The sequence below is a fragment of the Vulpes lagopus genome, chromosome X, assembly GCF_018345385.1.
Source record: "Vulpes lagopus strain Blue_001 chromosome X, ASM1834538v1, whole genome shotgun sequence".
Taxonomy (NCBI): Eukaryota; Metazoa; Chordata; class Mammalia; order Carnivora; family Canidae; genus Vulpes; species Vulpes lagopus.
Window position 1 is genome coordinate 76,595,969 of NC_054848.1, and position 72,089 is coordinate 76,668,057.

General features: G+C 38.9%; 1 protein-coding gene and 1 pseudogene across 1 annotated transcript; both read left to right on the forward strand.

Annotated features, from left to right (window-relative positions):
* The first annotated feature begins 13,528 nt into the window (after positions 1-13,528).
* Positions 13,529-15,114, forward strand: BEX3 (brain expressed X-linked 3). Its single transcript, XM_041740202.1, has 3 exons — positions 13,529-13,707; positions 14,087-14,171; positions 14,425-15,114. The coding sequence occupies exon 3, from the start codon at positions 14,532-14,534 to the stop codon at positions 14,868-14,870; it is 339 nt and encodes a 112-aa protein (XP_041596136.1). The 5' UTR covers positions 13,529-13,707; positions 14,087-14,171; positions 14,425-14,531; the 3' UTR covers positions 14,871-15,114.
* A 4,275-nt stretch (positions 15,115-19,389) lies between these two features.
* On the forward strand, positions 19,390-25,299 carry LOC121482736 (annotated as a pseudogene).
* The last annotated feature ends 46,790 nt before the right edge of the window (positions 25,300-72,089 follow it).

A 72,089-nucleotide genomic window follows, 5' to 3' on the forward strand; every position in this document is an offset into this window, starting at 1 on the left:
AAACTCAAATATACAAGCTAACCTCACTTCTAAAGGAACTGGAGGAAGAGCAGCAAATAAAACCTACACTCAGCCAAAGAAGAGAGTTCATAAAGATTCAAGCAGACCTCAATGAAATAGAGACCAGAAAAACTGTGGAACAGATCAAAAACCAGGAGTTGGTTCTTTGAAAGAATTAATAAGATAGATAAACCATTAGCCAACCTATTAAAACAAAAGAGAAAATACTAATTAATACAATCACGAATGAAAAAGGAGAGATCACAGCCAGTATCAAGGAAATACAAACTATTTTAAAACACATTATGAGCAGCTATATGCCAATAAATTAGTCAATCTAGAAGAAATGGACACATTTCTGGAAAACCACAAACTACCAAAACTGGAACAGGAAGAAATAGAAAACCTGAACAGGCCAATAACCAGGGAGGAAATTGAAGCAGTCATCAAAAACCTCCCAAGACACAAGAGTCCAGGGCCAAATGGCTTCCCAGGAGAATTCTATCAAACATTTAAGAAGAAACCATACCTATTCTACTAAAGCTGTTCAGAAGGATAGAAAGAGATGGAATACTTCCAAACTCGTCTAACAGGCCAGCATCACCTTAATTCCAAAACCAGACAAAGACCCCACCAAAAAGGAGAATTATAGACCAATATCCCTGATGAAAATGGATGCAAAAATTCTCAACAAGATACTAGCCAATAGGATCCAACAATACATTAAGAAGATTATTCACCATGACCAAATGGGATTTATCCTTGGGATGGAAGGCTGGTTCAATACTTGTAAAACAATCAATGTGAGATTATATGAACAAGAGAAAAAACAAGAACCATATGATCCTCTCAACAGATGCAGAGAAAGCATTTGACAAAATACAGCATCCATTCCTGATCAAAACTCTTCAGAGTGTAGGGATAGAGGGAACCTCACTCATCATCTTAAAAGTTATCTACAGAAAGCCCACAGCAAATAACATTCTCAATGGAGAGACACTGGGAGCCTTTCCCCTAAGATCAGGAACACCACAGGGATGTCTACTCTCACCACTGCTATTCAAAATAGTACTAGAAGTCCTAGCCTCAGCAATCAGGCAAGGAAAAGAAATAAAAGGCATTCAAATTGGCAAAGAAGTCGTCAAAATCTCTCTTTGCAGATGACATGATACTGTACATAGAAAACCCAAAAGACCCCACCCCAAGATTGCTAGAACTCATATAGCAATTCTGCAGTGTGGCAGGATACAAAATCAATGCCCAGAAATCAGTGGCATTTCTATACACTAACAATGAGACGGAAGTAAGAGAAATGAAGGAGTCAATCCCATTTCCAATTGCACCCAAAAGCGTAAGAAACGTAGGAATAAACCTAACCAAAGAGGACGTATACCCTAAAAACTATAGAACACTTTTGAATGAAATTGAGGAAGGCACAAAGAGATGGAAAAATATTCCATGCTCATGGACTGGAAGAATTAGTATTGTGAAATGTCAACGCTGCCCAGGGCAATTTACATATTTAATGCAATCCCTATCAATACACCATGGACTTTCTTCATAAAATTAGAACAAATCATCTTAAGATTTGTGTGGAATCAGAAAAGACCCCAAATATCCAGGGGAATACTGAAAAAGAAAACCAGAGCCGGGGTCATCACAATGTCAGATTTCAGTTTGTACCACAAAGCTGTGATCATCAAGACAGTGTGGTACTGGCACAAAAGCAGACACATAGATGAGTGGAACAGAATAGAGAATCCAGAAATGGGTCCTCAACTCGATGATCAACTAGTATTCGACAAAGCAGGTAAGACTTCCACTGGAAAAAGGGCAGTTTTTTCCATAAATGGTGCTGGGAAAATTGGACAGCCACGTGCAGAAAAATGAAACTAGACCACTCTCTTGCACCATACACAAAGATAAAGTCAAAATGGTTGAAAGATCTAAGTGTGAGACAAGATTCCATCATAATCCTAGAGGAGAACCCAGGCAACACCCTTTTCGAACTTGGCCACAACAACTTCTTGGAAGATACATGTATGAAGGCAAGGGAAATAATAGCAAAAATGAATTATTGGGACTTCATCAAGATCAAAACCTCCTGCCCAGCAAAAGAAACAGTCAACAAAAGTAAAAGACAACCTACAGAATGGGAGAAGATATTTGTAAATAACATATCAGATAAAGGGCTAGTATCCAAGATCTATAAAGAACTTATTCAACTCAACACCCAGGAAACAAACAATCCAATCATGAAATGGGCAAAAGACATGAACAGAAATTTCACAGAGGAAGACATAGACATGGCCAACAAGCACATGAGAAAATGCTCCACACCACTTGCCATCAGGGAAATGCAAATCAAAACCTCAATCAGATACCACCTCACACCAGTGAAAATGGGGAAAATTAACAAGACAAGAAACAACAAATGTTGGAAAGGATGTGGAGAAAGGAGCACCCTGTTGCATTGTTGGTGTGAATGTGACCTGGTACAACCACTCTGGAAAACTGTGTGGAGGTCCTCAAAGAGTTAAAAATAGACCCAGCAATTGCACTGCTGGGGATTTACCCCAAAGATGCAGATGTAGTGAAATGGCAGGACACCTTCACCCCAATGTTTATAGCAACAATGTCCACAATAGCCAACTTGTGGAAGGAGACTCGGTGTCCATTGAAAGATGAATGGATAAAGAAGATGTGGTCTATGTATACAGTGGAATATTACTCAGCCATTAGAAACAACAAATACCCACCATTTGCTTCGACGTAGATGGAACTGGAGGGCATTATGCTGAGTGAAGTAAGTCAATTGCAGAAGCACAAACATTATATGGTGTTATTCATTTGGGGAATATAAAAAATAGTGAAATGGAATAAAGGAAAAAGGAGAGAAAATGAGTGGGAAATATCAGTGAGGGTGACAGAACATGAGAGTCTCCTAACTCTGGGAAATGAACAAGGGTTGGTGGAAAGGGAGGTGGGCGGGGTGTTGGGGTGTCTGGTGACAGGCACTGAGGGGGGCACTTGACCAGATGAGCACAGGGTGTTATGCTATATGTTGACAAATCGAACCCCAATAAAAACATATATACAACAGTAACAACAAAAAAATATCATGTCATCTGTACATATAGTTCTACTTTTTTATATTTCAATCTGAATGCCTATTTCTTCTTGCCTAATTGCTCTGGCTAGAACTTCAGTTCCATGTTGAAAAGAAGTGTCGAGAACAGACATATTTCAGGGATTATGTGTGGCATTCCTTTTCTTTTTTTAAAGATTTTATTTATTTATTCATCAGAGACAGAGAGAGAGACAGAGAGAGAGAGAGAGAAGCAGGCTCCATGCAGGGAGCCTGACATGGGACTCGATCCCGGGTCTCCAGGATCAGGCCCTGAGCTGAAGGCAGCGCTAAACCCTGAGTCACCCGGGCTGCGCATGTGTGGCATTCCATATTTCAGCATTAAGAGTGGTGTCAACTGGGTGTTTTTGTCATGTTGAGGAAGTTCCTGATTTACATTCTGGGAGAAATCTCACATAGCCATGATGTATAATGGTTCTTATATGTTGTCAGGTTTGTTTTATTAGTGTTTTGTTAGGGATTTTTGCATCCATGTTTATAAGAGATTCTGGTCTACAGTTTTTTTTCTTGCAATATCTTTGTCTGGTTTTGGTATTAGGGTAAAAGTGGTCTCATAAAATGAGAGGGATATTCTTTCATTTTCTATTTTTTGGAAGAGTCTGTGAAAGATTCTTCTTTAAATGTTTGGTGGAATTCATCAGGGAAACCATATGGGCCTATACTTTTCTTTGTGGGCAGCTTTATTATTAGTAGTAGAAGTATTAGTAGTAGTAGTAGTAGTATCTCTTCACTCGTTTTAGGTCCCTTCAGATTGTCTATTTTTTCATGAGATAGTTTTCGCTGTTTGTGCTTTTCTGGTAATAGGTCCATTTCACCTATGTTATCTAATGTAATGTCATACAGTATTTCATTTTTTAAAATATTTTATTTGAGAGAGAAAGAAGAGATAGTGACATAGAACACAAGTGGGGATGAGAGGAAGAGGCAGGCTCCCTGCTGAGTAGGGAGCCCAATGCGGGGACCACGACCTAAGCTGAAGGCAGAGGCTTAACCAACTGAGCCACCCAGGGCACCCCTGTCATACAGTATTTCATATTATTCCTTTATAATCCTTTTTCATATCTATAAAGTCAGTAGTAATGACCCCTCTTTTTTTAATAAGATTTTACTTATTTATTTATTTGAGAGAGAAAGAGAGTGCACAAGTGGGCAGAGGGCAAAGGGAGAGGGAGAAACAGATCCCCCACTGAGGAGGGAGCCCAACACAGGGATATGCAGGGCTTGATCCCAGGACCCTGGGATCATAACCTGAGCCAAAACCAGACACTTAACTGACTGAACCACCAAGGTGCCTCAATCACCCCTTCTTTCATTTCTGATTCTAGTAAATTGAGTTCTTCTTTCTCTCTCTCTTCCCTCATCAATATAGCTAAAGATTTGTCAATATCCTTGATCTTTTCAAAGAACCAGCTTTGGTTTCACTAGTGTTCTCTGTCTTTCTATTTTCCATCTCATTAATTTATGCTCTACTTATTATTATCCTAACTTCTGCTTGCTTTATGTTTAACTAACTTTTTGCCCAGTGTCTCAAGGCACAAGGTTAAGATATTGATTTGAGATCTTTATTCTTTTTTAATATAGACATTTGAAGCTATATATTCCCCTCTAAACATAGGTTACCTCTATCTCATAAGTTTTGGTATATTCTATCTTAGGATATCAAAGTTTCATTCCATAAGTTTCGGTATGCCATATGTTGTGTTTCATTTTCATTCATTCCAAAGTATTTTTCTGCCTGCCAAATATGATTTCCTTTTTTATTTGTTCTTTGATGCACTGGCCATTTAAAGTGTTTTGCTTAATTTCCAGATATTCATGAATTTCCTAATTTTTTTTTGTTAATATATTATTCCACTTTGGTCAAAGAACATATCTTGTATTATTTCTAACACTTAAATTTATTTGAGGATTGTTTTATGGTCTATCACATGGTCTACCATGATATGTGCCATGTGTACTTAAAAGAATGTGCATTCTGCTGTTGTTTGGTGGGATATTCTACATATTTATTAGGTCTAGTTAGTACATAGTGTCCTCAAGTCTTTTATTTCCTGGTTGATCTTCCCATTTGGTTTATTTATTACTGAAAGGGGATATTAAAGTCTCCAAACTATTATTATTGAATTATCTATTTCTCCCTTCATTTTTGCCAGTTTTTGCTTCATGGATTTTGGTGCTTATAATTGTTAAACATTCCTTATGGACTGACTCTTATCACATAAAATGTCCCTCTTGCTTCTGTTTTTTTTTTTTTTTTTTTTGGTCTGGCATGTAAAGAACTTGGAAGCCATTGCTCTATCCTAACAACAAAGTAAAACATTGAACAAACTGAAAATCAAAAATTCTTTTTAGATCCATTAGAGAATTGAGGTCACTAAGCAAATCATTGCCCCCAAAAAGGAGAGACAGACTGGCAGATACAGAAAATCACAATTTGCTGGAACTAATCCAGGAAACTAGTATTGAGGTAGGAAAACCTAAACTACAAATGACAAGTTGCCAGTTCAATGGGGACAAGTCTGAGAGTTAAAACTCCAGATAGGTCCAGTCTTAGGGGTTCCTTCCGCACTTTTATGAGTTTCACCTCCAGGAGCCCTATGAGCCTTCTCACAATGAATACTCTAGAAAATCCCCTTCTGTTTCTGGCAGGGGGGGAAAAGTAGTTGCCTCCTCCCCACTGCTCATGCTCTGTTTCTCTCTCTCTCTCAAAACAATAAACAAAATCTTAAAAAAAAGATTCTTGCTTATTCTCTTAATTTATTGTAGAATACTTGGAAGATGTGGATAATAATAAATTAGATTTATGATCTAATAATCTTATCATCCATCACCACAAAAGCCAAAAGCAATTATAAATAAAATATTAGTGTATTTCCTTTATTTTATATATAATATATATAAACATACAAGGTTTATATATATACACACAAACAAATAAATAGTATTAGCCAAGAAAGCATAGGTGGCTCTATTTCTAGTTCTGCCATTATCTTTTTGGTATACTAGGCAAGCCTCTTAATTTTTCTGTTTCCCAGTTTCTAAAATAGCCTCTTGAATGAAAATAATTCTAAGGCTGTTCTCAGTTTTTTTAAAGGTTTTACTTACTTATTTGAGAGAAAGGGAGAGCAGAAAGAGAGAGAGAGAGAGAGAATGAGGGAGATGCAGAGGGAGAGGGAGAAGCAGACTCCCTGCTGAGCAGAGAGCCCGATGCAGGGCTCAGGGCTCCATCCCAGGACCCTGAGATCATGACCTGAGCCGAAGGCAGACACTTAACCGATGGAGCCACCCAGGTACCCCATGGTGTTCGAGTTTTCACAATACGTGATCTGTGAAAGCTTAGGACTACTGGTGATACTAATAAATCATTCTCTGTAAATCCAAAATTAGGCAAAATCATAGAATACATGACTATAAAATCTAATGTTCTATAAGCCTTCTAATCTGTTCTTTTGGCCTCACAGTTTATTCTATTTCCAATCCTTTCTGGTGACTGCGCATTAGTATCCAATCAATCAGTACACAGGTGGATAATTGTAGACAAATATCCTAAACTTTTTTCTAGTAAAAATTAATTTCTTAGAAATCTTAAAGTCAAAAAAATATAGGTGGAACAAGGCTGTGGAAATTCCATTCTAGGTCCTACTCAAAAATTATTTTGTACTTAATATTTGTAATCAAATAAGTGTCACTTGACGTATTGACTACCTTGTCTAGCTGGAGGGTAAGAAAGGGATGGTTAGAGGCACATACCAGTAAGATGTGTGATGGTTTTAAAACATGCCTACCAATTATTTGGCATTCCTTCCAACAAAAGTTGGAATCTATAGTCTCTCCCCTTTAATCTTAGAAGTTATGACTGTTTTGACCAGTGGAATATAGAATTGAGCCTATGTGACTTCCAGGTTTAGGTCATAAAAGGCCATGTAGCTTCTACCTTATTTATGGGGGAAGATTTGCTTTAAAAGCCCTTAAATGGCCATGTTGGATAGGCTATATATGGGAACTTTGGTTGATAGTCCCACATGAACCTGTCCTTAAGCCATCTGTCTCAGATGTTCCAGGATCCAGCTGTTTGAGTCATCTACAGCCTTTCAAGGTACCCTCAGCCAAGCCACCCTAGCTGAGGCTGCAGATGTCCTGCAGCAGAGAAGAGTAGTCCCTGATATGTACTTTCTGAATTTCCGACTCACAGAATCTGTGAGTATAAATATCAGTTGTAGTTTACACCAGTGAATTTTGGGAGAGTTGTTATCTATCAATAGAAACTTGGAAAGGCTACATGTAAGGCTGTAGGTGATAGCCACAGGCACACAATAGTCATGAAGCCAATGTGTTATCAAGTCAGCCAAATGGAATTGCACAAGTGTGAGAAAAGGTGAGAAAACAAATGCAGAGTTTTAACTTGGCAGTTCATTTTTTTGGGGAAAAATCACAAAATTTTTTGTATTTCTGATATCTCTTGAAAAAGAAAAGAAATATTTGGCAACTTTGGGCCTGAACTGCCTCCTAACAATAATTAGCAAGAGCTAAGCAGAGGCTGTCCCATATTGATAGAGCTTTTGTTTTCCAGCTTAATCAGATTCCTGCTTAGCTGGCTTCACTCACATATATGTTACCTTTGACCTTGTGAGTTGCAATCCTTGAACCGAAAGTCTCCAGAGTACTAGGGCCTTGCTAGGTGCTAAAATTATATTATCAGTGAAATTTACATAGGACTAGCAACAGCAAGGCAAGGTAAAGTCCTCTTATGAACACTGATGCATAAGTTTCCTGATACTCCTCCAATTTCATCCCAAAGTCTAGGAGAAAGTAGGAATGGTACTAGCTAAACTCTGAAGCTAGAAGGCTCAAGGGAATTCTTTTGGCCCATACATAGTCCAGCTTAGTTATCACTTTAGGAAACTATACAGGACAGAACTTCTTTTTCACCAGAGTCTTCAACAACAGGAGCTAGAGGCCATGGGTATCTGGTGTCTCTTGGTATCATCTGCAGTCCCTGAAATAGAGAAAAGCTCTTTAATAGATAATGAGGCAGTGAATATTTGTTGCTTTCACATTCCGACATCTTAGCCATATAGCTATGTTACTATTTCAGACTAGATCTCTTGAATGAAATATATTATCTCTTAAATGTTCCAAATTCTTAGAGTAACACCCTTAAAATTTCATCAGGTCCATTCTCCATTCTTCACAGTTATTGGCATCAAAGTTATAATGGCCATAACTTATAGGGAAGTTAGAATAGGCATAATTTCCTATATTCTTAATACTTAGTTTGTTAATAAGTGCTTAAATTTAGAGAAAAAGAGAGAACTACAATAAGATTGCAGTAATGAAGCATCAGGAAAACACAGAGAACTATTCTAAGCTGGAACAGAGATACCCACTCCCACAGAGCCCACCAGGTCTCAGACCTCCATCTCTCAAGCCCGGAATTCACAGGAGGGAATTCATAGGAGGGGACAATGAGAGAAAAACAGGATAAGAACTACAATCTAACTTGGTGGCATTTTCAGCCAAATACATGTGAGCTATATCATGGCAACATGCAAAGATATCAGCAAAGAATTTTCTACGATGGGATACTAATCTGAGATCTCCATGATTTGATAATGGATAACTAGTTAAGGCATAATCACACAACAGGTTTTTTTTTCCCCAGTAGCTGTCTCAACAGTGCTCTTTCTGTCAAGCCTTTCCCTCTGCCCTTCCTACTGGGCAATGGGCTTCTTTAACTACACCTCAATCCTGTTCCTCAACTTTTTAAGTCAATTTTGCTTAATAAAATAGTCTCTATTGGGCTGTTAAAAATTTGGTTCTAAGTATTTTAAAATGCAAATCTCACTTGTAATTTAGAATCCTCCTCACACCTCTAGGAGATCTATATCTATATTCTCTATATATCTATCTACATTTATATCTATAAATAGAGAGATTGGTTGATTGATTATAAGGTCTTGACTCCTATAATTACAGAGGCTGTGAAGTCCTACAGTATGCTGTTTGCAAGCTGGACAGTCAGAAAAGCCAATGGTGTAGTTCAAAGGTCTGAGATCTGGAGAGCTGATGTGTAGACGCCAGTCTGACTTAGAAGTTCTAAGAATCAGGAATACCAAGGGCAGAAGATCAATGCCACAGTTCAAGCATTCAGACAGAGAGCAAATTTAATCTTTCCTCTGCCTTTTTGTTCTATTCAGACCCTCACTGGATTAGCTGATGCTGACCCACATTAGGGAGGGCCATCTGTTTTACTCAGTTCATCAATTCAAATACTAACCTCTTCAAGAATCACCCTCACACACACACAGACCCATAAATAATGTTTAACCAGATATATTGGCATCCTGTGGCTTAGCTGACACATAAAATTAACCATCACACCTTCCTTCCTTGTGTTTACTCAGATGGTTTCAGAGCTTGGAGGATGGGGATACAAAAATAATTCTTTATCGCACTACCTAGAGTAAGACTGCTGTCATTATATGATTAATCTTCACTGAGCTCAAATTTAATTCCCATAGAGCTTGCTGATAAGGACTGGCACCTTGGAAAATTAGGCCATATCTTGCATGTGACTCCTAGCTGGTAACCTTCACAAGGCGTTCCTTTGATTCCTAAGTCTCTTTGCCCTACTCCATAACAGTTTCTGGTAAGGATGTATCTTAATAACTCCCCTCCCCAGTTCCAGCTCCAGAGCCTCTAGGCATGGTAGAATTTATTTCTCATGCCTCTCCAGAATTGAGAATTTAGGTAGGGGTTCAATCCTAGCCCTTTTCCACCTGGCCATACCCATCATGTCTCTAAAATATTCTTTCCAGAAATGGGTAGGAAATATCAGAAAGGGAGATAGAACATAAAGACTCCTAACTCTGGGAAACGAACTAGGGGTGGTGGAAGGGGAGGAGGGCGGGGGGTGGGGGTGAATGGGTGATGGGCACTGAGGGGGGCACTTGACGGGATGAGCACTAGGTGTTATTCTGTATGTTGGCAAGTTGAACACCAATAAAAAATAAATTTATTATTAAAAAAATAAAATAAAATATTCTTTCCAGGGGGGCCCCTGGGTGGCTCAGATAGTTATGCTTCTGCCTTTGGCTTAGGTCATGATACCAGGATCCTGGGATCCAGCCTTGAGCCCTGCATGGGCTTCCAGCTCAGCTGGGAGTCTGCATTTCCCTCTCCCTCTGCCTCTCCCTCCTGCTCCTGTGCTCTCTCTCTGTCTCCCAAATTAACAATTAAAATATTTTAAAAATGTTTTTTCCGGGGTCCTATAGCTTGCAGGCAGCTCAAAATCCCAGTGGTAAAGCAGATATCCAGCAGAGAAATGAGAAGGAAGACTTACCGTCTTGTAGATATCCCTAAACTCGATGCACAATTCTTTTGGGATCCCACTCTCTTGGCTTTGGGGAAGGGAATCAATCAAGTGCCACCATCTACCATAATTACAGGAGATAATGAGAAGGGATAGGTTCTTTCTACAAACACTGCACTTCCCAAAATGTGAACCTAGTCTCCTCTTTCCTAGTCACACTATTCTTCTATCATTTGGGGTAAGAGTCACTTAACTAGTTCATCCTCTCTCTGTCCTTGGGGACACATGAGTCTCAAACTAGGACTCTTATGTCTTTCTAATTCAGCCCTGGGAAATTTTAAATTTTGTTCTCAACAGGTTGCTACCTATCTCAAACTCCTCAGACAACTCCAAGGACAAGAAAAGATCTCAACCAACAAGTCACAACATCTTACTAAAGATAACATCATATCCAGGACATTTTCCTCCTATCTTTAAAGCACCACTTCATTACAACCAACTGCCTATATATCTGATCAGGAGAAATATACAAATGGATGTTTTTATCCAAGAAAATTTGGTAGTTTCAAACAAAAGACTTATTCAAGATGGGTCAAAAAGACAACAGCAAAGCATTCAGCCACTGTGAAAAATAAAAATCCTCTTGCTAAACTTTATATCCAATAGTTAAATCATAGTGGTTTCCTACTTTCAAGGGATTCTTTCTACTAATTCTTAATTTTCATAAAAGCTTTTTGTATTGATATAAAAGCTTAGAGCAATACAGCCCACTGAATGAAAAGCAACTAGTTAGCCTTACTAGTGGATGCATTCAGTCAACAAATATTCACTAATCACCCACTTTGTACAAGGAACTTTATAAGTCATTGGGTCTGCAAAGTAGAATAAAGCAGATATGTTTTGGGCCCTCATGGATTTTAAAGAAAAGTGGATTCAGCTAAGGAAAGAATTATGCTCTGCCTATTCTTCAAATCTTGTTAGAAACCATCTAATAATGGTAAAAAAAAAAGAGCCAGCTTTTATTGAAAATTTATTAGGTTCTGTGGTAAGTACTTAATATATGTAATTTACTTCTACAATCCCTGTTTCACAGAGGAAGCACAAAGACCTTGAAAAGTAATTGACCCAAAGCCACACTTCAAGTATGTAGCAGATATGATTTAAACCCAGATATGCCTGATACCACAGCTCATGCTTTCAATAAGCATCCTTGCAGCCAGTGTCATTAATAGAACTATCTGCATGAAGAGTTGCAAACTGTGAAACAGAATTCAAGAATCACTACTCCTTTAAAAGACAATTTTGGGTGTGATTGAGCTTTTGGAACTTGTCAAAAAGAAAACCACAGGCCCCAAATGGCATCACTTTGGTTAAGGCCCCAAGTTAGTAGCAAACCAAGTTAATATCTAACCTAACTGCAGTTTTGACCACCTAGGAATGTAACCTTTAACTAGTCAGCACCAGTAAGGTAATTCTGTCACATGAGCCCTCTGCATTCCACCAAAGCAAAATCAGGTAATCCATGTACAAACCCTCATTTGTCTCCAAATGAAGGTGACTACAGGTGAAATAATCCTTTTTTTTCTGTTTATGACTTCCTTGTCCTGCCCTTAAAAACCTTTCCTTTCCTGTAGTCTTTGGAGTTCTCCTCCACTTGCTAGATGGGATGCTTCTTGATTCATGGATCATTTAATAAATTCAATTAAATCTTCAAATTTACTTGGCTGAATTTTGTTTTTTAACAAGCTATACCTCAAAATATCTTCAAAGCATAAAAAGCTCAAACTATGTATGCACTAGGCATATATTCTTCATTTATTCAATGTCCCAGCTAATTTAGCAGGGTAGGAGATTACACAGGAGTTTGGAACCCAAACCAGAGGCAGTAAGCATTTGTCTGGCCTGTCTTGCCTCAGTGCATATAACTCTTCTGGTTCCTTTATCACAGCCAACACTTACTAAATTTTTTTTTTTATTATGAATGCCGCTTTCCTAAAGACATCTGTTTTCTAACTATGATAAAATCTGTTTAGTTACTTTAAAGTGGAGACAGGAACATTTACACTCCAGGTGAATTTCAGTCTCAAGTTTAGTTGTTTCATATACACCCTGTTTATTTCTATTATTTTTTGAAACATTTACATCAAAAGGCAGATGGCTTTGGAACTAACGTCTGCATATGGTATACTTGTGATCATTCTACGAAGATATTTGTTAGGGGAGGTTTTTGAAACTTTGTAAAGGAAAGCAGGGTGTAAAAAGGCTCCTTTTCTTCAAAGACTATGGTATCAAAAACATCGCAAATTTACATTAAAAGGCCAATATCTGACAACTGGACTTCTTCCTAAAGATTTACTTTACAGATCATTTGGAAAATACCAACTATGTTCATAAAGATGCCTCTTTTTTTTCAAAATATAAATCTGAAACAAGATATGTGTTTCAAAAGCGATATTGTCATGTGGAACTCAGAGAAGATATTTTGTGTGATACGAGTGAGTATAATTTTTTAAAATGAGGCTTTTTCATCCCGCAAGATGAAGCATTTCTTTCAAAAGAGAAATCTCGCAATTTCTAATTTTTTGAGGCATGCTGGTTTTTTAAAAAAAGGAAATGAAAGAGAAATTCTTTGGAAGAATTCACTCTGTCTCCTTGCCTCTCTAATAGGACTCCTGCTCCCTTCCCACCCCAGCCTTCATTCTAAATTTCCTGGAAGGATCTGAATTCAGGGGATGCAATGGGCAACGGTGGTGGTGCACCTGAGGGTGGATGAGGGAAAGAGGGGGTGCGGCCAGCGAGAAAGGAAGAGAAAGCGAAACAACTCAAACTCAAGGCCTGGGGCGGGAGTGGGAGGGATGAAGGGTATTGCAGACCCTCCCGGGTAACCTGAGAAGTTACCTTCCTGAGAAGTTTATACTCCCTCCGCTGGGAGGTGAGGCGTTTTTCGGGCCTCAAATTGTAGAGGACCAAGCTGAGTGACACGGCGGTGCGCGCTGGGGCTCAGTGCAGAAACCGGCTAAGGCGGTTGCCTACGCCTGTGCGTGAGGCGAGGCGTGGGGGCGGGTAGGCGCGCCGCACAAGCCGCTAGATTTGGGGGGCGAGCTCCATGGTGACGTGAAGGCGCTCACGTGACGTGGAGCTGCAGAGCGACGCAGCCTTCGGTGCAGTCGTCACTCCCGTCTGGGTACCTGCTCTCCGGTGTCCTGCGCCCGGCGGGCTGGCGTCAGGCCCGAGGAAAGCGGAGCAGGTAAGGGCTCCGGGGCCGGTGCGCGAGGCCAGGGCGGCGGCGGTCCGCCTACTTTCGAAGCCGGCTCATTGGATCAGCGCAGCAGCTTTCTTCACCCTCCGCATTCTTGGGAACATCCGTAGTGGCCCCCTGGGGTGGGGGTGCGGGGGCGGCCAGAGGGCAGCAGAGCAACTAAGAGCGACTGGAAATCACCCCCGAGTACCTGCAGGAAAATAGTGAACCTCCCGGGCGGGGTGGGGGGACGCTAGGGTTGAGAGCCGGAGATGGGGATTAGGGGGGCGGCCAGGGGGGCCCGGGACCCGGAAGGGACCAGGTGGTGGCAGGTCGGCGCCAAACGCTTCGCAACACTCCCCACTCCCTCCACGCTGGCCCTTTGCAGGACTGCGGGCCTAGGTGTCAAGTGACGAGGCGGCGCCCACACGGCGAGAATCGGGAGAAGGAGGAGACAGCAAGGATAGGCCCAGGTCGGTGCGGGGGACAGAGTGGGGGTCGGGTGCAGAGCCGAGTTTGTGACTCCTCCCATGTACGTCATCCCCTGTCCCCTACCTCCATTTTGGTGCCTGCGGAGCTTGGGGAAAGAATCCTGGGAAAGGAAAAATGGTGGGCTTTGGGGGAGGGAGGGTAAAGGAGAGAGCTGGAGGGAGGGGCTCGATTCGGAGGCCCCCTAGAGGACGCCTGAAGCTCCTAAGGTGGGAATTTTTTTTTTTTAAACGTTAGGTACCAGATCTCTGGATCCTGCTGCTCAGTACACCAAGCTTTCAGTCTCTCTCCTTGCCTTTGTCTTATTTGTGTTCAAAGAAAACCAACCAGGAAAAAAAAATCTCATGGCAAATATCCACCAGGAAAACGAAGAAATGGAGCAACCCATGCAGAATGGAGAGGAAGACCGCCCTTTGGGAGGGGGAGAAGGCCACCAACCTGCAGGAAATAATAGACGGGGACAGGCTCATCGACTTGCTCCTAATTTCCGATGGGCCATACCCAATAGGCAGGTCAATGATGGGATGGGTGGAGATGGGGATGATATGGAAATGTTCATGGAGGAGATGAGGGAAATCAGGAGAAAACTTAGGGAGCTGCAGTTGAGGAATTGCCTGCGCATCCTGATGGGGGAGCTCTCTAATCACCATGATCATCATGATGAATTTTGCCTTATGCCTTGACTCCTGCCATTTTCCATGAGATTAATACTGTGATTCACATTGTTTTTTTTTTCCTTGCCTTTTCCTGATAACCTTTACTGATCCATTTGCTGTGAACCGTATGTAATTTCCATGTGTCAGGTGGATTCTGTATTACCAGATTCCAAATGGGGATCGCCTTGGCACTCAGTCTAAGTTTCTGTCAACAGTAGAGTCACCCAATTGCATGGAAAAGTGTAAAGTTAATAAAGCAATTAAAAAGCAATCTATACATTTATTATTGTCTCATTTAAAAGCATATGTATAATATGACCCCCCCTCAAAAAATCAGAAATCAGATGCTCCAGGGTGTTAATTGGGTCACGTTTCTCTGTAGTTGAATACTATGTAACTTTTTTCTTTTTATTATCTGAAGTTTTAGTAGCAAAAACAGTTTTTCAAGGAGTGTGAATATAGTACAGGTATATAATACTGGTTCAACAAACTTTAAGAGTGAACTTTAAGAATTTTCCAGTTTTAACTGGATGAATAAACCCTCCCTTTGTTACAGGTACATTCCTTTTAAGAGTCAATCTTCTTTCCTGTGAGGAGGAATAATGCTTGCCTTACAGGGCAGCTGAGTGGAATAGATGAGGTGTGAAACTGTTGGGCTGCCTCCTATCCAGGTCTGTCAGGTACTTGGGAAGGACTAAAGGGAGTTTTCACCATGCTCACAAGCCCAAAGGGCAAAAATAGATGGCTTCCACCTTGTCATTCCTCTGATATTTGCAGTACTTCTCCCCTGATTATTGCCGTGTCAGGCGTACTTTCCCTTCTGGGTTCTGATTCTGTTTATGTTGCTGATGTGAGTCCTCAAGGTAAGAAAAGTGCATTGATTTCTCTTGAGTCCCTAGTGAGCTAAACCCTGCCTGGTTTGACTCCTATAGAAGTCTGGAGCAGATCTTTCTCCCCACTTTAAAGTTGTATTTATCCAAGTGAGTACCATTCCCATGGTTCTTTGTCTTTTGTTGGTTTCTAACAAAATAGCCCTTTTTGGTAATATTTTTGTGCCCCTCCTCTCCAAAGAACTCACACAAATGCACTGGGATCTAGCTTAGGAGACATATCTAGATGTCTCACCCTGGTGTGTCTAGAATTGCACTACTTCAAACCTCCAAAACGCAAATAGGCTGAAAGCTTTGTTTTGCCTGTGTCTTTACCCTTTGGGGCTATTTTCTCAAAAGAGAGTCTGGGCAGGCCTACCCAACCAGTTTAACAGACTTACCCAGAAGATGTCTAAATTATATTAGGGGGACAAATTTTAAAGCTGAAACACTCCCATTTTTATCCCTTCCATACCTGAAACATGAAATTGCTGTGTAAGTTCTTAAAAACTGTATTAAATATTTGACGTAATTTTTATGTGAGTATATGTCCTTTTAAGATTTTATTTACTTATTTGAGAGAGAGTGCACAAGTGGAGGGAAGAGGCAGAGAGGGAAAAGCAGACTCTCCTGCTGGGCAGGGAATGACATAGGGCTTAATCCCAGGAGCCTGGATCATGACCTGAGCAGAAGGTAGAAGTTTAACCAACTGAGCCACCCAGGCACTCCCAGTATATGCCCTTATGACAATTTTGTCTTAATCATCTTGGAGCTCAGTTTCTAGTGCAGTGCCTCACATAGTAGATAACTCATTTTGATTGGTTAACTATAATGGAGTTATGAACCCATCTTAATATTGTTGCTAACTGGCTGTCCTTAAGTGTACTAGGGCAAGTAGCTACTAACTTGGAAAGTATTAATTTCCAAAGGAATATGGTAAGTAAAGTCTCTAACCCCAGATCTGTAATTTCTTCTTTTTTAAAAAAAGATTTTATTTATTTATTTGAGAGAGAGAGAGTGAGCCAGGAGGAGAGGTGGAGAGGGAGGGAGAGAATCTCAGGCTGACTCTGCACATAGTGTGGAGCCCAACGCGGGGCTTGATCTCAAGACCATGAAATCATGACCCGAGGTGAAACTAAGAGTTTGTCACTTAACCGACTGAGCCACCCGGGCACCTCCAAAATCTGTAATTTCTTTTAAAAAACCTTATATAGACACAGACCCCTTACTTGCATTGTAATTACCTAGGGAAAATGTTAACAATGCTGATACTTGGGTGCCGTTCCCACTTTCAACCCTCATTATCACCTTTTGAATCACCTGATCAGGAACTTCTAGTTTGACAGTTCCTCAGGTGACTCTGATGCATCTGAGTTATGACAACATAGGCATGGAGAAATACAGTGATTACAGCATTTTACAAACAGTGTGATCTAAATTACCTTGCTTATTTGATAATACAATTAATACACCTTGCCAAGATCAAATTGCATTAAACAATCAATATCTATAAACTAGTACTGCTTTTTACCTTTCCAAATATCTTATTAAATTAATGCATTACCATGAATCTATTAATAAATTTATAATAATTATTATGAGTTATTAAATGAGTTAGGTCAAGTTAGGTCATTATTAGTTCTATGCAAGGCTGTGCCCTTTTACACTAATGATTTTGTCTTAATTACCCCGGAGCTCAATGTCTAGTGTGGTGCATATTAGAGCAAATATTTAATAACAATCATTTAATTATTATTTTGTTAATTTAATTATTAACATTAAATTTCTTAATGGTAATTTATCTAAAATAATGTAAGAACAATTACTGGATCTTTGTGGGTGGTTTATTTCTTGCACTCTCACATTTTAAAGGTTTCTATGAGGAACATTTAAAAATGTACTACATAATTTATGTAATACAAGGTCATGATACACATTATACATACATTATATTATGCAGAAAATATAAGGAAGAATATAAGCAAAACCATAAGTCAATTATCCAAAGAAAATAGTTGTAAATTTTTTTTACTATTATATTTAGTCATGATAAAGCCAGTCTCACAGCCTCCTAGGAGGAATACTTCCTCTTTCAAAGCCCTCCAATGAGACACATTTAGCTTTTTATGTTTCTTTTTTTTTTATCGTTCTTCACTCATCAAAACTGATTGGATCACATTTGACCAACTTTAAATTAGATCCCGCTTTCCAAACTGAAAATAAGTCATCACAGTTTAGCAGTCCACTCTCAGTTGGCAAATCTGGGATCATTAAGTGAAAACGTTTAATAAAACAGAACTATTTATCTATGAAACTCAAAAGTCCCATAAGTAGTAAAAGGACTAGCATACATGAATGAAATGGACTAAATCTCATGTCTATTTTGTCTCCTTTCTTGACATATATCTTATAATAAACGTGCTGATTTTGATTAGAAAGACTCTATTTAAAAATTTCCAAGCAGATTGCATGTAACATAGTTACTATGTCATGTGTAACAAGTTGTGATGCATTCTAAGTGATATACATAACCAAATAAGTATGACATCCCTATCAATTAAAAAATCTTAATATTTATTTGTATTTTAAATTTTCTCCCAAACATTGTTTGAAAAGTTACAATTTGCCTGTTCAGTGATTTATTCTTTCCCTTGCAAAGCTTGCAGAAAATATTTTCGGTTTAGTGAATTTCACATGAAGAAAAATCCTCAGATGTATGCCAATTAAAAAATAATCATATTCCCACAAAATGAAAAGAGCTTTATTGTGTTTTGGATTGTAAAATATACATTCTAAAGTGGATTTTGTTGTTGTTGCTTTGGAACAGAAGAGAAAATGTATTAAGGAAAAATTTAAATCTTATTTTTAATACCCTGTTTCCTTTAATGGGATCACATGGGTATAAATTATAAACTTATTTTTATAATTTTAAGTTTTTAGCTATTTCTTCCAATTTAATAAGTATTATTTAATTTCTAATTATATTAAGATTTGATTTTTAAAACTGTGTCAAAGACAGTAAAGCACTTAATGAAAATTTATTGAAAAAGCAACAAACAATAATAAATTTCAAATTCTCAATTATTTAGCTAGTAATACAAACTTAGTAGTTATTACCATGACAGTGCCTCAGCTCATTTTATTTTGTTCATTGGTAAAATGGAGATAATAATTTCCAGGGCTGCTGTGAGAACCGGGAGAGGTAAAGAGCATGTGAGCTGTGTTTAACTGCTGCTTATATTTACCAGCGTATGTAGGATACAAGTCTTTCAGAATCCTATTGTTTGCTGGAAGTAGCATCCAAACTGTATGCTAGAAGCCAACTCCATTCCTCTGCTAGGGCTCACCACATCCCCTCAATGCCCCCTCACCCTGCCATATCACTGCAGATTTTTCTGGACACCTCAGTGTGCCAGTATCCCAGCTTGTCTCCTACAGAGGTGTCCATGAAGACTTTCTTCTTGATTTAGAGTACTAGTTTACGTGAGTACTATCTTAGTGATGCTTAGACCATGGTATGTTCTATATATATATTTTTTTAAAGATTTACTTATTTATTTATTTATTTATTTATTTATTTATTTATTTATGAGAGAGAGAGAGAGAGGCAGAGACACAGGAGGAGGGAGAAGCAGGCTCCATGCCGGGAGCCCGACGCGGGACTCAATCCCAGGACTCCAGGATCACGCCCTGGGCCAAAGGCAGGCGCTAAACCGCTGAGCCACCCAGGGATCCCCGGTATGTTCTATATTTTTAACAAAAAAGCCTTTTTTATTCCAGTGTGTGTTTGTGGTTTTGTGTGTGTGTAAGCAGCCCTCTCTTATCCATAATATTCAGATATTAGGGCCTGAATCTTGCTTTTTATCCGTTGTGATCTCTTGCATGTGATTAGAGGGGTTAGACCATTTCCATTTAAGTAATCATTAATGTTGTTGTCCAATAACCTGGTAATGCTCTGTTCATTTTTTCAGTCTTTTATTCTTTCAATATTTCATTTTGAATTACTTCTCTTGCCATGACTTGATGTTCACTAATCTTTTCTTCTGCAATGTCTCATATGCCATTAACACTGTCTAATATGTTTTTCATTTCAGACATTATAGTTTTTAATCTCTGTTCATTGTGGGTCTCTCATATATTTTTGTATTCCATATGTCTACTAAACATGTTCAGTCTTCCCTCAAGCTTTTAAAAAATATTTTATTTATTTTTTTATTTGATAGAGAGAGAGAGAGAGCATGAGTGGAGAGGCAGAGGGAGAGGGAAAAGCAGATTACCCACTGAGCAGGGAACCTCAGTTGGGGCTTGATCCCAGGACCTTGAGATCATGACCTGAGCAAAAGACACTTAATCAGCTGAGCCACCTAGGCACCCTGCAGCTTCTTGAACATATACAGTTCAGTTATAATATCTTTTTTAATATCCTTGTCTAATTTTACCATATTTTTCATATCTTGGCCAGTTTTTTTTTTGTTTTTGTTTTTTAATTTTTTTTATTGGAGCTCAATTTGCCAACATATAGCATAACACCCAGTGCTCATCCCACCATGTGCCCCCCTCAGTGCCCATCACTCAGTCACCCCAACCCCCTGCCCACCTCCCCTTTCACTACCCCATGTTCATTTCCCAGTTAGGTGTCTCTCATGTTTTGTCACCCTCACTGATATTTTCACTCATTTTTTCTCCTTTCCCCTTTATTACCTTTCACCAGTTTTTATATTCTCCAAATGAATGAGACCATGTAATGTTTGTCCTTTCCCGATTGACTTATTTCACTCAGCATAATACCTTCCAGGTCCATCCACATTGAAGAAATGGTGGGTATTTGTCATTTCTAATGGCTGAATAATATCCCATTGTATATATAGACCACATCCTCTTTATCCACTCATCTTTTGATGGACACCGAGGCTCCTTCCACAGGTTGGCTATTGTGGACATTGCTGCTAGAAACGTCGGGCTGCAGGTGTCCTGGCGTTTCACTACATCTGTATCTTTGGGGTAAATCCCAGCAGTGCAATTGCTTGATCATAGGGCAGTTCTATTTTGAACTCTTTGAGGAACCTCCACACAGTTTTCCAGAGGGGCTGCACCAGTTCACATTCCCACCAACAGTGCAAGAAGGTTCCCCTTTCTCCACATCCTCTCCAACATTTGTTGATTCCTGTCTTGTTACTTTTCCCCATTCTCACTGGAGTGAGGTGGTATCTCATTGTGGTTTTGATTTGTATTTCCATGATGGCCAGTGATGCAGAGCATTTTCTCATGTGCTTGTTGGCCATGTCTCTGTCTTGCTCTGTGGCATTTCTGTTCATGTCTTTTGCCCATTTCATGAATGGATTGTTTGTTTCTTTGCTGTTGAGTTGAATAAGTTGTTTATAGATCTTGGATACTAGCCCTTTATCTGATACATCTTTTGCAAACATCTTCTCCCATTCTGTAGGTTGTCTTTTAGTTTTGTTGACTGTTTCTTCTGCTGTGCAGAAACTTTTTATCTTGATGAAGTCCCAATACTTTATTTTTGCTTTTGTTTCTCTTGCCTTCATGGATGTATCTTGCAAGAAGTTGCTGTAGCCAAGTTCAAAAAGGGTATTGCCTGTGTTCTCCTCTAGGATTTTGATGGACTCTTGTCTCACATTTAGATCTTTCATCCATTTTGAGTTTATCTTTGTGTATGGTGTAAGAGAATGGTCTAGTTTCATTCTTCTGCATATGGATGTTCTTGGTCAGTTTTGATTGGTTTTTCTCCTCATGGCAGTTTAGATTTTCCTGCTTCTTTGCAGGCCTGGGAATTTTTTGGATGCCAGACATTGTTAATTTTAACTTTTGAGTGCTAGATATTTTTGGGTCCCTGTAAATATATTGGTTTTTATTCTGAGACACAGTTAAATTACATGTAAACAGTTTGATATTTTAGGTTCCTGATTTTAATCTTTATAAGGCTGGATCAGAATAGTGTGTAGTTTAGGGTTAATTGTACTCCACTAATGAGAAAAAATCCTTCTGAGTACTCTGATGTCCCATGAATTACGAGGTCTTCAAGTCTGGCTATTAGGAACATACATTATTACTAAACATATGTGTACTTAAATTGTTCCTTGTAATCCTTTTAGAGTGGTTCTCTTCTTGGTGTGTGATAGTTTTCTTACAGGCATTTAATGACTAGTACTCAGATAATTATTCAGACGAAATTGGATGTGTATAGGGTTGTATGGCCATAGACTACTTAGATAATTGTTCAAAGAGGACACTAAGGAGATCATGAAAATTCTTTCTTTGTGAGATCTTTTGTTGTTGATAACTCTGCCATGCAAATTCTAATAGCCTTGGCCTCCCTAGTTCCTAACTTCATATCTTAATCTATGGAATACCACTGGGGTCTCCCTGGACTTTCACTCCTTGCACTGTGGCCTGAAAACTTTCTTCAGAAAGTAGGCTTGGGCAATCATAAGAATAACCTCATTTGTTCTCAGTATCTCAGGGATCACAGATCTTGTTGCCCAATGTCCACTGTTTTGAGAATAGTTGTTTCATAGATTTTATCCAGTTTTTTACTTGTTTCAGATTGGAAGGTAGTTCTAGTCTCTGTTACTCTATCCTAGTCAGGAGTAGAAATCCTGGTATGTCTTGAATAGATGTTTAATGTGGCCATTGTGACTCTGGAGATCCTCATCCCCCTAACTCAGTTCTACCCTTGACTAAAGAACTTCATTCTCTTCATTCACTTCATTTCTCTAGAGGCAAAGACTTGCATTTCTCAAGGAGTGTAGTAAGGGCAGGATGACACAGCAATTTAAAACATGAACAAAAATTTTGCATCATATTGTAAAAGAAAATTTGCATCAGATAATTGTTAAAAAACAGCAAGGAGGACTTAAGATTATTGCAATAAGGATCAAGACTATTGCATAGAGAGGAGAGATTCAACTCAGTGCCAAATGCAAGGACAGCTGGGAATTTATGGCCAATGGGAAGGATGAGAAAGAGAATGGAAAATTATGAAGAAGAGTTTGATTAGGTATCGGGGGGAAAGAGGAACTTGATTAGATATCAAGCTTAATTTGATATTAATGTTGAGGGGATTCTAGATCACTTGGCTAACCAGAATTCCTTGCTAAAACAGCTTTGCAGGCTAAGACCAGGACCAAGGAGAAGGCCTAGTAGAAAGAAGGTTCAGAGGAGTCTGACTGAAGTTTTGGTCTAGGGGGATTCCTTGTCAGAATGTACTCGTGATTTCTGAAGCATGCCACACAGACATATTGTTTCAGGATCTCCTGTCTCTTTTGCTAACAATGCAGACAGACATAGGCACCCCTTCCCCAGATTCCATAAATCAAACACTCTTTTTCTTAAAAATTTTTTTATTGGAGTTCAATTTTCCAATATATAGCATAACACCCAGTGCTCATCCTGTCAAGTCCCCCCTCAGTGACCATCACCCAGTCACCCCAACCCCCACCCACCTCCCTTTCCAACACCCCTTGTTCGTTTCCCAGAGTTAGGAGTCTTTCATGTTCTGTCTCCCTTTCTGATATTTCCCACTCATTTTTTCTCCTTTCTCCTTTATTCCCTTTCACTATTTTTTATATTCCCCAAATGAATGAGACCATATAATGTTTGTCCTTCTCCGATTGACTTAACTCAGCATAATACCATCTAGTTCCATCCATGTTGAAGCAAATGGTGGGTATTTGTCGTTTCTAATGGCTGAGTAATATTCCATTGTATATATAGACCACATCTTCTTTATCCATTCATCTTTTCATGGACACCAAACCTCCTTCCACAGTCAAACACACTTTCAACTGGGCCCCCAAACATACCTTATTATCGTGCTCCGCTGATGGATTCTAAAGCACAATAAGACTGAAGAACCACCAGTAGTAGAATAGAAATAAAATTATATTGATACAAACATGGCTAGAAAAAGACTACAAGGGAATACACCAAAACGTCAGAGATCCCAGCAATGTGTATGTAATGTGACCTAAATTGTCTTATTCTATATTAGGCTCTATTTTTAAAAACCTTTCAACATTACTCACAGTGGGATACATCATGAAATAGATGTGTAGATTTTATGTAATGGATTTTATTCTTATCTCAAAAAAGCATTTGAATCAATGGGGTATGTTAAATGTTGATCAAGCAATGATAATCAAGAAAGTAAAGTGTATAAATATATATGGGAATGTGCATATACAAATAGAAAATACAAAGGAATTTATCACTGATGGCATTTGGGAGTGGTTGTGTGATTGAAAATGATTTTTAGGTGTTGCTGCCCGAGAACCAGAGACGGTCCTGCTGCGGCTGTAGCTCCTTCAGTAGCCCGACAATGTTGTCTCATTTAGTAGAGCAGCCGCCGCCCCCGCACAACAACAACAACTGCGAGGAAGGTGAACAACCTTTGCCCCCGCCAGCCGGGCTCAACAGTTCCTGGGTGGAGCTACCCATGAACAGCAGCAATGGCAATGATAATGGCAATGGGAAAAATGGGGGGCTAGAACATGTACCTTCCTCATCCTCTATCCACAATGGAGACATGGAGAAGATTCTTTTGGATGCACAGTATGAATCAGGACAGAGTAGTTCAAGAGCCAGTTCTCACTGTGACAGCCCTTCCCCACAAGAAGATGGGCAGATTATGTTTGATGTGGAGATGCACACCAGCAGGGACCATAGCTCTCAGAAGAAGAAGCTGCAGAAGGAGAGAAAGAAGTTGATGCTTTGAAGAAAAGTGTAGACTGGGTGTCCGACTGGTCCAGTAGACATGAACACGTTCCACCTAAGGAGTTCCACTTCAGACACCCCAAACGCTCCGTCTCTTTAAGCATGAGGAAAAGTGGGGCCATGAAGAAAGGGGGTATTTTTTCCACAGAATTCCTTAAGGTGTTCATTCCGTCTCTCTTCCTCTCTCATGTTTTGGCTTGGGGGCTAGGCATCTATATTGGAAAGCGACTGAGCACACCTTCTGCCAGCACCTACTGAAGGAAAGGAAAGAACAGCCCTGGAAAAGCGTGTGACCTGTGAAGTGGGGTATTGTCACAGTAGTTTCTTTGAACTTAAGAACATTGTAAGCATGACCCAACCTACCACCCTATTTTTACATATCCAAGTTCCAGTAACTCTCCAATCCAGTATTTTATTCAAACTCTGTTGAGGCATTTTACTAACCTCATTCCCTTTTTGGCCTGCAAGACACGTTAGGATTTCCTAACAGAGTTTACTGTTATTTAGAAATTTGCAAGGGCTTCTTTTCCTCAAATGCCACCAGGAGATTATAATTTTGTCAACAATGCTATTGTCTCCTTTTATTGCCACCAGACTTAGACCTGCATCGTTCATGGTATAAATTTTACTCTTGCAAGATGACTACCATTTCTCTCTTAAAATGAGATCAGGTTAACAAATGATAGAACAGCTTTCTTGTTACTGTTTTTTTTCCAAGACAAAGCAAGCTTCCCTAAGCTTGAATTTATAGTTGTTTAAAAAGAAAACAGAGGGGCGGGGCAAGATGGCAGAAGAGTAGGGTCCCCAAGTCACCTGTCCCCACCAACTTACCTAGATAACTTTCAAGTCATCCTGAAAACCTACGAATTCGGTCTGAGATTTAAAGAGAGAACAGCTGGAATGCTACAGTGAGAAGAGTTTGCACTTCTATCAAGGTAGGAAGATGGGAAAAAAAATAAATAAAAAAGCATCCAAGTGGGAGGGGCCCCCACGAGGACCCGGGCTAAGGCCCCGCTGCAAGTGCCCCCAGGACAAGAATGCCCAGTCCTGGAGAAGCAGGAGCTTTACCAGTCTTCCCAGATGGAAAGGCCCTCACAGGGAGTTCGAGCAGGATCCCAGGAGGGGCAGGGATGCCCTCAGGTTCCCAGGGGCATTAACAGAGGACCTGCGCCCCAGAGGAGAGTGCACCAAACACCTCGGCTGAGCTCCCTAAAGGGCTGCAGCGTGTGTGCCCCTCGGGGCCCCAGGAGCAGCTCGGGTGGCGGCTCAGGCAGCGGCTCAGGCAGCGGCTCCGCACGGAGGGGGCTGCGCAGCCCCAGGAGCGCAATTCCAGTGGCACAGGCCCGGGAGCCCAGGGCGCTGGGTGATGCAACCTGAGATCCAGCGCTCCACCCAGGACAGGTGGAGGCTGGGAGAGCCCAGGACAGTGAGGACACTCCTGCTGCCAGGCGGCTCCAAGCTGTGCAGATAGGCGCCCCCCGCCCTCTGGTGCATCTAGGCCCCTGCGGACTGAGAACTGCGGTAGTTACTGTGGGAGCTGACTCCAGAACTGGAGAACTGGCCGCCACCACTGTTGTTGTTCCTCCTGATGTCACATTGTACCTGGGACTGAGCAGGGGCCTCACAGGATAAACAACTCCCACTGAACTGTGGAGCTAGCAGGGGGCTGGGCAGCTCCCCCAGGTGCACACACCTGAGAATCAGCACAGTAGGCCCCTACCCCAGAAGACCAGCCAGAAGGACAGGGGAAAAGCAAGTTATTGACCAAGCAACACTGAAAAAGTTCCAGGGGAAGTCGAGGGATATACAGTATATAAAATGAGAGGATACTCGCCCTTGTTTTTTGTTTTCTGTTTCCCCCCACTTTTTTCCTTTTTCTTCTTCCTTTTTTCTCTCTTTTTCTCCTTTTTTCCAGTGCAACTTGTTTTTGGCCACTCTGCAATGAGTAAAAAGACTAGAAGGAAAAAATCACCTAAAAAGAAAGAATCAGAAACAGTCCTCTCTCCCACAGAGTTAGAAAATTTGGATTACAATTCAATGTCAGAAAGTCAATTCAGAAGCACAATTGTAAAGCTACTGGTGGCTCTGGAAAAAAACATAAAGGATTCAAGAGACTTCATGACTGCAGAATTTAGATCTCATCAGGCCAAATTAAAAATCAATTAAATGAGATGCAATCCAAACTGGAGGTCCTAACAATGAGGGTTAATGAAGTAAAAGAACAAGTGAATGACATAGGAGACAAGTTGATGACAAAGAGGGAAACTGAAAAAAAAAGAGAAAAACAATTAAAAGATCATGAGGATAAATTAAGGGAAATAAATGATAGCCTCAGAAGGAAAAATCTACATTTAATTGGGGTTCCCAAGGGCGCAGAAAGGGACAGAGGTCCAGAATGTGTATTTGAACAAATCATAGCTGAGAACTTCCCTAACGTGGGAAGGGAAACAGGCATTCAGATCCAGGAGATAAAGAGATCCCACCCTAAAATCAATGAAAACCGCTCCACACCTCGACATTTAATAGTGAAACTTGCAAATTCCAAAATTAAAGAGAATATCCTTAAAGCAGCAAGAGACAAGAAATCTCTTTTATAGGGAGAAGCATTAGGATAACACCAGAACTCTCCACAGAGACCTGGGAGGCCAGAAAGGGCTGGCAGGATATATTCAGGGGCTTCAATGAGAAGAACATGCAGCCAAGAATACTTTATCCAGCTAGGCTCTCATTCAGAATAGAAGGAGAGATAAAGAGTTTCCAAGATAGGCAGGAAGTGAAAGAATATGTGACCACCAAACCAGCTCAGCAAGAAATAATAAGGGGGGTTCTGTAAAAGAAAGAGAAAGCCCAAAGAAATAATCCACAAAAACAGGGACTGAATAGGTATTATGATGACACTAAATTCATATATTTCAATAGTAACTCTGAACACGAATGGACTTCATGATCCCATCAAAATATGCAGGGTTTCAGACTGGATTAAAAAAGCAGGACCCATCTATTTACTGTCTAAAAGACTCATTTTAGATCTCAGGACACCTCCAACCTGAAAATGAAAAGGTGGAGAACCATTTGACATTCAAATGGTCCTCAAAAGAAAGCAGGGGTAGCAATCCTCATCAGATAAATTAAAGTCTATCCCAAAGACTGTAGTAAGAGATGAAGAGGGACACTGTATCATACTTAAAGGATCTATCTAACAAGAGGACTTAACAATCATCAATATTTATGACGCAAATATGGGAGCTGCCAAGTATATCAATCAATTAATAACCAAAGTTAAGACATACTTAGATAATAATACATTTCTACTTTGTGACTTGAATGTACTGCTTGATACAATCGACAGGTCTTCTAAGCACAACATCTCCAATGAAACAAGAGCTTTAAATGATACACTGGACCAGATGGATTTCACAGATATTTACAGAACTTTACACCCAAATGCAACTGAATACACATTCTTCTCAAGTGCACATGGAACTTTCTCCAGAATAGACCACATACTGGGTCACAAATCAGGTCTGAAATGATACCAAAAGATTGGTATCGTCCCCTGCATATTTTCAGACCATAATGCTTTGAAATTAGAACTAAATCACAAGAAGAAGTTTGGAAGGATTTCAAACACGTGGAGGTGAAGGACCATCCTGCTAAAAGATGAAAGGGTCAATCAGGAAATTAGGGAAGAACTAAAAAGATTCATGGAAACTAATGAGAATGAAGATACACCGTTCAAAATTTTTGGGATGCAGCAAAAGCAGTCCTGAGGGGGAAATACATCGCAATGCAAACATCCATCCAAAAACTGGAAAGAACTCAAATACAAAAGCTAACCTTGCACCTAAAGGAGCTGGAGAAAAAACATCAAATAGATCCTACACCCAGCAGAAGAAGAGAGTTAAAAAAGATTCTAGCAGAGCTCAATGAAATCGAGACCAGAAGAACTGTGGGACAGATCAACAAAACCAGGAGTTGGCTCTTTGAAAGAATTAATAAGATAGAAAAACCAGTAGCCAGCCTTATCAAAAAGAAGAGAGAAAAGACTCAAATCAATAAAAATCATGAATGAGTAAGGAGAGATCAACACCAATACCAAGGAAATACAAACGATCTTATATACTTACTATGAGTAGATTACACCAATAAATTAGGCAATCTAGATGAAATGGACACATTTCTGGAAAATCACAAACTACCAAAACTGGAACAGGAAGAAAGAGAAAACCTGAACAGGACGATAACCAGGGAGGAATTGAAGTGGTCATCAAAAACCTCCCAAGACACAAAACGCCAGGGACAGATGGCTTCCCAGGGGAATTCTATCAAACGTTTAAAGAAGAAACTGTACCTATTCTACTAAAGCTGTTCAGAAGGATAGAAAGAGATGGAATACTTCCAAACTCGTTCTATGAGGCCAGTATCACCTTAATTCCAAAACCAGACAAAGAGCCCACCAAAAAGGAGAATTATAGACCAATATCCCTGATGAAAATGGATGCAAAAATTCTCAACAAGATACTAGCTAATAGGATCCAACAATACATTAAGAAGTTTATTCATCATGACCAAGTGGGATTTATCCTCTGGATGCAAGGCTGGTTCAACACTCGTAAAGAAATCAATGTGATTCATCATTTCAGCAGGGGAAAAAACAAGAACCATAGAATACTGTCAATAGATCCAGAGAAAGCATTAGACAAAATACAGCATCCATTCCTGATAAAAACTGTTCAGAGTGTAGGGATAGAGGGAACATTCCTCAACATCTTAAAAGCCATCTACGAGAAGCCCACAGCAAATATCATTCTCAATGAGGAAACACTGGGAGCCTTTTCCCTAAGATCAGGAACAAGACAGGGATGTCCACTCTCACCACTGCTATTCAACATGGTACTAGAAGGCCTTGTCTCAGCAATCAGGCAAGAAAAAGAAACAAAAGGCATTCAAATTGGCAAAGAAGAAGTCAAACTCTCCCCCTTCACAGATGACGTGATACTGTACATAGACAACCCAAAAGATTCCACCCCAAGGTTGCTAGAACTCATACAGCAATTTGGCAGTGTGGCAAGATACAAAATCAATGCCCAGAACTCAGTGGCATTTCTATACACTAACAATGGGACTGAAGAAAGAGAAATTAAGGAGCCAATCCCATTTACAATTGAACCCAAAAGCGTGAGATACCTAGGAATAAACCTAACCAAAGAGGTAAAGAATCTATACCCTAAAAACTACAGAACGCTTCTGAAAGAAATTGAGGAAGACTCAAAGAGATGGAAAAATATTCCATGCTCATGGATTGGAAGAATTAATATTGTGAAAATGTCAAAGCTACCCAGGGCAATTTACACATTCAATGCAATCCCTATCAAAATACCATGGAGTTTCTTCAGAGAGTTGGAACAAATTATTTTAAGATTCGTGTGGAATCAGCAAAGACCCAGAATAGCCAGGGAAATATTAAAAAAGAAAACCATAGCTGGGGGCATCACAATGCCAGATTTCAGGTTGTACTACAAAGCTGTGGTCATCAAGACAGTGTGGCACTGGCACAAAAACAGACACATAGATCAATGGAACAGAATAGAGAATGCAGAAGTGGACCCTCAACTTTATGGTCAACTAATATTCGACAAAGGAGGAAAGACTATCCCCTGGAAAAAAAGACAGTCTCTTCAGTAAATGGTGCTGGGAAAATTGGATAGCCACATGCAGAAGAATGAAAGTAGACCATTCTCTTACACCATACACAAAGATAAACTCAAAATGGATGAAAGATCTAAATGTGAGACAAGATTCCATCAAAATCCTAGAGGAAAACACAGGCAACACCCTTTTTGAACTTGGCCACAGTAACTTCTTGTAAGATGCATCCATGAAGGCAAGAGAAACAAAAGCAAAAATAAACTATTGAGACTTCATTAAGATAAGAAGCTTCTTCACAGCAAAATAAACAATTCACAAAACTAAAAGACAACCCACAGAATGGGAGAAGATATTTGCAAATGACATATCAGATAAAGGGCTAGTATCCAAGATCTATAAAGAACTTATTAAACTCAACAGCAAAGAAACAAACAATCCAATCATTAAATGGGCAAAAACATGAACAGAAATTCCAGAGGAAGACATGGACATGGCCAACATGCACATGAGAAAATGCTCCGCATTACTGGCCATCAGGGGAATACAAATCAAAACCGCAATGCAATACCACCTCACACCAGTGAGAATGGTGTAAATGAACAAGGCAGGAAACAAGAAATGTTGGAGAGGATCTGGAGAAAGGGGAACCCTCTTGCACTGTTGGTGAGAATGTGAACTGGTATAGCCACTCTGGAAAACTGTGTGGAAGTTCCTCAAAGAGTTATAAATAGAGCTACCCTTCGACCCAGCAATTGCACTGCTGGGGATTTACCCCAAGGATACAGATGCAGTGAAAACCCAAGCCACATGCACCCCAATGTTTATAGCAGCAACGTCCACAGTAGCCAACCTGTGGAAGGAGCCTCGGTGTCCATCAAAAGATGAATGGGTGAAGAAGATGTGGTCTATGTATACAATGGAATATTACTCAGCCATTAGAAACGACAAATGCCCACCATTTGCTTCGACGTGGAATTGACCTGGAGGGTATTATGCTGAGTGAAATAAGTCAATCGGAGAAGGAGAAACATTATATGGTCTCATTCATTTGGGGAATATAAAAAATAGTGAAAAGGAGGAAAGGGAAATGGAGAGAAATTGTGTGGGAAATATCAGAAAGGGTGACAGAACATGAGAGACTCCTAACTCTGGTATAGGAACAAGGGGTGGTGTTAAGGGAGGTGGGCAGATGGTTGGGGTGACTGGGTGACGGGCACTGAGGTGGGCACTTGATGGGATGAGCACTGGGTGTTATGCTATATGTTGGCGAATTGAACTCCAATAAAAAGAATTTTTTAAAAAAGAAAAGAAAACAAACAAAATAAGGCAGAAGAAAAAAATATCTTGGGCAATAAGAAAATTTTTAAACAACAACAAAAAATAAAATTATATTTATGTTACTTCGATGTCAGGTTTGTTATTTTAATATTTTATACACTTCCATCTTACTGCCTTAAGAGAATTTTGAATATATATGTCCTCATGTTATTTTGGAGTATGCAGAAAATAATGATAATAGTAACAGTACTCATACTTTTAGTGTGCACCATATTCCAGACAGTGTTCTAAGCTATTGGTGCTAATAAGTTTATTCCCCAAAAGAAACCTGTGAAGGCTATACCATCAATGTCCCCACTTTATATAGGAGGGAATGAAGGCACATGGAGGTGAAGCAAATTACCTGAGATTTTATAGCTAGTTATTTGTAAAACCTGGAGATAGCCAAAATGGTTTGGCTCCAGAATCAGTGCTCTCAACCTCTTAATAAAACAAATAATAAATCCATTAAAATGATGATTGGAACAACTGGAGGCAGTCAACCTATCTTCTGAAATATAATTTAAAAATTATGTTATTTTCTAACTATTTTGGTGGCAAATCCTAATCCTATTGTTTTCTCTAAAAGTAACTATTTTCTCTTACATTGAATAAAACTGGGCATAATGGAGATATTCAGGCAATTGATGTTGGAAACCAACAAGGAAAGGTGCAAAGGAAAAAATGTAGTCTCCAATATTAAGGACTTGAGAGATCAGCTTAGTAAATCCATCTTTTATGAGAAAGAAGAAATTAGGAGGGAACAGAAACTATGAAGAAGTAAAAATACAGAGAAAAGCTAAAAGATAGAAGAAAGATATTTGTTGTATGGATGTGTATTTTATGAGAGAGAAAAAAGGCAGGTACATCCCTTCAATGTTTTCGATCCATACACAATTTCAAAATGAATAGGTATTATGTGGAAAGAATATCTCCTAACTTGTTTTTAAAACAATAACTGGATTTTTCTCTTAAGTCAAACTTGAATATCTATTGGAGAAATGTAAAAAGTAGAGAGTAAAGGGTCACCTGTGACTGAGCCAGCACTGGGGTTTGAACATCATTGAGCAGGAAGCCTGGGGCAGAGAAGCAGTGTTAATTTTGATTAACGGTGGAACAGTTTGGACATGTTTACATTGAGGTACCCTTGGGACATTCAGGGGAACTAGGTAAACATCCACAGGTCCAAAGAGCATACTGGGCTAGAGATGTAGAATTGGTTGTCCTCACCGCTAAGATTGTAGCGACAACTGTGGAAGTGCATGGGATCACCCAAGAAGAACACAGAGACTGAGATGAGAGAGGATTTGGAATATTAGGGAAACAATTTAGCTCAGGTTCCAAGAGTCCAGGTGTTGGAACTTGTCGGTACTGGTACATAAATCTCCACTCTGTCCCTCGCTATTCTAAGTAAAAGCAAACCTATAAGATGGTTATGTAAGATTCATATTGAATGTAAGAACAGAGAAAAGGTAAATTTAAGGAATGTTGAAAGTATATTATACAAATTGTATCTATATTAGTAGTAATATAATAGAGTAAAACCTACAGTTAAGATGATCTGCCTACCAGAGTGAAATCCAGCACCCTTTATTTTATTTTATTTTATTTTTTAGCACCTTTTAAATGAACAAAACAACTCTGTTAGTCAACCACATAAAATGTACAATGTCCAGTATCTAATAAAAAATTAGTAGCAATACACAAGTGGTAGGAAAATATGACCAATAATTGAGAAAAAATAGTCAATAGAAACAGCTATTATAAATATGTCCAAGGATTTAAAGGAAATATTAGTATAATGAGGAGTGAAATGGCAGATATAAAAGATATCAAGTGAAACTTTTAGAGGTTAAAAAATATAGTTTCTGAATAAAATTTTTGTTCATTCAGATTAACAGCATATTACACACCACAGAAGAAAAAATCATTGTGTCAGCAGCATAACAATAGAAAAAAATCAAGAGCTTCAATGGAACAATATCAAGATTTCTAATATATCTGTAATTAGGGAACAGAAAATATATTTGAAAAGACTAATGGTGGAAACTTTTCCAAATTTGAGGAAAAAGAAGAATTCAAAGATTCAAGAAGTCCTCTGAAACTACATAGGAAAACACAAATAAAAATAAGACCACACCTGAGACGCCTGGGTGGCTCAGCAGTTGAGCATCTGCCTTTGGCTCAGGGCATGATCCCAGAGTCCTGGTATGGAATCCCACGTCAGGCTCCCTGCATTGGAGCCTGCTTCTCCCTCTGCCTATGTCTCTGCCTCTCTCTGTGTCCCTCATGAATAAATAAATAAAATCTTTAAAAAAGACCACACTAAAGCATGTAATGACAAAATATATGAAAAGTAGTAATAAAGAGAAAATCTTGAAAGAACCTGGAGAAATATGACACAAAATGTAAAGGAAAACAAAGATAAAAATCACCACGTGTAGATTACTTATCAGAAACAGTGCCAGCCAGAGTATACAATGGAAAGATAATTAAGTACTAAAAATACACACTGTCAAACTAGAATTAGATATTCTGTGTAAACATCCTTCAAAATAATGATCAAATGCTTCAGTATTCAACAAAACCTTAAAACACTTTGTTGCCTATAAACCAGCAATACAAGAAATTTTTTAAAAAATTATTTATTTATTCATGAGAGACAGAGAGATAGGCAGAGGGAGAATCAGGCTCCCCACAGGAGATCCTCAACCCCACAGGGAGCCTGATGTGGGACTTGATCCCAGGACCCTGGGATCATGACCTGAACCAAAGGCAGACACTGAGCCACCCAGGTGCCCCAAGAAATATATATTTTTTAATATACTTAAGCCTGAAGGAAAATAATGCCAGATAGAACCTTGAATATGTGCAAAGGACTAAATAACACCAAATGCATATATATGGACGTCAATATATTTTTTCTGTATTTGCAATATTTTATTTTATTTATTTTTATTTTTATTTTTATTTATTTATGATAGTCACAGAGAGAGAGAGAGAGAGAGGCAGAGACACAGGCGGAGGGAGAAGCAGGCTCCATGCACCGGGAGCCTGATGTGGGATTCGATCCCGGGTCTCCAGGATCGCGCCCTGGGCCAAAGGCAGGCGCCAAACCGCTGCACCACCCAGGGATCCCCTGTATTTGCAATATTTTAAAAGATCATTTAAAAAACTAAAATAGTATAAATAGAGTATGGAATTGATATATATATATATATATATATTTAACAGTAAAATAAATGACAAAAATAACACAATAAAGGGGAAGAAAACAATATGTTTATTATAAGATTCTTACATTTATAAATGAAATGCTAAATTATTATTTGGAAGTAGATAGTAATATGTTAGAAATACAGTATTTAGACAACAGAAAAACTAGTAAAAATAAAACTGTAGTAACAAGCCAATAGAGGAGATAAGATATTGTTTTAAAAATATTTAAGTTGGGGATCCCTGGGTGGCTCAGCAGTTCAGTGCCTGCCTTCGGCCCAGGGCATGGTCCTGGAGTCCAGGGATCGAGTCCCACATCAGGCTCCCTGCCCAGGGCCTGCTTCTCCCTCTGCCTGTGTCTCTGCCTCTCTTTCTCTTTGTGTCTCTCATGAATAAATAAATAAAATCTTTTTAAAAATGTTTAAGTAATTCAAATGAAGGCAGGAAAAGAGGAAAAATGTGAAGAGACTCAAAGGGTAGAAAAGTATATTCCAAAGAAAACCATAATCATAAGAAAGGCAGAGTGGTTATACTCATTTAGACTAAGTATACTTCAGAACAAGCAATATTACTACAGAAAAACAATCATTCTGTCATTTTTATGACAGAAAAATTAATTTATCAAAAATTCATAGATATCCTAAATATGTTGCACTCAATAAATTGTTTCAAAATGCTTAAAGCAAATCCTGGTAATACAGAAAATAGAATGGACAAATCTGCTATTATGGTTGTGGCTTTCAATGCTCCTCTCTCAGTAATTGCTAGAGCAAGTAAATTAAAAAAAAGATAAGGATATAAAAACCTGAACATTAGCACACAAAAATTTGTACACAAATGTTTATAGTAGCTTATAATTGCCAAAACATGGAAACAACCAAGATATCCTTCAATAGGTGAATGAATAAACAAAATGTGGTTAATCCATAAATGGAATATTATTCAGTAATAAAAACACATGAGCTATCAAGACACAAAAGACATGGAAGATACTTTAAAGCATATTGTTAAGTGATAGAAGCCAATTTGGAAAGGGTCCATAGTATAAGATTCCAAAGATATGACATTTTGGAAAAGGCAAAATTATGGTGACAGTAAAGACATCAGTGGTTGCTAGGGATTCAGGGGAAAGAAAACAAGGTTGGAAAGGTAGAGCATGGGATTTTTAGGACAGTGAAACTATTCTGTATCCATAATGGTGGACCCATGACATTATACATTTGCCAAAACTCATAGAATGTACAATACAAAGAGTGAAACCTAATATAAACTATGGACTTTAGTTAATAATAATGTATTAGTATCGGATCATCAATTATAACAAATGTACCATGCTAATGCAAGATGTTAATAATAGGGGAATCTTGGGGGTGGGTAGGGTGTATATGGGTACTCTCTATACTTTCAATTTACTGTTTCTGTAAATCTAAAACTGCTCTCAAAAAAACCTATCAGTTAGGGGTACCTGGGTGGCTCAGTGGTTGAGCACCTGCCTTTGGCTCAGGTCGTGATCCTGGGGTCCTGGGATCAAGTCCCACATTGGGCTCCCTGCATGGAGCCTGCTTCTCCCTCTGCCTATGTCTCTGCCTCTCTCTCTGTGTGTCTCATGAATAATAATAAAAAAACCCTATCAATTAAAAAAAACCCTGGATAACACTATCAACTTGACTAATTGAAATTTGTAGAACCATTCAGCTAACAGCAGAAAAAATATTATTTATAATTGAACATGGAACATTAAATAACATTCAACCATTTTTAAAGTAAACAAGTTTCAAAAAATATAAGAGGATTAAAATCATAGAGTGCAGTCACTGTTGGCCACTGAATTAATTTAATAAATAGCAGAAAAATATCAGGAAATCCTCTAATATTTGAAATTTAAACAACATAATTATAAATAATTCATAGGTTAATGAAGACCTCACAAAAGAAATTATAAAATATTTTGAACTGAGTAGTAAACATGATAATATAGTACATAAAAATGTGTGGTGTCTAGAGGTGTACACACTAGGACCAGGTGGGGTTTATTCATAGATGCAAAGCTGATTCAACATTAAAAAATCAACCAATGTAATCCACAAAGTAAAAAAAAAAAAAAACCTGTTCTTTCAGTTGACACAAAAAAGCATTTTGTGACAAAATTCAAACCATTTCATGATAAAAAATTCTCAGGAATAGAGGAAAACTTCCTCCACTTTATACAGAATACTGACAAATTCTTATGGATAAGACTGTACTTAATGGTGAAATATCTAATGTCATTTTCCTAAAATACGCAGAAAGACAAGAATGTCTGCTCTCTTCACTCTTATTCAACTTAGTGCTGGAAGTTCTAGCCATTTCAGGAAGGCAAGAAAATGAAATGAAAGGCATGCAATTGGAAAAGAAGAAATAGAGGAAGAAAGAAAATTGTCCCTATTTGTAGGTGACATGATTGCCTATGAAGAAAATATGAATGAATTTACATTGTGTTATCATTTAAATAACTCCTACAAGAACTTGCAAAAGAATGTGTTCCAGAGAACATCTTAAAAAATAAAATAAAACAAATAAAATAAAACATTATTTACTGACATGTAATGGATTCATTTGTTCTGTATGTGTCACGAGGTTAATAATGAAATGCTAAGAGGCTTGGTTGTGTTGACTCTGTACCAGGCTACAGCCCCAAAGGAGTTCACGTTAAGCTAAGGGAAAATTGAGGCAGCCAGAGAAATCATCCCATGTCCCCAAGATGTACACCCAGGCATTACAGAAAACTGTCACACTCTCTACCTGCCAGGAAATATCCTATGGATTGGTAGTGTGTGTCTGGGGGTCATATGATCTGGGTATGAGTCCCATCCTTACCAGCTGTGCTGTGGACAAACCCCTCCAGCCTCTATTTCCTCTTGGGTAAAGCAGGCATAAAAGTGGAACCTACCTCATAGGCTTGTAGTGAGGATTAGATGATGCCAGAAAAGCAGATAACACAATTCCTGTCACACCGTAGAGTGTTTACACAGTAAAAGTTACTTACAACAGCAGTATAGAATGAGAAACTCTTAGGTATATAACGACAAAAATATGCAGAGACAGAGACAAATTTGCTCTTTCTTTATGTTCTCTGCTCTTATGTCAAATGGCGTGGAGACCCATGGTTTCGTGAGCAAAGCCAGAGCCAGCTATTTAATACCAAAAGGCGATGTTGATGAACTACATATTCTGCTCCCTTTTAGCGTGTTCTTTGTTCTTTTCTTCTGAGAGCTGCAGATGACAACTAAGTTTGAGAATCTTTCACCTTAAAGAGGCTGCGTCTCCTGGAGTTAAGTTGTCCGAAGTTGTTTCCAAACGTGAAAGGCCATGCGTGATACTAATGTGATGAGGAGCAGAAGGGAGAGAATTAGCTGCAACATGAAGCAGTGATAGGGAATCATATCTGACCAGCCACCCATTGTGATGGATGGATTTTTCACTCATTGAGGGCCCTATCTTCACTTTGCCAACATTAAGGAATTCATTTTGTATTGGAAGAGGAACCTTCCCACGGCCATAAGACCTTAAGGTTGTTGTCTCCTCCTTCACTCAGTGTAAATTCACAGTGACGGGTGATTTCGGCCAGAGGTTTAAAGGGAGTCTGACCAGAGTTCAATGTCTGTTGGCCTGGCAACAGGGTGGCTTCATTATTACCTGCCTATGGTGTTTACTCTGAAACCTCCATTATTACCCTAGCATTCAGACCTACTCCTCAGACTCTGGGCTTTCAGTTCAGCCTTGGGTGGAGGAGCTACTGCTAATTTTCCTAAGAACTTTGTTTGCTGGCTGATTTATTTAGTGTTCCTCATTTTGTACTGAAAAAATAGTTGTGGTTCTTTTCCACCAGCACATCAGGAGGCAAGAGAAGTGCTGTAGCTTTCATCAAAAGTGTCCAGCCTCTGCTTTACCACATGTTGTGATCTCCTTCTGGGATTTAGCACAGATCCTTACTCTTGCTTTTGGCAGATTGTGCTGAAGGTTCCTCTTGCCTCAGAACCCTTGAGGAGAGATTTCATTCAAGGGCCCTCTTTCCAATCCACTTCCTCAACTGTTCACAGGGGGCAGGAATAATTTCTCAGAAGCCCTTTGCCCAGCCCTCAATAAAGACAGCTCCTCTCACTTTACGAGGAGACCTTAAATTAATTCTTAGAAAAACAATTTATCCCATGAACCACCTTACTTTACAACTAACTATTTTCATGTCTAAAACTGCTGGACTGAACAGAACCTGTGATTTCTAGTTCTTGCCCAGAAACCGCCTTCTCCTACAGGTGGATTCTGCCACCTCCCTGCTCTTCTGAACTGACCCACTGAGCTCAGAAAAATGCTCACCAGGAAGCATTTAGTACCTTCTTATGGTCCAGTGGGGGCAGAGCGGTGGTCACTTCTTGACTTGGGGCTTCGGCCCCTTTTCCTTCCAGCCTCAGTGGGCCTGGGAAGACAGAAGCTGAGTGGTACATTGGAAGGGAAAAAGAAGAGGGACTCATAATTTCTGAGGGTGGATCAGCTGAGTCAGGAATCTTGAGAGCTTTGCCCTACTGGCAGCAGAGGAGGCTGGAGACTGTGACCTACAGGTGTGAGTATATTTGAGGGGCAGCATGATCTGGAGAATATAGAGAAAACAAGAAAAATACATGCACGTTTCTATTTTAACTGTGAATCAGTGTCATTTCTATGTGGTACAATGAATGCCTTGATGGGGTTGGAAGAAGGGAATAAGATGATTTACATTTTCATTCAATTGAGTCCTCTACCCAATACATGGAGTTTAGGATAAGAGACTGAACCAACCCCATCCCTGTGTTTTCTGGTCCCTTATCCTACCCTCTTGTTTTACATAAGAATGTTTCCGTTGAGCTCCTGATGGGCAAGATCAAAGCCTAATACTTTGTCTGCTAGACAGCACACTGGAGCAAGAGAGACAGGAGATCTCCCTAGGTCCCAATGCCAGAAAAAATAATGACTCTGTGATGTTCATGTCTCATAGGTCAGTCACTTCACCCATGTTAGCCTCCCTTGGAAATAGATACTTTTTGTCATGTGTGCACTTCATTGCTATGTGGTAGAGTGATGACACCATAAACAGAAACAGATGGAGACTGAGAGCTTGGTGAATAAATCAACATGCAGAGCATGGGATCCAGTGATTCAGTTTCCTGATTTGCCATTCTCATTCATCCATCTTTCTGTGCCCCTTTCAGGGCACCTCATATTCCTGACTTCTGTCTATAACCTTCTACTATCACAAAGCATGGGGGCAAAGGGTAGGAAAGAGAGCAAAGAGAGAGAACCCTGGAAACATGCTGTTTTCTACTCTCCTCCCCTGGAGGAATTGGGGGAAAGGAAGAAAAACATCACCCTATTTTATCTTGTTCCGCGTGCTGTCATCCTCCCTTACGTCTCCCTGCAAATAACTTCAGAGGAGCACTTGTCCTTTGAACCCTTGAAAGATGAGGAATTACATGGGATCAAAAGCTATTTTTTGTGTATTTTGGACAGGACCCTGCAATATCAGCCAAATCTTCCTGGGTCCTGGTGGCAGACTGCACTTAATTACTTTGGGATGACCTTGCATTAGTGACCTCACTCTGTGTGGCCTTACCTGTTGAAGAGGATCAGCCTTTTCTTCCAGCTAGTTTGGGTTCATAGAATAAAGCCATCCTCATCCAGAAAAATATGTTGAGTTTATAGAGGGGAAATATTTTTTCATGTAAGTCTAAGGAATTATTTTAAGAGTTATGCTGCAGTTTCACTGAAATTCTTAATTCAATTACTATACTAAGTTTAATCCAATTAAACAAAAATTCATGATTTCTAGGCCTTAGGTAGGCTCTAGAGATACTTGTTACATGGTAGGATACTTTCATGGTTAGTACCAGTGGGCTTTGATACCACATGGTCCTGGTTAGGGTCTTGCCTCTGTTACTCACTTGTAAAACACAACCAGTTTCTTAAACTCTCTGTACCTTGAATTTCTGATTTATAAATGGTAAAAATCTTAAAGGGCTGTTGTGAAGATCAAATATGTCAATGTCATTGAAGTACTTAGCAAGATATCTGGCACAGAAATGTAGACTACAATGGACCTTCACTCTTTTTATTTAGCCATCTTGATGTTGAAACTACTTTTGCCTCTGGCTATACCTGGTGGTAGTGTAACCAGTGTCTATATGTTCTACCACTTCAAATGTATTCCTTTTTTACAAAGGGAAGAAAAACCTAACCAATGAAAGTTGAAAATGCAGATTTTGATGAAGTTTATAAGAATGATCCTACTTCAGTTTGTTGAATTGATATAAAGATGGAAAAAGATCTGATGTCTCTAAATTCTATAAGCCATCTGCATTTACTTAACAAAGATGTATGGGACATCTATTACCTGCCAGGTGCCACAAGGCCACAAACTATATCTTCATTTCAGAACATTCTCTTAGACTACAGATCCATGTATTCAACTATCTGTCAGAAATATATATCTAGAATAGTGGTTCTCAAATGGTGGTGATTTTGTTTCCCACATCAGGAGAAGGTAGAAATGCCTGGAGACATTTTTGATAGTCACAACAGGGAGCGCTACTGAAATCTTGTGGGTAGAGGCTAAAAATCCCACAATGCATAGAACAGCTTTCACAACAAAGAGCTCTCAACCCACAACATCAATACTGTGGAGTTTGAGAAAACCTGTTCTAGAGTAAATAAAGTAAATGTTATTATCCACCCCGTATGCATAGATTCAGGATAGAACCAAACTGTGGAGTCTAATTTCCCTGGATTAGAATAACCATGGTGTCTCTTACCAAGCATGTGACCTTGGAAAATGTATTTAGCCTCTATGACCAATGGTAGAACATGTCTTGGGGGAGAAATGAGCTACAACAGGGAATACTGAAATACTGATACCTCACTTACAAAACAGTTGTAAGTAACTAAAGAAAGAAAACGTCAAAATTCTAAATATGATGTGAGACCAGAAATGGGTCCATAAAGTGTTAGTCTTCTTCCCATCCCACTTCCTCGCTTCTGCTTCTGAGATGACTTTAACCTAAACTACATTGTCCTAAACAGCATCAATGTGTCCTAAAGAGCTTCTGAAAATATGATGACAGGAAGGAAAATAAACTTATTTTCGGCTTTCTTTCTTTTTTTTATTAGAGTTCAATTTGCCAACATATAGCATAACACCCAGTGCTCATCCCATCGAGTGCCCCCCTCAGTGCCCGTCACCCAGTCACCCCCACCGCCCGCCCACCTCCCTTTCCACCACCCCTTGTTCGTTTCCCAGAGTTATGAGTCTATCATGTTCTGTCACCCTCTCTGATATTTCCCACTCATTTTCTCTCCTTTCCCCTTTATTCCTTTTCACTATTTTTTATATTCCCAAAATGAATGAGACCATATAATGTTTGTCCTTCACTGATTGACTTATTTCACTCAGCATAATACCCTCCAGTTCCATCCACGTCGAAGCAAATGGTGGGTATTTGTCATTTCTAATGGCTGAATAATATCCCATTGTATACATAGACCACATCTTCTTTATCCGTTCATCTTTCAATGGACAATTTGGCTGTCCTTCCACAGTTTGGCTATTGTGGACATTGCTGCTATAAACATCGGGGTGCAGGTGTCCCGGCATTTCATTGCATCTGTATATTTGGGGTAAATCCCCAGCAGTGCAATTGCTGGGTCATAGGGCAGGTCTATTTTTAACTCTTTGAGGAACCTCCACACAGCTTTCCAGAGTGGCTGTACCAGTTCACATTCCCACCAACGCTGCAAGAGGGTGCCCCTTTCTCCACATCCTCTCCAACATTTGTTGTTTCCTGTCTTGTTAATTTTCACATTCTCACCGGTGTGAGGTGGTATCTCATTGTGGTTTTGATTTGTATTTCCCTGATGGCCAGCGATGTGGAACATTTTCTCATGTGCTTGTTGGCCATGTCTATGTCTGTGAGATTTCTGTTCATGTCTTTTGCCCATTTCATGACTGGATTGTTTGTTTCTTTGGTGTTGAGTTTAATAAGTCCTTTATAGATCTTGGATACTAGCCCTTTATCTGATAGGTCATTTGCAAATATCTTCTCCCATTCTGAAGGTTGTCTTTGAGTTTTGTTGACTGTATCTTCTGCTGTGCAAAAGCTTCTTATCTTGATGAAGTCCCAATAGTTCATTTTTGCTTTTGTTTGTCTTGCCTTCATGGATGTATCTTGCAAGAAGTTACTGTGGCCAAGTTCAAAAAGGGTGTTGCCTGTGTTCTCCTCTAGGATTTTGATGGAATCTTGTCTCATATTTAGATCTTTCATCCATTTTGAGTTTATCGTTGTGTATGGTATAAGAGAATGGTCTAGTTTCATTCTTCTGCATGTGGATGTCTAATTTTCCCAGCAACATTTATTGAAGAGACTTTTTTCCAGGGGATAGTCTTTCCTCCTTTGTCGAATATTAGCTGACCATAAAGTTGAGGGTCCACTTCTGCATTTTCTATTCTATTCCGTTGATCGAGGGGTCTGTTTTTGTGCCAGTACCACACTGTCTTGATGACCACAGCTTAGTAGTACAACCTGAAATCTGGCATTGTGATGCCCCCAGCTATGGTTTTCTTTTTTAATATTTCCCTGGCTATTCGGGGTCTTTTCTGATTCCACACAAATCTTAAAATAATTTGTTCCAATTCTCTGAAGAAAGTGCATGGTATTTTGATAGGGGTTGCATTAAACGTGTAAATTGCCCTGGGTAGCATTGACATTGTCACAATATTAATTCTGCCAATCCATGAGCATGGAATATTTTTCCATCTCTTTGTGTCTTCCTCAATTTCTTTCAGAAGTGTTCTGTAGTTTTTAGGGTATAGATCCTTTACCTCTTGGGTAGGTTTATTCCTAGGTATCTTATGCTTTTTGGTGCAATTGTGAATGGGATTGACTCCTTAATTTCTCTTTGTTCAGTCTCATTGTTAGTGTATAGACATGCCATTGATTTCTGGGCATTGATTTTGTATCCTGCCACACTGCCGAATTTCTGTATGAGTTCTAGGAATCTTGGGGTGGAATCTTTTGGGTTTTCTAGGTACAGTATCATGTCAGCTGTTAAGAGGGAGAGTTTGACTTCTTTGTCCATTTGAATACTTTTATTTCTTTCTGTTGTCTCATTGCTGACGCTAGGACTTCTAATACTATGTTGAATAGCAGTTGTGAGAGTGGAATCCCTGTAATGTTCCTGATCTTAGGGGAAAGTCTCCCAGTGTTTCCCCATTGAGAATGATATTTGCTGTGGGCTTTCATAAATGGCTTTAAGATGCTGAGGAATATTCCCTCTCTTCCTACACTCTGAAGAATTTTGATCTGGAATGGATGCAGTATTTTGTCAAATGCTTTCTCTGTATCTAAGGACAGGATCATATGGTTCTTGATTTTTCTCTTGTTGATATGATCTATCACATTGATTGCTTTTCGAGTGTTGAACCAGCTTTGCATCCCTGGGATAAATCCCACTTGGTCATGGTGAATAATCTTCTTAATGTATTGTTGGACCCTATTGCCTAGTATCTTGTTGAGAATTTTTGCATCTGTGTTCATCAGGGATATTGGTCTATAATTCTCCTTTTTGGTGGGGTCTTTGTCTGGTTTTGGAACTAAGGTGATGCCGGCCTCATAACAAGTTTGGAAAGTTCCATCCCTTTCTATCTTTCAGAGCAGCTTTAGTAGAATAGGTATGGTTTCTTCTTTAAACGTTTGATAGAATTCCCTTGGGCAGCCATATGGCCCTGGACTTTCGTGTCTTGGGAGGTTTTTGATGACTGCTTCAATTTCCTCTCAGGTGATCAGCCTGTTCATGTTCTCTATATCTTCCCGTTCCAGTTTTGGTAGTTTGTGCTTTTTCAGAAGTGCGTCCATTTCTTCTAGATTGCCTAATTTATTGTCACATAGCTGCTCATAACAAGTTTTTAAATCGTTTGTATTTTTTTGGTATTCTTGTGATTTCACCTTTCTCATTCGTGATTTTATTAATTCGAGTCTTTTCTCTCTTCTTTTTAATAAGGCTGGCTCATGGTTTATCTATCTTATTAATTCTTTCAGAGAACCAACTGCTGGTTTTGTTGATCTGTTCCACAATTCTTCTGGTCTCTATTTCATTGAGTTCTGCTCGAATCTTTATTAACTCTCTTCTTCTGCTGGGTGAAGGTTTTATTTGCTCTTCCTTCTCCAGCTCCTTTAGGTGCAAGGTTATGTTTTGTATTTGAGTTATTTCGAGTTTTTCAATGGATTCTTGTGTTGCGACATATTTCCCCCTCTGGACTGCTTTTGCTGTATTCCAAAGATTTTGAATAGTTGTATCTTCATTCTCATCAGTTTACTTGAATCTTTTTAATTCTTCTCTAATTTCCTGGTTGACCCTTTCATCTTTTAGCAGATTGGTCTTTATCCTCCGCGTGTTCGAAATCTTTCCATACTTCTTGTGGTTTAGTTCTAGTTTCAAAGCATTATCGTCTGAAAATCTGCAGTGGATGTTCCCAATCTTTTGGTATCAGTTAAGACGTGATTTGTGATCCAGTATGTGGTCTATTCTGGAGAAAGTTCCATGTGCACTTGAGAAGAATGTGTATTCAGTTGCGTTTGGATGTAAAGTTCTGGAAATATCTGTGAAATCCATCTGGTCCAGCGTATCATTTAAAGGTCTTGTTTCTTTGGAGATGTTGTGCTTAGAAGATCTATTGATTGTAGATATCGCCGTGTTCAAGTCTCCCAGTATAAGTGTATTATTATCTAAATATATCTTTACTTTGGTTATTAATTGATTGATATACTTGGCAGCTCCCATATTTGTCACATAAATATTTGTGATTGTTAGGTCCTCTTGTTGGATAGATCCTTTTAGTACGATATAGTGTCTCTCTTCATCTCTTACTATAGTCTTTGAGATAAACTAATTTATCTTATATGAGGATGGCTAACCCTGCTTTCTTTTGAGGAGGATTTGGACGGTAAATGTTTCTCTAACCTTTTATTTTAGGCTGTAGGTGTCCTTCTGTCTAAAATGAGTCTCTTGTAGACAGCAAATAGATGGGTCTTGCTTTTTTATCCAGTTTGAAACCCTTGCCTTTTGATGGGATCATTAAGCCCATTCATGTTCAGAGTTACTTTTGAAAGATATGAATTTAGTGTCATCATAATACCTCTTCAGTCCCTGGTTTTGTGGATTGTTTCCTTGTACTTCCTCTTTGTTTTTAGAGTCCCCCTTAATATTTCTTGCAGAGCTGGTTTGGTGGTCACATCTTCTTTCAGTTTCTGCCTATCTTGGAAGCTCTTTATCTCTCCTTCTATTCTGAATGACAGCCTTGGTGGATAAAGTATTCTTGGCTGCATGTTCTTCTCATTTAGGACCCATATGTCTTGCCAACCCTTTCTTGCCTTCCAGGTCTCTGTGGAGAGGTCTGCTGTTATCCTAATGCTTCTCCTCATAAAGGTTAGAGATCTCTTTTCTCTTGATCCTTTAAGGCTCTTCTCTTTATCTTTGGAATTTGCAAAGTTCACTATTAAATTTTGGGGTGTTGAACGGTTTTTATTGTTTTATTGTTTTTAGGGGGGATCTCTTTATTTCCTGGATCTAAATGCCTGTTTCCCTTCCCAAGTTAGGGACGTTCTCAGCTAGGATTTGTTCAAATACACTTTTTGTTCCTCTGTCCCTTTTGGCACCCTCTGGAACCCCAATTAAACATAGATTTTTTCCTTCTGAGACTGTCATTTATTTCCCTTAACCTATCCTCATGATCTTTTAAATGTTTTTCTCTTTTTTCCTCAGCTTCCTTCCTTGCTTTTTATGGCTGTATAGTACTCTAGGATGTAGGTGTACCTTAGATTATTAAACCACTCCCATATTGGTTGACATCTGTCATGTTTCTAGTCTTCTGCTACTATGAATTGTTCTGCCATTATTGGTTTTGTTCTTATGCTTTTTGTCCTTTTGCATTGTTTCTTTGGGATAGATTCTTAGAAGAATGATTTCGGGTTCCAAGAATAAATACCTATGTAATTTAGATAGCATCAAATCTCCTCCACAGAGATTTTACATTATCTCCAGCAATGCATTAGAATCTTGTTTCCTCACAGATTAAGAGGAACCCTGAGGGAAGGTGAATATGATGTGAGAAATCTATGAAAACTATTTCACAAATCAGAAAATTTAGATGTTTGGACATGAGAGCTAGTTCTGCTTGCCTTTGAGACTCTGGAGCTATTCTTTTCTGTCTCCTGTGGTTCTAGGTCCTGGCCCAACAACTGAGAGAAGAGGTCTTTTTTTTTCATTTTTTAAATAATAAATTTATTTTTTATTGGTGTTCAATTTGCCAACATACAGAATAACACCCAGTGCTCATCCCGTCAAGTGCCCCCTCAGTGCCCGTCACCCATTCACCCCCACGCCCCGCCCTCCTCCCCTTCCACCACCCCCAGTTCATTTCCCAGAGTTAGGAATCTTTATGTTCTGTCTCCCTTTCTGATATTTCCTACACATTTCCTCTCCCCTCCCCTATATTCCCTTTCACTATTATTTATATTCCCCAAATCCTTGAATGAGAACATATAATGTTTTTCCTGAGAGAAGAGGTCTTAACATGAAGCAGAAATTCCATGTTTCCTGAGAATACTAAATTCCTTTCAGGGATAAGGCAGGCACAAAACAAGTTCAGAAATCCACTATTCTCACCTAACAAAGGGCTAAAGGAAAGAGTAAAATGAGTAGGTAGTTCTTGCTATGAGAAGAAACAAGACTGACCTTGTCCTTTACTTTCCATCCTGTGAATCAAATGTTTGAGGAGAAAATAGGAGACAGTGCAACAGTTTCTTAATATTCAAATTCTCACCTCCAAACCACATCATTTCCTGTTTAGATATTAAATTTCTGGGACTCAGGGTGAAAGTTGGACTAAACTTGCTTGAAATGGAGTCCATTTGAGGTCAAGCCTCATCACCCCATGGGGTAAGCATTAACATCCATCTTGCTGCCTGTGAACATTTCTAGTTTTGCAAATCTAGAGATCAGGAGAGACAAGGTGTGGGATACAGGTATTGAATTAGACTGACAGTGCCTGACACAAAGTCAACCCCCAATACACATTAATAAATTACTGAGATGTAGCAATAAGCAGAGCAGGAAATTATGCATATGTACTCTCAGTATTTTTATAAACATATGAATCTTTCAAAGAGAGTTGTGATAACTAAGTACTTAGTGTTTCATAATCTGTTTCAAGGAAAGCATTTTGTGTCTGAGTTTTAGAAATTACCCCTTTTCATTGGGAAAAAAAAATAACCTACAGAAAAGGAGAAAGATGCCTCCTGGTGATTAGAGTCAGAGTTGCAGGTGTAAAAGCCTCTTCTAGAGAACTTGGTAAAGGATGAGTTAAGGGAGAGAGTGAGGGTAGTATATTGATTTTATTGTATAGGGAAAACTTTCTGGAATTTTCTACACAGTGGTGGTAATCCTGCTATATTCTCGCCTGTTGGGAAAGGAATTCTTATGTGCACAGTGTTTCAACTTCCACTCAGTCACACAAAAATGGGCCTTGGGCCTGGCACACTTATTTACCAAGAGATAAAGAGCCCATGTAGCCTGTGCCAGATTTGATACCTTGTGTGGGAAAATCTTTCTCTATTTCAGCTTCAGTGAGTACTCCTTTCTTTTGCTTAAGAGTATGTGCTAGTGACCTTTAGGCATGCCCCCACCTTTCAGTATTTCTCACATTCCCAGTTAATAGCTTTGTTGTTTAGGATATATCAAACAATATCAAAGTGCATTAGAAATTAAAATTATTCTGTCTTCACCTTCTCCCCCTACATAATACAAAGATAATTACTATTGATTCATTCATACCTATTCTTCAGATTTTTTTCTCTATATATAATCACACACAAATCTATAAATCCATGTTGATATATATGTATATCCTTTTGCATAATGAAGCCCATATTGTACATTATTTTTTATATTTATATTTTTTTACTATCTTCATTTTTTATTTTTTTAAAAGTAAGCTCTAGGCACAACCTGGGGCTTTAACTCACAACTCCAATGTCAAGAGTCATATGCTCTACTGACTGATCCAGCCAGGTGCCCCCTACCTTATATTTTTTACTTGTTTGACTGACTAAATATTATTCTTTTTTCATTTAATTTATTTATGGTGTATTTCTAAGTATTTGTTGGGGATTTACATTGTTTTTTATGTGCACTGTCTTTCTTTCCTATTGATATATAATTAACATATAACATTATACTAGTTTCAGGTATACAACATAATAATTCAATATCTGTTTATGTTACGAAATGATTACCACAATAGTTAACATCGATCACCACATATAGGTACACATTTTTTTTCTTGTGATGAGAACTTTTAAGATCTACTCTCTTAGCTTCCCTGGACAAAATATAATACTGTTTTACACATTTTTACTACATATATACACAGCTATCTTTCAGCCTGTTGACTTATTTAATGTATACCTAATATATATATTATGGATAATGTATTATATATATGATTAATATCCTGTGTATTATTTATTATACATAAATACTTATGTAACATCTTATATAATACTTATATAATTAATAAATATATAATGCAATAATATATAATATGTAATGAATATTATATTTAGTATATTTACTACATATTAATTATTATTATAAATATATAAGATTTAACTTTATATCTATTTATTTAAAGTACACATTGCCTATGTCCCTCCTCATCCTTACAGTCAGGGAGTGTTGTGAGGAGTTCCAGAAGACAACTTTATAGAGATTGCAGCACAGTATTTGGTACATCTTCCACAACACCAGTGTTTACTACTTCCCATTCCAAATCTTCTGATCTTTAAAACAAGAATGTTGTTTCTTATTCTCAATAGAATTACTATATTTTAGTGAGCATTTGAGAATCTAAGAAGAAGGGAACACCACACACACACACACACACACACACACACACACACACACACATTATGTAGGAAATTTGGTGCCATCTCTGTAATATGCAGTGTAAAGGAGCTGGGCTGGGGGAAAAGTCCTTACCCTTCACATGGGAATAGTTGTGTTTTTCCTCTCCTCTTTTGGTGCCCTCTGCTCACATCAGGACCGCACATAATTGGGATTCTGGGACCTATTGGAAACTCCAGGAAGAAGTGACTGGAAGTAGGTAAGGAAGAACACTGCAGTGAGAGTCAGGAGCTCTTTCTTCCTGGGTCTCAGTACCTGAGCCATCCCAGAATGAGTTCCTTCCCCTGCTGTGACCTGCACCATGATGCAGGAATTCACTGAGCATCCATCACTCTTTACATCTTCAGTGGCCCAGGGACTGCCGAGGTCATGGTAATGATTTCACAGGGTCCTGGTCCTTTTAGAAGTTATAGTGACCTTTGTAGAAGTTCCTTAATATATAAGGAGGAGGAAGGGTTCACTGGAGTTGTCAGAGACTCCTCAAAGAGGAGCTGGGACTGGCACAGTGGACAGGAGTTAAGGGTGATGAATAGAAGAGTGAGGACAGGGAGTCCAGATGGATTGGTGAAGTATAAGGGCTCCCAGGTGAGCAGACAGAGCTTAGAGGTAACTGATTGGACACTCCAGGGGGCTGAGACCATCCTACTTTAGGATTGATTAGAGATCTTAAAAGGACACATTTGCTTCCATGGGATGCTACATAGTCCCTTTACACACGGAAACTGACACAACTGTTAATAAGTAGGAAAGTGCCCTACATGTCTCACTGGTCCATGTAGGCAGGAAAAAACCAGGAGCACTGACAGTAGTAAAACTGAGTTGATGCTTGGCTTTCTAAACCTTCATTAAAGTAGAAGCAAACATCAAGGGGAAGAATACACCATTAATGGATCCCCACACTGGAAATGGTGCTTTTTCATTTTTCATTAACTCCAGGTCCTATAGAATCCCATCTGTCAGCTAGTTTCTGCCTGACTCCTGCAGTGGCATTCTTAACTAGAACACTCTTTCCATGTGTCAGCTCTCTCTCCATGCTTTTATGTGTTTCATGTCTACATCCTCCCATAGATCACCCAGTGTGAGACCTCAACTCCTTTCATAAGTTCAGTGCACTACACTGCTTAGACAAGTTTAGGCAAAATTTAACATTCACCTTCACTGTCTTTTACATACTGCTTTTGCACACTTATCATTTCTGCAGGGTTAAATGTGGCACCATGACCACAACTGGAACTGGATTTGTTCTATCCCCTTATGGTTGGGCAACTGTGCTGGGGTAGAAATATGAGCTCTCTATACTTTACACAAATATGCATTTTGCTATTGTCCATACTAACTGACCTTTTTAAATGTATTCACATTAACCAACCTTTTAAACTGTGTTCAGTAGAATCTCTGCATAGTATCTCGCCTGGGATGTGGGTTTATTTCTGGATTTCAGTCATGTTATCTGCACATGTTACCACACACACAGTTGGCCCTATCCCTTGATTCTTCTTGGGTAGCTTCAGTGTTTTACCAGGTGGATGCTCTTCATTTATCTATAAATTCATCTTTCTGGCAACTTACCTAAGGTAGAGAGAGATTAACAAAATGCAAATGATGGGGATCCCTGGGTGGCACAGCGGTTTAGCGCCTGCCTTTGGCCCAGGGCGCGATCCTGGAGACCTGGGATCGAATCCCACGTCGGGCTCCTGGTGTATGGAGCCTGCTTCTCCCTCTGCCTGTGTCTCTGCCTCTCTCTCTCTCACTGTGTGCCTATGATAAATAAATAAAATAAAAAAATTAAAAAAATGCAAAGGATGATTCCTAGGCTTTCCTGAGTCCTTTGACCTTAGAGCAGAAGTATAATAACCAGGGAATGGATCTGATGAAGTATGCTATGTAGTATTTGCACAGGTTGGAACATATGGAAAGCATGGCATTCCAATAGAGATTTTTTTTTTTAAAGAAAGATCCTAGGTTCCTGGAAATGAGCCCTGTAGGGAGCCATTCTTCTCCCTATCCCTCTTCCTGCTGCTTCCCCTGCTTGTGGTCTCTTTCTCTGTAAAATAAATAAATAAAATCTTCTTTTACAAAAAGAAATTACCCACCAATTCCAATTTTATTGAGCTTTTTAAAAACATGAGCGTTGGTGCTGATAAATATCTTTCTGCATATGAAAGTATCATATAATTTTTTCCTTGGCTCTGTGAATACACTAGATTATATTAATAGATTTCCTGATATTGAAACACCTTTGCATTTTTGGAATAAGCTCATGATCTGTTTTTATGTGCTATTCAGTTGTGTTTGGTAATATTTTATTTAAGAACATTTCTTCATTTCTTATAGATATTAGTGTGTAATTTATTTTTTGTGAAATTGTTACTGTTTTCAAAATCAATCTTATACTTCAGCATTATACATATTTTCTATGCCCATGAAATAGTTTAAGTTATATTGGGATTATGTAAATTTTAAAAGTTTGGTAGAATTCTCTGGAAAGATCTTACCCTGTGCTTTTTCATGAGAGAATTATTTAAGCTCATTTATTGTTTCTTCATGTAATTGGCCTAATTAGACTCTCTGTCTCTATAGGGGTCAGTTTGGATAAATTGTAATTTTCAAGAAATTTATCCATTTTGTCTATGTTTTTAAATGTATAGCTGACCCTTAATATGTTTGAAGTGCATGGGTCCACTTATATGTGGATCTTTTTCAATCAATATATTGGAAAATTTTGGAGATTTACAATTTGAGAAAAACCCAGATGAATTGTGTAGCCTAGATATACTAAAAAAAATTTAAGAAAAAGGTATTATTTTGAGAATACAGTATGTAACCAGATAACATAAAAAATATATGTTAATCATCTGCATGTTATTGTTAAGGCTTCTAGTCAACAGTATATTAGTAGTTAAGTTTTTGGGGAGTCAAAAGTTATGCTCTGATTTGCAACTGTGTAGGGGTTCAACACCCCTAACCCCTGTGTTGTTCAACAGTTAAATGTACTTGAATGAAGTTCTGCAGATTTTTCATGTAAGAGACTTCAAACTTTCCTTTCTTTTAGTTTTATTTTTTATTTTATTTTTTAAAGATTTATTTCTTTTCTTTATTCATGAGAGACACACAGAGAGAAAGAGGCAAAGACATAGGCAGAGGGAGAAGCAAGCTTCTCACAGGGAGCCCGATATGGGGCTTGATTCTGGATCCTGGGATCACGCCCTGAGCCGAAGGCAGACGATCAACCGTTGAGCCACCCAGGCGTCCCAGAAACTTTCCTTTCTTTTTTTTTTTTTTAATTTTTTTTTTTTAATTTATTTATGATAGTCACAGAGAGAGAGAGAGAGAGGCAGAGACACAGGCTGAGGAAGAAGCAGGCTCCATGCACCGGGAGCCTGATGTGGGATTCGATCCCGGGTCTCCAGGATCGCGCCCTGGGCCAAAGGCAGGCGCCGAATCGTTGCGCCACCCAGGGATCCCACTTTCCTTTCTTTTAAAGACTGTGTCATTTCTTCATCTTTTTGTTACTTTCCCCTTCCCCATAAATTTGTCTTTATGTATATATTCTATTGCAGTTTTGTTTCTAACCTCTTCATTTCTTTTTAAAAATATTTTATTTATTTATTCATGAGAGACACAGAGAAAGAGAGAGAGGCAGAGACACAGGCAGAGGGAGAAGCAGGCTCCACACAGGGACCCCGATGTGGGACTCGATCCCGAGACCCCAGGATCATGCCCTGGGCTGAAGGCAGACGCTCAACCGCTGAGCCACCCAGGCGTCCCACTAACCTCTTCATTGCTAATTTTACTTTGAATTATTCTTGCCATTCACATTCTTTTAGTTTACATCATGGTTCTTAATCTGGTGTTTTGAATTGAATATGTAATTCATTTTATTGATATAGGTATTTAAAGTTTAAAATATTCTCTGACAGCTGCTCTAGCTGTAGATTCTAAAATACTGTATTTTCATTAATTACTGCTATTTTAATCTATATTTCCATTTAAACATGACATTTGTTGAACAGCCTGAAGTAGAGTCACTATTCACAAATGTTCCATGTTCATTTGAAAAGTTGATGTATTGTTTAATATCAAGCTTGAGAGTTCAATATGTCTATAAAATCTATCATTGAGGTTGTTGTTTAGGTCTTCTCTATACTTAGTAAATTTTTCTCTACATGAATATTCTTAGATTGAAGTAAGTATGTTAAAATCATATATTAGTGTGGGTTTTCATATTTTTACTTGCATTTTCTGTAGTTTTAGCTCTGAATATTTTTGCTGTTTGACTGAATAAATAAATATTAATATCTAACATTTTCTTAGTAAATTTTATCCTTTAGAATAATCAAGTGTGCTTTTTCCTTTTAACCCATTTTGATTTCAAATATTTCCTCTTGAATGAAAAAGGAAAATGCTTAAAAAATGGGATCACAATTTTACAAAATAATACATGTAAGTGAGCATGTGTTATGTATTTCATACGTGTGTGTGTGTGTGTGTGTGTGTGTGTGTGTGTGTGGTAGATCCAATTTCTGCTTCCACTTAAATATGTGTGACCCTATAATACAGAGATACCCTTTGTGATCCTGGTGAGACTGGTCATCTGTAAGACGGGCATATTAATACTTAACAGAGCTGTTGTGAAGAGAAAATGAGAAATGTGTAAATGTATAGACCTATAGAAAGTGTTTAATATGTAGTACCTCAACAAATATCTGTATGGCCTCCTCTATGTTCTTCCTTCCACAAAAGACATGATAACATGAACATCTATTTGAAACTAATTACATTTAAAGCAGCAGGGAGTGGTGCTCATATTTATATTCATATGTATATGAGAGAAAAACTGCTACTGCTGCTTTGTAGTATAGTCACTTGATTATAGTGTGGAGGAGAAAGCAAATCATCTCCTATTTTATTTAATTTCCTTTTTTTACCATCTTATTTTATTTTCTACTTGGAAGGAGAAGGAGATAGGACAGAATATGGAGTATAAAGATGGGTCTGCTGTATAACAGACTAAAATCAGGAGACTTGAATTGCAAATACCAAATTGGGCCTTGCCGGCAAGATCATGACAATCACTTCCCTTGTGCTGGCCTCAACCTTAACACAGAATAAGATTGTATATCCCAGTGGTTAGGAATATGGGCTTAGAAGTGAGATAAAGTAAGGAGAAAATTTGGGCAAATATAATTGCTGGTTTTATGATATTTACCAAATGTTAAGCCTTTAGATGTATTAAACTCATATTACATATGGTGTAGATGCATAGAGAATAAATGGGAAGGAACACCCATAAATGATATATTTTTCAAAATTAATGAGTGATGCATAGGGTTATTGATTATATATTGATTTATCTCTGGACTTGACTATGTTTTCCTCAATTTCTAAATTAGTATGTCATCTTAAAAATCAGAATTAAAGGGGCACTTAGGTGGCTTAGTTGGTTGGATCTGCTTTTGGCTCATGTCATGGTCTTAGGGTCTTGGGATCAAGCCCCATGTGGAGCTCCCTGCTCAGTGGAGAGTCTGCTTCTCCCTCTTCCTCTGACCCTCCCCTCTCCCTCCCTCACTCCTTCCCATCCCCTTCCCTTACCCCTCCCCTCCCTCTGCTTGTTTGTGATCTCTCTCTTGCTCTCTCTTTCAAAAAAATAAAATCTTCTAAAAAATCAGAATTAAAGTTCATAGTCATAGTGGTTGTTATGAAATATTTCAGATATACAAAAATTATAGAAAATAACAGATTTTTATATACTCATACTAAGAATAAGACACTACATATGCAGTTAAAACTTTGAATTTCTCTTTGATTATATTAGCCTCCTTCGTAGACATAAGGACTATGTAGATTTGGATTTTGCATCATTAAGAAATTTCTATATGGTTCTATTGCATATCTATAAGTGAAATATGATATTGTCTCATTGCAAGGTTTTGTCTATAGATGCCTGTGTACCTCGTGAAATAGGAGAAAGGAATATATGTGAAAAAATCAGTATCCACAGTTTACCTGCATATATGCCTCCTGATCATGTGGATTCTTTTCCTGAGCTTCTAAAATGGACACACCCCTGTTCTTACCTTATATGATGTAAGAAGCACTAACAAAATCTGCACATACTATTTCCAGTTACTTTTTAACCAGATATGTTAGAAGATTTAAAGTTTCCTAGCTAGCCTAAAACAATGTCTAAATGCCAGCTAGCCTAAAACAGTGTCTTAGTGCCTTCTGCACTTGAAACATTTTCCCTTTGTTCAGGTCTAATTTTTCTGGCTTTCATTCACACTGTTACTCATCTAGGTCTATACATCTGTGAACCTAATCTGGATCATTCTGGTGAGAGATGACAGTGATTGTAGGGATTTTGTTGTCCTGAGTCCAGACTAACATCAAAATTCCTGGGTTGGTTTAGGGATGTATCCCATTTAGAACTTGAGGTGATTTTTTTATACTTTAATTTTTCTTAAATTTTTTCCCTAATTTTATTGATATATAATTGACATATAACACTGTATAGGTTTAAGGGGGTTCAGCATAATGATTGCCTTATATATATTGTGAAATGATTACAATAATTTAACATCCATCATCTCATACAGATTAAAAAAAAGTTTTTTCCTTATGATGAAAATTCTTAGGATCTATTCTATTAACAACTTTCAAATACACCACACAGCAGTGTTAACTATAGTCATCATTTTGTACATTACATTCCCAGTACTTACCTATTTTTTAAATTTGAATATAGTTGACATACAATGTAAAATTAGTTTCAGGTGTACAACATGGTAATTCAACAAGTTTATATATTATGCTGTGCTGACCAGAAGTATAGTTACCATCTGTCATTACTACTTATTTATCTTATAACTGAAAGTTTGTACCTTTATTCAATTCACACTTTCTCTAACCCTCACTTTTGGAAACCACAAATCTGATTCCTTTTTATATAAGTTTTATGTTGTTTGTTTGCTTAGATTCTATATATAAAGGATAACATACAGTATTTGTCTTTTTTTTAATAGGGAAGGGAAGGGAAAATAAAATAAAATAAAATAAAAGTGTGGGGGGGAAGCCATAAGAGACTCTTTTCTTTTTTCTTTTTTCTTTTTATATATAGAGAGCATGTGCACATGTGTGCATGTGAGCAGTGGGGGGCGGGCAGGGCAAAGGGAGAGGGAGAGAGAGAATCTTAAGTAGGTTCCAAGCTCAGCAGGAAGTCCCAAGCTAGGTTCAATCTCATGACCCTGAGCTGAAATCAAGAGTTGGATACCCAACTGACTGAGCCACCCAGGCGCTCCAAGAGACTCTCAACTCTAGGGAACAAACTGAAAGTTACTAGAGGGGAGGTGGGTGGGGTAATTGGGTGGGTGATGGGCATTAAGGAGGGCACCTGTTATAATGAGTACTGGGTGTTATATGCAAGTGATGAATCACTAAATTCTACCCCTGAAACTAATACTACATTATATGTTAACTAAATTAAATTTAAATAAAGTCTTGAAAGGAAAAAGAAGTATTTGTCTTTTTATATCTGACTTATTTAATTTAAGATAACACCCTCAAGGTCTATCCATGTTATTTCTACTGGTTTGTATTACAAGTGCTGTGCAAATTTATATTTTCCTTTCTTTTTACTATTTTAGTTGCACAAGGAAAATATTTCAAAGCTGTTTTAATCCCCGTGTGTTGGTTATTCTAGTCCTTAGGCTGAAGGAGCCTGTGACTAATGTTGTCCCTGAATCCGACTTCATTTTCCCCTCTGGAAGCTGTGGGATGAGTGCTGGGTGATCTCATGAGTTTCTTCCTTGTTCTTCTCTGTGGGTCTCTGCTTGGCTAACTGGTACTTAAACTTATGAGCCTGCTTTTAGTTAAAGGAACCTTTATTTGGAGAGAACAGAAGGAAGCAAGGTGTGAAACTGCTTTTGTCTTATGACCTTCACTAAATCCTGGGAAGTAGATACACTGTAGGACTGTAGAATATAAGATTTGTTTGAGAGGCATGCTTGCCCTTCCCCTAGATATCTGTTTGACCCTGAAGCTATCCAGATAAGACTGTCATGTGGGGGTGCCTCGGTGCCTCAGTCAGTTAAGTGGTTAAGTGTCCGCCTTCGGTTCAGGTCATGATCCCAGTGGAGCACAAATCTGCTTGCCACTCTGCCTACTTTTGCTCGCTTTCTGTTAAATAAATAAATAAAATCTTTAAAAAAGACTGTCATGTGTTAGATTCATAAATAAATTCTGGGACCATCCTATTATCTAATTCCTTTGTCTTAGAGATGTTCCCCATTCTAACACTGAGCCCATTTTTTTGGGAAAGGCTGGGAATATTTATTTTTTCTGATTACTTTTTTTTACTTCCAAAACCAAGGCATTTCATTATAGATAAAAGTGAAAAATGCATGAAAGCAAAATAAAAATCATTAGAAACGTTTAAAAGTCCATGGATAAGTTCATGGTTAAGTACTAATAGCTTGATAAACTTGTAATTTTCAGAAATTTTACCATGCAAATATAGCCATATATATTTAAGAATAGCAATGAGATTATATCCTACTTATAGCTTTGTAAAGTACTTTTTTTACAACAAACATTATGAAGATCAAATATGCCAATTAATATAAGCCTAAATAATAAAAATGGTAGTAGAAACACTAATGGTCCATTCTGGTATGATAATAATGCTAAGAATGGTTAATATTATTGCTGTCTTCTGTGCCCCAAATTGTTGTAAGTGCTAAACCTCATTTCATCCTCACTACAGCCTAAGAGGAGAAGCTATTGTTCAACTTTACACAGCAGAGAATTGAAGTATAGTGAAGGCAGGGCTAGCAAGTCACAAAACTATGATTGAACAGATTTTGTGTGTCTGTTGAGTCTACATTTAACCAGTGTACACTAATGCTTTTCATTTTACAATATTCTCAACTTAACTGTTGATTAGGATACAGCAAAAGAAAACTAAGGTTCCATGTTTTTTTTTCAGGAAACTAGGCAAAATTTTAAAATATTGATCTTCAATAGCATGGTTTGGAATTTGGGGAATGGTGTCCTCTTACAACGTGGAAAGACCTCCTCCAGTATCTTGTCTCCCGTCCTGGGTCCCAGGGATGTTTTGATTCTAAAGTGAATGGCTTGCCTGTGGTTGGGGCAGAAAATGCTTATGTTTCCCAGCCATTTTACTATTTTGTGTAATTGCAAGGGCAATACGTATTTATTATAGTTAAAAGTAGGTGGCATAAAAAAAAAGTAGGCAGCATGTAAAGGGAAATAATACGTCAAAGTCCACTGCCCAACGTAAAGCCCTTTTAATGTTTTCATCTGTATCATATTCTTCCAGAGATATCCTTGTGTAGGTATTTATATATTTATGTATGTATGCATACATTTATTTATATATTTGTATGCAAAACATAAGATCTTCTTTTACATTTACTTTTATAACTTGCTTGTATCAGTGTAGTGGATTAAATTATGTACCCCACAAAATATTTCTAAATCCTATCACCCCCTATCTTATTTGGAAATAAGGTCTTAGCAGATATAATTAACTTAGAGATCTTGGGAGTGGGGGAGAAATATGGCAGAGGAGTAGAGTCCCCAAGTCACCTGTCCCCACCAACTTACCTAGATAACTTTCAAATCATCCTGAAAACCTATGAATTCGATCTGAGATTTAAAGAGAGAACAGCTGGAACACTACAGAGAGAAGAGTTTGCACTTCTAACAAGGAAGGAAGGCAGGGGGAAAAATATAAAAGAATCAAGTTGGGGAGAGGCCCCTGCGAAGAGCCAGGCTAAGTCTGGGCCACGAAAGCCTCCTGGGACAGGAAAGACCAGTCCCAGAGAAGCAGGAACTTTAAAAATTCGCACCAGATTCTTCCCGGACAGAAAGGCGCTTAGCAGGTAAACCGGGCAGAACCACAGGAGGGGTAGTGAAGCCTCCAGTCTCCCGGAGTCACTAACAGAGGAAGTGCACCCCGAGGGAGAGTGTGCAACAGACTGTGGGCTGTTCTCAGAAAAGGGCTGGAGCGAGAACCTGGCAGGGCCTCGGGAGAAGGTCAGGTGGTGGCACGTGGCAGAGGGAGCTGTGCCCTGCTGCCTTCGGGAGCCGTGGCCCCGGGAACGCGATTCCAGCAGCACAGGAACCAGATGCCAGGATACCAGGGGACACAACTGGGGATCCTGTGCTCCCCCAGGGCAAGGGGGAGGTGTGAAGGGCACAGGACAGGGAGGACTCTCCTGGCTCTGGGCACCCCCAAGCTGTGCAGATCAGCGCCACTGCCTACAGGAGGCATCCATGCCAGTGGGGACTGGGAGACTCCAGTGGTTACTGTGGGAGCTGACTCCAGAGCTGGAGAGCTGGTCGCCACCAGTGTTGTTGTTCCTCCTGGTGTCACTCAGTGCCTGGGATGGAGCGGGGCTGCCAGGGAACAGGGGCAACACAGGTTAAACAACTCCCACTGAGCCTTGCACCTGGCAGGGGGGCAGGACAGCTCCCCCAGGTACACACACCTGAGAATCAGCGCAGCAGGCCTCTCCCCCCAGAAGACCAGCTGGAAGGACAGGGGAAGAGCAAGTTCTCTACCAAGCAGCACTGGAAAGCTCCAGGGGAAGTCTAGGGATTTACAGTATGTAGAACCAGAGGATACACCTCCTTTTATTTTTCTTTCTTTTTCTATTTTTTCTTCTTTTTTCCAGTACAACTTGTTTTTAGCCACTCTGCACTGAGAAAAATGACTAGAAAGAAGAACTCACCACAAAAGAAAGAATCAGAAACAGTCCTCTCTCGCAGAGTTACAGAATTTTAATTACAATTTGATGTCAGAAAGCCATTTCAAGAGCACGATTATAAAGCTACGGGTGGCTCTGGAAAAAAGCATAAAGGATTCAAGACACTTCATGACTTCAGAATTTAGATCTAATCAAGCCAAAATTAGAAATAAATTAAATGAGATGCAATCCAAACTGGAGGTCCTAAAGATGAGGGTTAACGAGGTAGAATAAAGAGTGAGTGACGTAGAAGACAAGTTGATGGCAAGGAAGGAAGCTGAGGTAAAAAGAGAAAAACAATTAAAACATCATGAGGAAAGGTTAAGGGAAATAAATGATAGCTGTAGAAGGAAAAATCTACGTTTAATTGGGGTTCCCGAGGGGGGCGAAAGGGACAGAGGACTAGAAAGTGTATTTGAACAAATCATAGCTGAGAACTTCCCTAACTTGGGGAGGGAAACAGGCATTCAGATCCAGGAGATAAAGAGGTCCCCCCTAAATCAATAAAAACCGTTCAACACCTTGACAGTTAATAATGAAACTTGCAAATTCCAAAGACAAAGAGAAAATACTTAAAGCAGCAAGAGACAAAAGATCCTTAACTTATATGGGGAGAACTACTAGATTAACAGCAGACCTCTCCACAGAGACCTGGCAAACCAGAAAGGGCTGGCAGGATATATTCAGGGTCCTAAATGGGAACATGCAGCTAAGAATACTTTATCCAGCAAGGTTCTCATTCAGAATAGAAGGAGAGATAAAGAGCTTCCAAGACAGGCAGAAACTGAAAGAATATGTGACCACAAAACAAGCTCTGCAAGAAATATTAAGGAGGACTCTGTAAAAGAAAGTGGACGACCGAAGGAAAAATCCACAAAAGCAGGGACTGAATAGGTATTATGATGACGCTAAATTCATATCTTTCAATAGTAACTCTGAGTGTGAATGGGCTTAATGATCCCATCAAAAGACGCAGGGTTTCAGACTGGAAAAAAAAACAAGTCCCATCTATCTGCTGTCTACAAGAGACTCATTTTAGACCTAAGGACACCTTCAGCCTGAAAATGAAAGGTTGGGAAACCATTTATCATTCAAGTGGTCCTCAAAAGAAAGCAGGGGTAGCAACCCTTATATCAGATACATTAAACTTTATCCCAAAGACTGTAGTAAGAGACAAAGAGGGACACTCTATCATACTTAAAGGATCTATCCAACAAGAGGACCTAACAATCATGAATATTTATGCCCCGAATGTGAGAGCTGCCAAGTATATCAATCAATTAATAATGAAAGTAAAGACATACTTAGATAATAATACACTAATACTGGGAGACTTCAACACGGCACTTTCTGCAAATGACAGATATTCTAAGAACAACATCTCCAAAGAAACAAGGGCTTTAAATGATACACTGGACCAGATGGATTTCACAGATATTTACAGAACTTTACATCCAAACACAACTGAATACACATTATTCTCAAGTGCACATGGAACTTTCTCCAGCATAGACCACATACTAGGTCACAAATCAGGTCTTAAGTGATACCAAAAGATTGGGATTGTCCCCTGCATATTTTCAGATCATAATGCTTTCAAACTTGAATTCAATCGCAAGAACAAATTTGGAAGAAATTCATACATATGGAGGTTAAAGAGTATCCTGCTAAAAGGTGAAAGGATCAACCAAGAAATTAGAGAAGAATTAAAAACATTCATGGAAGCTAATGAGAATGAAGGTACAACCATTCCAAATCTTTGGGATACAGCAAAAGCAGTCCTGAGGGGGAAATACATCGCAATACAAGCATCCCTCAAAACATTGGGAAAACTCAAAATACCCAAGCTAACTTCGCACCTAAAGGAACTGGAGAAAGAACAGTAAATAAAACCTACACCCAGCAGAAGAGAGTACATAAAGATTTGAGCAGAACTCAATGAAATAGAGACCAAAAGAACTGTAGAACAGATCAACAAAACCAGGAGTTGGTTCTTTGAAAGAATCAGTAAGATAGGTAAACCATTAGCCATCCTTATTAAAAACAAAAGAGAAATGACTCTAATTAATAAAATCATGAATGAAAAAGAGAGATCACAACCAGTACCAAGTAAATACAAAAGATTTTAAAAACATATTATGAGCAGCTATATTCCCATAAATTAGGCAATCTAGAAGAAATGGACACATTTCTGGAAAACCACAAACTACCAAAACTGGAACAGGAAGAAATAGAAAACCTGAATAGGCCAATAACCAGGGAGGAAATTGAAGCAGTCATCAAAAATCTCCCAGGACACAAAAGTCCAGGGCCAGATGGCTTCCCAGGGAAATTCTATCAAACGTTTAAAGAAGAAACAATACTTATTCTACTAAAGGTGTTCTGAAAGATAGAAAGGGGCGGAATACTTCCAAACTGTTCTATGAGTCCAGCATCACCTTAATTCCAAAACCAGACAAAGACCCCACCAAAAAGGAAAGCTACATACCAATATCCCTGATGAACACAGATGCAAAAATTCTCAACAAGATACTAGCCAATGGGATCCAACAGTACATTAAGAAGCTTATTCACCATGACCAAATGGGATTTATCTATGGGATGCAAGGCTGGTTCAACACTTGTAAAGCAATCAGCATGATAGATCTTATCAACAAGAGAAAGTATAGGAACCATATGATCCTCTTAATAGATGCAGAGAAAGCATTTGACAACATACAGCATCCATTCCTGATCAAACTCTTCAGAGTGTAGGAAAAGAGGAAATATTCCTCAGCATCTTAAAAGCCATCTATGGAAAGCCCACAGCAAATAGCATTCTCAATGGGGAAACACTGGGAGTGTTTCCCCTAAGATCAGGAACAAGACAGGGATGTCCACTCTCACCACTGCTATTCAACATAGTATTAGAAGTCCTAGCCTCAGCAATCAGGCAACAGAAAGAAATAAAAGGCATTCAAATGGGCAAAGAGGAAGTCAAACCCTCCCTCTTCACAAATGACATGATACTGTACATAGACAACCCAAAAGACTCCACCCCAAGATTGCAGAACTCATGCAGCAATTTGGCAGTGTGGCAGGATACAAAATCAATGCCCAGAAATCAGTGTCATTTCTGTACACTAACAATGAAACTGAAGAATGAGAAATTAAGGAGTCAATCAAATTTACAATTGCACCCAAAAGCATAAATAAACCTCACCTAGGAGGTTTCCTATAGCCTAGGAATAAACCTAACCAAAGAGGTAAAGGATCTATACCCTAAAAACTACAGAACGCTTCTGAACAAAATTGAGGAAGACACAAAAAGATGGAAAAATATTCCAAGCTCATGGATTGGAAAGATTAATATTGTGACAATGTCAATGCTACCCAGGGCAATGTACACATTTAATGCAATCCCTATCAAAATACCATGGACTTTCTTCAGATAGTTGGAGCAAATCATCTTAAGATTTGTGGGGAATCAGAAAAGACCCCAAATAGCCAGGGGAATATTAAAAAAGAAAAATCAGAGCCGGGGGCATCTCAATGTCAGATTTCATGTTGTACTACCAAGCTGTTATCATCAAGACAGTGTGGTACTGGGACCAAACCAGACACATAGATCAATGGAACAGAATAGAGAATCCAGAAATGGCCCCTCAACTCTAGGGGCAACTAATATTTGACAAAGCAGGAAAGACTATCCACTGAAAAAAAGACAGTCTCTTCAATAAATGGTGCTGGGAAAATTGGACAGCTACTTGCAGAAGAATGAAACTTGACCACACCATTCACAAAGATAAACTCAAAACGGTTGAAAGTCCTAATTGTGAGTCAAGAATCCATCAAAATCCTAGAGGAGAGCCCAGGCAACGAGCTTTTTGAACTTGGCCACAGCAACTTCTTGCAAGATACATCTATGAAGGCAAAGGAAACACAAAATTGAATTATTGGGACTTAACCAAGATCCAAAGCTTCTGCACAGCAAAATAAACAGTCAACAAAAGTAAAAGACAACCTACAGAATGGGAGAAGATATTTGCAAATGACATATCAGGTGAAGGGCTAGTATCCAAGATCTATAAAGAACTTTAAACTCAACAGCAAAGAAACAAACAATCCAATCATGAAATGGGCAAAAGACATGAACAGAAATCTCACAGCGGAAGACATAGATATGGCCAACAAGCACAAGAGAAAATGCTCCGCATCCCTTGGCATCAGGGAAATACAAATCAAAACCACAATGAGATACCACATCACACTAGTGAGAATGGTACAAATTAACAAGACAGGAAACAACAAATGTTGGAGAGGATGTGGAGAAAGGGGAACCCTCTGGCACTGTCAGTGGGAATGTGAACTGGTGCAGCCCCTCTGGAAAACTGTGTGGATGTTCCTCAGAGAGTTAAAAATAGACCTACCGGGATCCCTGGGTGGCGCAGCGGTTTGGCGCTTGCCTTTGGCCCGGGGCGCGATCCTGGAGACCCGGGATCGAATCCCACGTCGGGCTCCCGGTGCATGGAGCCTGCTTCTCCCTCTGCCTATGTCTCTGCTTCTCTCTCTCTCACTGTGTGCCTATCATAAATAAATAAAATTAAAAAAAAAAAATAGACCTACCCTACGACCCAGCAATTGCACTGCTGGGGATTTACCCCAAAGATATGGATGCAGTGAAATGGCAGGACACCTGCACCCCGATGTTTATAGCAGCAATGTCCACAATAGACAACCTGTGGAAGGAGCCTCGGTGTCCATTGAGAGATGAATGCATAAAGAAGATGGAATATTAGCCATTAGAAACGACAGATACCCACCATTTGCTTATACGTGGTTGGAACTCAAGGGTATTATGCTGAGTGAAATAAGTCAATCAGAGAAGGACAAACATTATATGGTCTCATTAATTTGGGGAATATAAAAAATAGTAAAAGAGAATAAAGGGGAAAGGAGGGAAAATGAGTGGGAAATATCAGTGAGGGTGACAGAACATGAGAGAACTCCTAATTCTGGGAAGCAAATAAGGGGTAGTGGAAGGTGATCTGGGTGGGTCGATGGGGTGATTGGGTGACAGGCACTGAAGGGGTCACTTGACGGGATGAGCACTGGGTGTTATATTTTTGCAAATTGAACTGTAATAAAAATATATAGAAAACAAATAAAATGTTTGCTAGGATTTTTATTGAGATTGTAATGATTCTATAGGTCAGTTTGGGAAAGGTAGATAATGATATTAAATTTCCTCACTCAAGAAGATGATATATACTTCTATTTATTCAAGTCTTGTTTAATTTCTCTCAGCTGATGTTTTGCAGGGTTCACAGTACAGGCCTTTCACATATGGACATATATGTGCTATATAATTATATCTTTGTAGTTCATACTTTTTGATACTCTTCTTAATGGCAATATTTTGCATTACACTTTTTCGTTATATTTTCACTGAACTCCAGTACTAAACTCTTATTTGGTCATGTTTTTGTTTAAAAGCACAGGTTATTTAAGGATGGAAAAGATACTTGATGTTTAATACCTATATAAGTTAGGGTCTCCAGAGGAATAGAACCAATAGTGTTTATAGATGGAGAGATATGTTCATGAATTGACTCATGAGATTTTGGAGACTTGGCAGAATCTAATGGGGGAACCTGCCAGGCTAAAGACTCAGTAAAAAGTTACAGTTGGAGTCTGAAGGCAGTGTGTTAGAGAACAAGGTACTGATGTTGTAGATGAAGTCAAAGGCAGTATACTGGCAAAATTCTCTGTATCAGAGGATATCATCCTTCTGTTCTTTTCATGCCCTTCACCTGATTAGATGCCTCATTGGGTTTTAGATGTGATTGGCAATATACTGATCCTAGGGAATCAACTGTCCCATGGAAAATTCTACAAGTCATCTCAGAAAATTAGTTACCAACATGAAATAGTTTAGGTTTTAACTTTGTTTGGTTTGAATTGAATTGTGGAGTTTTCTATTTCTCCCCAAACAAATCCACCTCAATGAATTCCTTGGATCCTGGGTGGTAAGGAAAGGAGGGAGAAAGCATATATGAATGTGTGTGTATGTGTGTGTGTATGAGTGGAGCTGTGAGAATATTTATTGTGAGGAATATGTGAGGCGAATTTCTGTGTTATGTCATTCCTCCCTAATTCCTAGCACATATTAAGAGACAAATCAGGATAGTTACTGTTTGTTTTTCTCCAGCTTTCCTTGGACAGCATGGTTAATATGGTGACTCAGTGATTACTGGGGAATTTCATATAGAGTAGAAATGCATTTGTGATTCTTGCCTGAATCACTCACTACCATCATAGCTTTTATGTGTTGATCTTATAATTCTGTCATTCTTTCTAGACTTATAAAGTGTCATTAAAATGTTGGGGAGAACTTTTCCATCTTTATAATTCATTCATTCATTCAGCATGACTCATGGATTTTTATTTTTCTAAAGGCTTACCATCTAACAGTACAATTATGTAGTTTGATGAATACATTATTACTGAATTGGCCAGTGTTTATCCCTTCAAATTAGGTTCTGTATGTTTGTCATCTCCTAAAATACTTTTCAATACGTACTATGTTCTTCAAAATGGAGTATTTCCATTTTGAAATATAGGAAGAATATAATGTTGCCTCTGAAATTAATCTTATAGCATGACTACCACAGAGGATATGTGGACATGGAGCAGCAAGCAGGGATGAGCCCACATTTGCATGATGTGAGAGCTTCAGTGTCACTGCTGTGGGAAGGGGGCTGTGAGATGGAGCTGGGGAAGAGACACAGTGTCCTTCCAGTGACTTGAGTGGGGACAGGTAAACACATCTTCACCCACTTCCCCTGTTTTTCATGTGCTCTCCCTTCTTACTTTCCCCTCTGTTCTGTATGCTGTCTGATCCCCTGATTATCCCTTCTAGTAGAACAGCAGAGAAGTGTGTGGACTTGGAGTCCCAGACCAGGAGCTGGTAGAGAAGAACCTAGTGTTCCAGTGTGCTAGACAATTTCCTGGAGCAAGACTGACAAGATCAAGGCCCCATCATTGCGATACTTCGGGTAAGTTACAAGCCTTCCTTCAGTGTCTTCTATACAACAGTATAACATTACCCAATTCTCCCAATCTCCTGGGAATATTGTGGACTATAAATGTGATCCCATATAGTAAAGTAATCTGCGGTCATAGGTGGGAGGGAAGGACCAGTGCCCTTTTGAGTAATTATATTAACAGAGATATCCCATATATCACAGAACTCTGCATCGTAGGCATTAAATTAATGGTACAGAAATGTTAGATGTTTATATCAGGAATTTTCCAAGTATGGTGCATATACCCCCCCTCATCAAGTTAGCATGGAGTTCTTGTTAAAATAGCAGGTACAGGGCCCATCATAGATGGGCTGTATCCAAAACAGGAGGGGGTGGAGTGAGAATGATTTCTCCTGTATGTTATGGCGTTTACCCAAGATTGAATAGCATTGCATCAAGGGCTTCTTAAAATTTTGAATAGTTTAATATCTTATTTTGGTGTCAGTTTAACTATCTGTGTCTGCTCCCAGTGGATCAAAAATGGAACAATTCTTTCTTTTCAGTCGTACTATTTAGTATTTATTTGGGAGGGACCGCCATAGTTTTTTAAGGCTAATGTAACTACCACAAACTGGGTGGCTTAAACCATAGAAATTTATCGTCTCACAGTTCTAGAAATTAGCCCTGATTGAGATATTTCCAAGACCATACTTCCCCAAGATCCTTTTGGGGACTAGCCATGCTCCTTCCTAGTTTCTGGTGGTTTGTTGGCAATCTTTGCATTTATTGCATGGCTCCAGTCGCTGTCTTCATCATCACAGTGTGTTGTCCCTATTTTGTCTTCACATGGCTGTCTTCCCATAAGGACACCAGTCACATTTGTTTGAAGACAGATCCTACTCCAGTTTGATGGCATCCTAACTAATTATATCTGCAACAACTATAATTTCAAATAAGGTTATGTTCGGAGGTACTTGTGGTTCAGACGTAACATATCTTTTTGGGGATGATGCAGTTCAATCTATAAGAGCCATTTAAGTAGCCACTTGCCATGGATGTATCACATTGAATAAGGCAAGGCAACATCCCTAGTGTTTTATTTCTAGCTTGGGAAAACTGGCAATAAGCAGGTAAGCAAATTAATAGGTAGGAAAATTTAATATGGGAATGAATTCTTTAAAGAAAATAAATGTATCCATTGAGTAGGAAATGATAGGGACAGAGAATATTATAGATGGTGTTGTCACTGAAGCTGTTTCTCAGGCAGTGACATTTGAACTGAGTCCTGAACAACAAGAGAAAACCAGGTCTGAGCTGGTATTTTGGTTTGTGATGTGGGTAGCACTACTTTGAGGAGCCGATGATGGAACTCAAGTGGTTGGAGTCTAGCAAAGTGTAGATTGTAAGAGATGAGGTTGAAGGGCAGGTAGGAGCCACATATTTTGGGCAGTGTAAGGAGATTAGAGTCATTCTGAGTTTGGAGAGTTGTAGTATGGAAGCAAAAAGATCTGATTCATGTGCTCACAAGGTGACTCTGGCTGTTGTAAGTATATTGTCTAAAAGAGTTCACAATTCAAATATCTAAATTAAAGAAATATATTAGGGAAAAATGGTTTGTTTACTATGATACTCATTTGTTTACTATGATACTATGAAACTAGAAAAATTCATACATTTATTTTTTAAAAGATTTTATTTCTTTACTCATGACAGACACACAGAGAGAGAGAGAGACAGAGAGAGAGAGAGAGAGAGACAGAGAGAGAGAGAGACAGAGACACAGGCAGAGGGAGAAGCAGGCTCCATGCAGGGAGCTCGACGTGGGACTCAATCCGTGGTCTCCAGGATCACGCCCTGGACTGAAGGCAGCGCTAAACCACTGAGCCACCCAGGTTGCCCAATTCATACGTTTATTAAACCAGATTCATTTTACTCTAACCCCAGACTACATGGTGTTCATTGATTTATGTCTTTCCTCATTACTGTCAGCTGATGTACATTGTGGACTGTACAGAGTGTCCTTTCCAGAGAACAGGGTGTTCACCTTCCATTACCCCATCTTTGCAGGCTACCCAGACCAGCTCACACTCTGTCATTCCCAGTCCCTGACACAGACTACAGCTGCCCAGACCTCACACTGAGCCCCATCCTCTCTTAATTATATATATCCTTTTCTGCCCTGCACTGCTCTTTGCACACCTGCTACAGACTGCAAAGTATGCCACTGCCAAGGTGTTTTTTTAAGTTTATTTATTTATTTATTTTAGTAATTCATACACAAAACATGGGGCTCCAACTCACAACCCTGAGATCAAGAGATGCATGCTCACCTTCCTGAGCCAGCCAGGCGCTCCTGCCACTAGGTGTTTTAATGTTTCCAGACCCTGGAGTATATCACAGCCTTCTTTTACACCTATCATTTTCTCAGGCATAGTTAGAGTCATTCTGTATAGGTTCACAGCCTGGGTTTTTAGGGAGGTTGTTATTATTATTATTATTATTATTATTATTATTTTACTCCTTGCAAACACTTCTTGGGGCTGACGTTTGATGATGGTGATACTTTGGTGCCACCTTGTGACAAAATCCTGAACCGCAACTTGAACATTGCCAAGCAGGAAAATGGGAACAAGAGGCTGATGACCTACAGAACTTTCTGGAAGTCAGGATGGAATGGGGAAAACTCCTCAGGTACAGTTATATTGATGGCCTGTCTCTGGACATTTCATATAAATGGAATCATGCAATATGTGCTCTTTTGCATATTTGGCATCTTTCACTGTCATCATGTTTTCAAGGTTCACTCATGTTATAGCACATATCACTATTTGAATGAATCCTCTTTATTGCCAAATAATATACCACATTTAGTTATGCATTCATTAATTGGTGGGAAATTGGGTTATTTAAACTTTTGGAAATTATAAATAATGATGCTATGTATGTTCACGTCCAAGTTTTTATACAGACATGTTGTCATTTGTCTTGGCTGTGTACCTAGAGTGGAATTGCTGGGTCATATGGTAACTCTCTGTTGAAGCATTTCAGGAATTGCCAGAGTGTTTTCATGACCCTGACTGTTGAGGAGTACAGGCATAGTCTGTTATTTTTCCTCCTGACTAAACTGCGGTTATCGGTTTTGGGAAAGAACACCAAAGACTTGAAGTGCCCTCACATCACATTACATTAGGAGGACCTGATACAAACATGACATCACTGAGATGTTGACCCTTAGTACAAGGCTAAGATGATGTTAGTTTAATTTCACTAATGTACAGTAACTATTTTCCATCCACCTACTATATTCTTTAGATGTGAATCACTAAGTCAGTCCTGGCCTCAAGGTTGGGAAATGAAATTAAGGTTCACTTTATGGAGGCAGGATATCTACATATGTTATTTCTAATTATTGGATGAAGACAGTTTGTCTCTTGTCACCATTTTTTATTATTTAAAATGTTTATTTATATGAACTTTTATCCATATACTTACTTTTTAGATAGTTTTTTAATGGATACATCCCAAAGGGAAATCTACCATCATGATTTAATAGTGCAGAAGAAAAATTTGGAACACTAAGGAAATTGCAAAAGAGTTCCCATCTCCACCATTATATGTTGCCACCTTTGTAGGGTGTAAATGTGTTATGTTAGACAATGCCCTTATACCATATTTAATCATGGCAGATTTTGGAAACATTATAATTTTACATGACTTTATTGCATACTTGGGCTTTTTGAGGAAAGAAATAAAGAATCGGTAAGACAGAGCTTATTGAAGTGACCATAAAAAAGTATTGCTAACATGTACAAAACATACTTGCAATTTTTTTCAGTGAAGCAAAAGTATGAGGTATATGAGAGAAAATGTATGCTTCATTTGAAAGTTCATTATCTAAAATACAATCTTTTAGTTATCTACCTCTGACTTTATGGTATCTTACAACTATAGCTTTTACATGACTGCTTGTATTGCAATATAATCCTTGTCTATACCCAAGCAATTGAATCTTTTCTGGGAGAAAGAAATCCCTTCTTCTTGGAGAAATACTTGTTTATCTCTATTTGAACAATCATTTCAACATTCCTGATCTGTACATATGACAAAAAGGTAGTCACTGAGCTGGCAAGTGTAATTTCCATGGAAGGACGGGGAATGCTGCCTCATAGATGGAGAATGAAGTCTGAGTTGGATGGCAAGTTAAGGGACATGTGAATTGAGTATTGGGAATTCTTAGGATTTTGATGTAAAGGTGAGAATATATGTAAAGAAGAGAGCAACTAGAGATGTGGAGAAGGGCCCGGGGTATTAAAGCATATTTTGAAATCCTCAATCATAAGAGAACTGAGGAGGTTGAAGTCTTAATGGGAAGGCACCATCTTGTACTAGATATAACTTCTGAATTAACAACCCCACCCTTTTGACACTTTACTTCTTTGTTTCCACTCTGGAGAAGCCCAAAACTTAACAAAAGTGATGTCATAGAGTTTTTTTTTAAATTCTTGTTAACTGGATGCATGGATGGATGAATGCATGCAGGAGGTGTCACACATGTATGAGGAATTCATGGATATTTACATTCCAGACAGAGCTCTTTATGCAGCTGAGTGAAGCCATGGTGTTGGTTGCTGAGAAAATGTACCTTCTCAGAACTGTGCATCTGAA

What these genes read in the sequence shown, in the direction of transcription:
- BEX3 (XM_041740202.1), top strand. Translation starts at nt 14,532, where the DNA reads ATGGCAAATATCCACCAGGAAAACGAAGAAATGGAGCAACCCATGCAG.